This window comes from Mustela erminea, chromosome 1 (genome assembly GCF_009829155.1).
Source record: "Mustela erminea isolate mMusErm1 chromosome 1, mMusErm1.Pri, whole genome shotgun sequence".
Lineage (NCBI taxonomy): Eukaryota > Metazoa > Chordata > Mammalia > Carnivora > Mustelidae > Mustela > Mustela erminea.
The window spans coordinates 202,858,818-202,930,906 of record NC_045614.1 but is presented as its reverse complement, the minus strand read 5'-3'; the positions used below and the strand labels follow the sequence as shown (position 1 = coordinate 202,930,906).

At 36.9% G+C, this 72,089-nt stretch overlaps 1 long non-coding RNA gene across 1 annotated transcript; it reads right to left on the bottom strand.

Annotated features, from left to right (window-relative positions):
* Positions 1-46,229: 46,229 nt before the first annotated feature.
* Positions 46,230-69,865, bottom strand: LOC116567397. The gene is made up of 4 exons (XR_004276209.1): positions 69,851-69,865; positions 60,651-60,659; positions 57,455-57,456; positions 46,230-46,290 (listed from the first exon to the last, which is right to left on the bottom strand). It is a non-coding gene; the product is annotated as an uncharacterized LOC116567397 (long non-coding RNA).
* Positions 69,866-72,089: the final 2,224 nt, after the last annotated feature.

Below are 72,089 nucleotides of genomic sequence, written 5' to 3'. Positions count from 1 at the left end.
CTGGCAAATATATAAATAAAATCTTTTAAAAATCAATCAATCAATCAATTAAATCTTCTTATTTTTACTAGATAATCCCTTTTTCCATATCAGCTATATATGCAGCAACCCCAATGCTGCATTCATCCACCGAAATTGAAACCCATGACATTTCTTGCAACTGTCCACACAGCACTTCTTTTGTGAGAATGCACTTGTATTGCTCGTGTGGCTCTCCTGAGGTTGTTCTCCCAGTTCTTTGGTGCGGGGAGTCTAGTTGACCAAGGGTCCCAGCTATTGTGAATCCATCACATGTTTGCGCTTAACACTTCCCACCAGCGGCTCCCAGCCAATGACTGAGCACAACAGCTTTGCTGAGGAAGGCCCGTTTCCAGTAAACAAGAGATTCTTCTGATGGTTTTGGTTCAAGGACTCTAGAATTCTATGTGGTCTAAGAGGCTTCCATACAACTTTCCTTTTCCTCTCCTCTCTCCTTCACTAGGGGGCAGACCTGCATTTGACTGGGTAGTTCTCCCAGCCTCTCCTTGTGCCTTCCCTGTCTTCCCCCAGTAGCCATTTCCTCTAGTACGTGCCTGGCGTCTGTAATCCTTTCTTGGTGTCTGCTTCTAGGAAGACCCCAACCAATATACCCTGTATCATAATACTGTTACTCAAGATGCTGGCCATCATCACCCACATATTTTAGTTAGACCAGAAAACCAACTAGGATTAAATTGTTTCCCATTTCAAGTTGAATAGTCTGTGCCCCTGTTTGCCTGAAAGTGTTTGTCTGAAAATCCTATCTGTAAGCTCACCACTACACCTACCCACCCTACTCTTATAAACCAAAACAGAATAAAAGCCTGAAATATTTTAAGTCATCTTGTTTTAGGTGATCCTATTTTAAGTGAAATATATTTAAAATGAAATATATTTACATCAGGTATCATTATCCTTGGTAGGCTGCTCCAGCTCAGAATGCTGTGTCTCTAGAATTGTGCCCTGAGCCCAAGCTCCTTCGCCAATGTCATTCTGATGGCAAGACATTATGCAAAAATGCATTATATCTCCCGGTCACTGCATGCATACTCTTGGCCTCTCCATTGTAGAGAACTAAGCTTCTGGCTTAATCTTTATTCCAAATCATTTTTCCAGTAATGTTTAATCCCACCATTTCCTCAAGAAGCCTGGAACTCATCATTTTTCTTTCCAGAGTTTCCCTAAATCCATGGCTCTGCTTCCAAAAATATGAGGTCATCAACCCTCAGAGTAACCCTCCAGATATAACTGTCTATATGATCTTCTACTTGACCTTGTATTAAACACTGACCAAATAAAACAGTGGTCAGAGCTGCAATGTTGGAGATTAGTTTTAATTTGTCAGGCAGATCTACCTCTATCCAGTGGGTTAATCTATGCCATGAACTTGCTCAGCTCTAGTAAATAATGAAAATGTTAGGTCTTTCCCTTCCTTCTACCTACTTTGGCAATACCTCATGGACAAATTCCAAATATATAAAATAGGAAAATGGAGTGAAGAAGTCAACTTTCTCTATATAAAATTTTTCTTCCTAAAATAAGTGGTAAATTCAGTATCAGACAGAACAAAATGTTTGAGACATAAACTCTGATAGTTCATAGAAGCAGATGATAAGAATATAAAGGAACACTACCTACAGTATTTTCATTCAAATAGCCTGAGAATAGACAAATTCATGGTAACAATTTTGGAATAAGCAGTTTCAGATTTCAAGTTCAATAAATGAACCACTAAAAATCTCTTTAGTACCAGTCTGGTTGTATGTTTGAACTGTGTGAGTCCCCAGAAATATAAAGCATGATGCTGCCTCCAAGGCACTTCTAATCTCCTTGGGGAGAAAGAAGTCCAACACTAAGGAGAAATTGAAGAACAACAAAAGATAATTCAATCATGGCACACATTTAGTTTATAATAGGTAGCTTTCTGAATGCAATAGTGTTCTGAAAAGGCCCTACGGAGAAAAAAATTGAGACTGAATCTTGATGAGGTCAAGTTTGATGAGATGAACACAGGAGTGGGAGAGTCTATGCAGGGAACAGAGTATGGCTTCCAGTCACTGGCAACTACAGAAACTATGAGGACACTTGGACACTTCAAACTCAGAGCATCTGGCTGGTGGTGCCCAAGGGCATCAAGGAGCTTCAGGTTTGCTCAGCACAAAATATTCAAGTGCTGCCCAAGAGGCAGTGGAAAGTTCTCCCGGGCACTAGTCTGGGGTCTGGACCCAGCGATGTGGAGGCAGAGTTCCCAGACACTGAAAGCTGGCTAACTAAACTCTCAGAAATCATCTCTTCTGGAACGTTCCTTCCTCCAAATATCTGTACCTTCATCTTCTCATCCTGCTTCCTCACAACTGTATTATGGATGGAGATTCTTAAAGTCCTTTGGTTCCATGTTTGTTCATCAGCCAGATTGACCTCAGCCAGGGATCCTGCACTCTCTAGGCCATCTCATCTCACTGTTGTTTATCCCATACTCTGCCTTGATATGAGCAGTCAGCCATAGCCAGGTGAACCCCAGTGACTATAGACAAACAATGCCAAGAACTCTGAATTAAGATTTGGGGTTCTTTCATCAACTTATCTTTATAAACATAGAAAGAAAAGAACATTCTTAATCTTAAAAGCCAATTCAAATGCAAGTTTGAGTTAAGCATTGCCAGAACTTTATTACAGTCTTGAAATAACCAGAAACCAGTATCCTACTAAACTGGTGTTCTAGCAAGAGTTATCGTGCTAGGTCATATATGATCTGAGTAGAGAAGAGGATAACAGAAAAGAAATGTCTTTATAATTGGCTATTTACTCAATAATGGCACCCCCATTTTCCAGACAAGGAAATAGGTGTTCAGAAAGATAAAAGAATTTTCCTAAGTTCTGAAAGCCTACATATGGGAGACAATGTCATTGTGTTGATTTTGATTTTTAGCTTCCTAATAATTCACCATTACACAAAATGCATACGCATGTTCAAAGCTTCTCCGCAGAGATCCTAAGTGTTTCCAGGCAGCAGCCCTGAATGAAAGGCTTCCCAGAATGTGAACATTTTTCATAAATGTATTAAATAGAAGCTTCAAGGTATTATCCTCATATATATTTATGAGTAAGGATCATATAAACCCAAATAGATCATGGGTCATTCTCTATGAAAATGTAGGTGAAGACGTATTGCAATATGACCACCTGTTTTCCCATCTTAGATACATTCCTGCAAAGCTGAGCATAAAGTGAAAACTTTTTATATCAAAGCATATTGAATTTTATATCAAAGCATCTTTTATATATGGGTTCGGAAAACCCTGACTAAAAGGAAAAAGCCAATTTTGTTTCTAAGACAAATCCATCAAGTTACAGGCTAGTTTACCAAAAAGTCAAATTCTAAATATCTTTATCAAACTTCTGCACTTATGGTATTATGTCAGAATACAGTAACCTCAAGTTTATAGAATATTAATCACTAAATCAAAGGGCACTCCTCTTCCAAGGAAATATTTATCGGCTTTTACTCCTAAAGATTCTGCTCTTGACTCACATTCAAAGTGTATGTTTGTTTTGTAGTTTTATGCCCCTTCTGCACATCCAGCCCCATTCTCTCTCATCTGGTGTACTGCAATCAGCGTCTGGTTGATCTCCTTTATCAGAGGTGTATCTTGAGTATCTCCAGCTTCCTTCCTTCTAGTTCAATCTTCTCAGTGCTACAGAGTCAATCCCTGCTTAAAATCTCATTGGTTACTATCAGTTTTCAGAAGTACACATTTCTTAGCTTGATACTGAAGTCCCTTCCTTATATGGTCCCAGCTTGGCTGTGCTAAGCTTCTTTGCATTTCCGAGCTCAGCATCTCCTTGCTTGCTTTCTTCCTTCCTTGGGCCACATGATCACACTCTAAGGATGCCTTTCCTTGTTTATCTGCTTCTCTAAATCCAACTCTTGAATTGAAATCCAGTATTTGGTGGCCAAAATTAACAAGACAGTAAACAACATGTGTTGGAGAGGATGTGGAGAAAGGGGAACCCTCTTATACTGTTGGTGGGAATGCAAGTTGGTGCAGCCACTTTGGAGAACAGTGTGGAGATTCCTTAAGAAATAAAAAATAGAGCTTCCCTCTGACCCTGCAATTGGACTATTGGCTATTTACCCCAAAGGTACAGATGTAGTGAAAAGAAGGGCCATCTGTAGCCCAATGTTTAGCAGCAATGGTCACAGTCGCCAAATTGTGGAAAGAACCAAGATGCCCTTCAATGACGAATGAATAAAGAAGATATGGTCCATATATACAATGGAGTATTTTGCCTCCATCAGAAAGGATGAATACCCAAGTTTTGTATCAACATGGACGATGGATGGAACTGGAGGAGATTATGCTGAGTGAAGTAAGGCAAGCAAAAAGAGTCAATTATCATATAGTTTCACTTACTTGTGAAGCATTAGGACTAACACAGAAGACACTGGAAGATGGAGAGGAGAAGAGAGTTGGGAGAAATCGAAGGGGGAGAGAAACCATGAGAGACTGTGGACTCTGAGAAACAAACTGACGGTTTTGGAGGGGAGGAGAGTGGGGGGTTGAGTGAGCCTGGTGGTGCGTATTATGGAGGGCACTGACTGCATGGAGAATAAACAATGAATCCTGGAACATTGAAAAGAAATTAAAAAAGAAAAAGAAATAAATAAAATCCAGTATTCAGGAGTCCTGAATGGTGAATAATGGTATCTCAGACATCTATTCTCACTCCACTCTTTTTCAGCTTGGGCTGGTGCAGAAAGACCAGCGTCCACCCAACAACAGCCACAACAACAAAAATAATGAATGAAAAAGAGCTTCGCATCACTGAACTGTGGCAACCTCCAAGGAGTGGACTAACAGTGGAAGGGAAGGGAGAGCTTTTACTTTACATTGTATTTTTTCCTCCTCAAATTTAAAATTTTTTACAGCAATAACAAAAAAATGAATAAAATAAAATTCTAGAAAAATAAAACAAAACCCGGCATTTTGGTTTACTCCCCCAATTCAGCACATGTTATGTCCATTAATTATAATTTATCTCACATACCTTTTCACACCATGAGATCTCTAGTTTCTTGAAGTCAGAGATGGAATGTGGTTGAGTTCTTGTGTTCTCAGCTCTTAACACTGGTCTGAAATGTGGTAGAAATTAAATGAAGGACTGTTTCGTGGATAAATAAATGAATGGAGTTAATGAACTGATATTAATCCAGATTCTCTTGTGAAAGATGACATATCCTTATAAAACAGCCAATGGATTTCGAGAGGTGGAATCGATTTTTTGGTACAGCCCAATACGGCATATAATATTAGGGGGGAAAAAAGCATTCCTTTCCTGTATTTCATTTTTAATTCACCATCCCACCATCTAATTTTTGAAGACAGCATATATATCTATTGAATTAATAATGAATGCTTTTCCATTTTATAATTCAAAAATTTCAGAGCTGAAGATAAAATTCTTATGAGGATGGTCAGAGCTAATATTTACTACGTGCCTGGCACTGTGCTCAGCATTTTATATGTATTTATCTCATTTACAACCCACCACAGAATTTTATGCTAGACACTAGTCTTATTCCCATTCTACAGATGAAAAAAATAATGAGAGAGAAACAACAGACCCAGGAATTCAACAAAGGCAGTGTCATGCCAAATGCCCAATTCTGAACTATTGTTCTACCTTGTTCTCTGAGCAACAGTACATTGACTGGAAACATTTCTGACTCCTTTCTCTGGTTGCAGGATTTGCCTCTATAAATCCCCAGTTTCTGGTAGCCAATGTCAACCATAAAGATTATGCAATAGGTAGCCTTCTGCAACCAAAGTCTTATCAGCAAGTTTCTAGCTCACAGCCCAATTAAGTCAAGTTTAGTTATTCCTACATCAACTCATTCTGTTACTTTTCATCCCTTAGCCCCAGATCTGAAAAAGAAAAGAATTGTATCACACAGATAAAGTATTTCTTTACTCTACTGAGCAAATAAATTGGAATATAGCTTACTTGGTGGGTGGTGGGTGGGTGGATGGGTGTGTGTATAGAAAATAAATCATTTTCAAGAGCAATTTTAGAAGCTCATTTTAATATGTTTGTAACAACAAATGAATGCTTTACTACAGCTCTCTTAGTAAAAGACTTCATTGGAAGAAGAGAGATTGGCAAGGCCAAGGAACATGAAGACAGTCTTTTGCCAAGTGAAGCATGTTGGTTCTTTTATCCTATAATTCAATTGCTCTCCTGGCTCAGCAAAATACTTGAGAAGGCTCTGAGACCCTTCGGTTAAGTGTATTTTATGAGTGTGGTCTAAAATGTGGTGAGCCGCATTGAAAAAAATCGAGTGATGCCATTCAATGACTTGCCTCAGTGATAGACACTCACAGATATAAGGGATTCTGGAACAATAAAATGATTCATTTCTATGAAACTTTTCATAGGACTGTTCTTTCCTGATTTGCTTAGCAAAGGAAAAGATTTTAGATTAATATGCTTGCCTTAAAAAGAATAATTTTTTTTTTTAGGGTACAATTTTTTTTTTAATTAATTTTTTATTTTTTATAAACATATATTTTTATCCCCAGGGGTACAGGTCTGTGAATCACCAGGTTTACACACTTCACAGCACTCACCAAAGCACATACCCTCCCCAATGTCCATAATCCCACCCCCTTCTCCCAAACCCCCTCCCCCCAGCAACCCTCAGTTTGTTTTGTGAGATTAAGAGTCACTTATGGTTTGTCTCCCTCCCAATCCCATCTTGTTTCATTTATTCTTCTCCTACCCACTTAAGCCCCCATGTTGCATCACCACTTCCTCATATCAGGGAGATCATTAAAAAGAATAATTTATAAGTCCCTATTTCATAGGTTAAAAGCATGAGATACTGGGCAGAATACATGCAATTTCTGCTTAGAATGGCAATTTAGAGTTGATCTAATATAACTCTAAATATCATAAGCAGTGGTTGCATGAGGAGGAACAAATTTGCCCATATCAGAAGGCTTTTAATTTGCCCTTAATTTTATAAGCATGACTATGATAGGAATACATGCCAAACTATGGGAGTGAAAATGTGAAATATTATGAATCATTAAATTATAGGCGATTAAACTATAACAATGAAAAGGAAAGCTTTTAGCAAGAACTCAAATGACTTCCAAGGATCATAAATAAAAGGGAGAAAAATATAAAAGAATTTTAATCACAAAGTTAAGGTTATATAAAATTACTTTAAAAATTAGTATACCACTCCAATTTCTAAAATGTAATTTGGATTAACCCAAACAGATTTTGAACTAGCTTTCTAAATTTGGGTATCTTATGCGAGATAAAATGGTGTTGGATAGAATTTTTAAAAGTCCAATCAGCTTTGAGGAAAGAAGTTTAGTTTGCACAGAAGCATAACTAAGCTTTTAAGTTGTTGTTGTTTTTTTGTGGGTTTTTTTTTTTTTTGCCCCAAACATATTAATTTACTGTGCATGCTATGGTAGCTTATCAAGTTTAAGAAGCAGATTATAATATTAAGTATGCCAGAAATATAATATCTTCAGTAAGCTTTCTCATTCTTATATCAACAAATTCATGCAATATTAAAAAATTAGCTCATTAGCAAAACCATTTTAGCAAAGCATGCCAAAGAACATAACGCTCCACCAAGTGGATCTTTTATAGTTTCTTTTGCAAATTGTCCCCACTGTATAATGGAACAAGTCATAGTGCTCTTGAATATGATATTTTTTAATCCCAATAGTAGAGCAAAAACTTCTGAATCTGAAAAATATCCCACTATGCTTTATCACAAAATTATTCAACTCCGACTGTGTCTCTGTTGAGAAATCCCATTAATTCTTCTCAAAAATAAGATTACAACTATTGAAAAGACATGTAATATGAACAGTTATACTACTACCTTAAATCTTTCTAAAAACTGTTTCTTTGATACCTAAAATGAAACTTTACTGGTTCATTAAGTCATTCATATCAACTGCAGGTTATGAAAGTGGCTCATTATTAGGAAGGTCGCAAGAAAGTGGTTTTTATTGAATACAGCATTGATGTGAGAACAGATAAACAGGGAATTGAATCTTTCTAAGAGAAAAAAGTGGGACACCTGGATGGATCCTTTGGTTAAGTGTCTGACCCTTAGTTTCAGCTCAGGTCATGATCTCAGAGTCATGATCCTGTGTCCTGCTCAGCATTCAGTGTAGAGTCTGCTTGTCCCTCTCCCTCTGCTCACTCACAAAATAATAAATAAATAAACAAAAGCAGCCCTATCCTAGAGGTAACTTAGAATCATCCAGAAGTTTTCAGAAGCTCTTAATGTTCCTGACCAGTCTTGTACTTCATCACTGCTCATGGTGGTCCTAGTTCCTGAAATTAGTGGAGCCTATAAGAAGAAAACGTCTAATATGATTCAAAAGACCTTAGTAGGTATTCTTGAATTCAGGATGTCCAGAAGAGCCTCTGGTACCATAATCTACTCTGTTCAAGCCTGACTTTAAACAAACAAAACTTTTTGACCATGTTATAAAAGAGTCCTGGTCAAAAGTTCTTCAATTTCCTCTCAAATATTTTTCTACATACTCCCCATCCATTGGCAAAACTACTTCTATGCTCTCATAAACTAGAAAAACATACCTTTTTCCTGATACTCTACATTGTAGAACACTGTTAACCAATTAATTTTGGATACAGACATTTCCCACTCTGCTTTCATATGCAAATAATGCTTTGAAGATTTTGTATTGGCTAAATTTTGTTCATGAGCTAGGAAGATTAGATTCCTATCATTGAACAATGAGACAATGTAGATAGGAAAATTGCAGATATGATAGTCTAGAGCAATTTACTGAGAATAAAGTGAACTCTATGAATTTGATAAGATAGCCAAAGTGGTAAGCTCATACAGTCGTGGTTCATCTCAAAAGTATTCTAATTTCTAGTATTCCAATTTGTAGTGTTATTTTACTTTTATATTCAAGCAAGATAAAGCCATTGAGAATACATGCATACACACACTCACATACACACACACGGACTATACCTTATGAATAAAAAGGACAATGGGGGGGGGGGGAAGAAAAGACCTTGCTTTAATTAGTTAAGAGCACAATCCCACTTATTAAATAGCTTGAAGGCTGTTTCAAAAAAAGGTGTGGGATATGGCCACAGCACAAGGCTCCTTTGGATTGCAAACCACACTCTTCTATCAAGGTGACACCCTGAGACCCAATTCTATTCTTTTGGATAGGGTATTTGGGAGAAACCCAGTTCAACCCTGACATAGTTTCAGATGAGCTACTATCATCATTTTTCTCCGGTCATGTTTTCTTTGATGGAGAACCTACAAACCTCGAAAATGTCCCGGAACCAAGATTGGGTAATATGATTTTGGGGAGAATGGGCACCTGGCACCATTGACTTTTATTTTATTCACTGCACATGGTAAATCAGCTCTATTTCCATTTTTAAGGGTTTGAGTCTGAGGATTCCGTTTTCTCTGCCCCTGTGCATGAGTTTGAAAAGATGGAGATACACCCTTCCCCCCTTGTCCTTCTTACTTCACAAATATAAAAGCCACCTCACAGCAGGTTCAGATCTGACCTAGAAGACTCAAGCCATATGATCTCTTGTCACTACAGGTAATAATTTTGTGCCATTTTAGACACTTAGGAGGCCATTTTATCTGTATGGGTACTTGCACATGGCTGGCTCAACATTCCAATCAGGCTGAATTCACTTCCAAGGTCAGGTTGGAGCCACAGGACATGCCACTGGTTCATCACATCTAAGGACTACAAAGAAAGCAATTTAAATCCATTTGAGAAATCCTGTGTCAAATCCTACTTCATGGCCACCTCAATCCTACCCATCATGCCAGGATATTTGCCATACACACTAGCATATTAAGGCTTTTGGACATTTGGGCAAAGATTGCTAATCATCTTCCAGGTTCCATTGTTCCCCTTTCTCCCAAAAATATAGAATCCCCTATTCCCACCCAGCTTTTGTGAGTGCCTCTTACCCTCACTGCCCTGTCCATCAACTACTATTCCAAACCTCCCCTGCACCCAGCACCCCTGCACCTGGTTGTGGTCATGTGACTGAAGCAGCCTGATTGGAGGTGTTGTGTGCACCTTCTGGATTACTTTTTTAGAAAGGAGGCTGCTTCTCTTGCCCTTCACTTACCTCAATTGTGAAGTCAGGGTGAAGGTAGCAGTTAAGCAGCTAATCTAGATTCAGTGATAAAATTCAGAACCTCTACCTGCTCTGGGTCTTCTGCCCATCTCTGGACCAAACATGAGAGAGACATACATTCATATCTTGTTTAAATCACTGTAGTTTTCTGCAGGTTAGCCTGCACTTTAAATAATATATCAAGCTGAAAAGAAAACTGTTTAACTATTAATAACCTAGTGCAACCAAAATTTATGATGATCAAGCTAAAAGTTCTAGTGAAAAACTAATGCTCCAACAACATGGTGACTTAAGGAACTGGAGAAAGTAACTCAATTGTATCTTAGAATTTGTATATTTTCAAATACATGCTAAGTTGTCAACCAATTTTACTGGGTTTTCTAAAAAAGATTTTATTTATTTATTTGAAATAGAGCAAGAAAACACAAGCAGGGCCAGGGGAAAGGGTGGCATGCATAGGGAGAAGCAGGCTCCCCGATAAGCAGGGAGACCGAGGCAGGGTTGATCCCAAGATCCTGGGATCATGACCTGAGCTGAAGGCAGATGCTCAATCGACTGAACCACCTAGGCACCCCAACCTATTTGATTGTTTATCCAGACCTAAACAGAAATTTTATATTGTTTTATTTTCCCTCATCTATTTTAATTGATACACACACACACATACACACACACACACACAAATATGTAATATAGACAATGATAATATTAATGTTGATTATACAGCATAACAAGATAATGAACACTCATGAGTATTTCATCCACTCTAATTACTAGATCCATTCTAGTAACTTCCATATACTTAAGGATTCCTGATTTCCTAATACCTCCATCACCAGGCCAGAGGTACTCAGAATCCTACTGTTTAAGAAAATAAATCAAAATCAAAAGTATGGTAGAGGAGCGCCTGGGTGGCTCTACCCCTTCCCCATGCCTGTCCTGTCTCTCTCTCAATAAATAAGTATATAAATAAATAAGATCTTTAAGAAAGTATGTTAGATCACTTGTAAATCACACATAGACGGGGCACCTGGGTGGCTCAGTGGGTTAAAGCCTCTGCCTTCGGCTCAGGTCATGATCCCAGGGTCCTGGGATCGAGCCCCACATTAGGCTCTCTGCTCAGCAGGGAGCCTGCTTCCTCCTCTCTCTCTGCCTGCCTCTCTGCCTACTTGTGATCTCTGTCTGTCAAATAAATAAGTAAAATCTTAAAAAAAAATCACACATAGACATTAACCATGATTCAGTGTCTGGGGCTAGTTCTAAACCTTCAAACATTCCCAGCCTTGTTCTGTAAAACACTATATGAATTCTGCCCTCACAGAGCTGCTTCAGAGTTTATATGAGATCAAGAAGGGGAAAGCCCACTGCTCAGAGCCTCACACGTAGTGGGCAAGCTGCACCTGACTGGAAAAGAAGAGAACTGCAGGAAGCAGGAAGTAAGGTGGTAGAGGAGGGGTCAAGTCTTCCCAGCGCCGCCAAAGCAGAACAAATGTGGAGCAAATGTTGGGGCTTTGGCTGGCATCTTTGTCTGTGAGAAAGTAAGAAACTGAGCTGTGTGTGACAGGGCTGGTGAAGATAGATTATCCTGCTCTGTGATCTTGGACTCTGCTATAATCTGATGTCATTACTGATGCATATAAAATGCTTAGAATGGCGCTGGGCATAGAGTCAGCATAATTCAAATGTTTGTTAAAACTGCTGCACTTGGGTAAGGATGTAGAAACGCTACCCTGCCATCCATACAAGTTGTTCCTTTCAATAAAGTTCATTAAAATATAGAGTTACTGCTCTATTTAGTTACACCAAGTCATTAGGATTTAAGCCTCTAGATTGTGCTTCTGTTATAATAATTTACACTCTAGTGACTCTGTTTAAATAAAGGGATCAGGGTTTCTTATGTTTATCTAGTTTGGTGACACATCCCCAGTACCCATTAACATGTCTGGCATACAATGGGTACTCAACAATATTTATTAAGTAAATGTCTAAGACATCAAAATTTACCATAAAGTTTCCCTATTAAAAGCATCCAAGTTGCTCTCTGGCTTTGGAATAATAAGGATACAAGTAGGCAAGAAGAAAGCATATTCCTAAATAAATTATTATGAGTCAGAGACTGTTAAGTTTGACTAATGGGTTTAAAACCTGGCCGCTGAAACAGAATTATCTGGAAATTTATAAATACAGATACCTGGGCACAACACAGGGGAATCTCAGTCAGTTGATCTATGTTTTTGTTTGTTTTCCTTAGTTAAAGTCAAATTTTATCTGCAAATTAATAAGCTACTGTACAAATTAAATAATAGGCAATTGTTACAATATCAGTTGCATAGACTTCTTCATGAATGAATAATACTCTGATGAATGAATATGCCATAATTTACGTTACATTTTATCTTCCCTGAACACTAAGGTTTCTTGTATTCTTTCTATTGCAATAACATATTTAAAAGTTAATTAGAGGGGCCCCTGGGTGGCTCAGTGGATTAAAGCCTCTGCCTTCAGCTCAGGTCTGATCCCAGGATCCTGGGATCGAGCCCCACACTGGGCTCTCTGCTCAGCAGGAAGCCTGCTTCTCCCTCTCTCTGCCTGTCTCTCTGCCTACTTGTGATCTCTGTCTGTCAAATAAATAAATACAATCTTTAAAAAAAAAAGTTAACTGGAAAAACAAATGGGTACATTTGAAAAAGGTTTATTTGTTGGCAAAGTTTTTTAAAGTATATTTTTCCTAGAGTTTTCTCTGATTTGCATTGCCTGAGGTTTTTTCTAAGCTTGTTTATAAAAATCCATCTTCTTATTGTAAATGATCCAAGCAATCGTCAAGATCTGGACCACATTTCCTCCAGCACAATACAATGGGAAGGATGTTACCAGAGTAAAGAGGTGAGTGAGGGCTGCCTGGGTGGCTCAGTCCGTTAAGCATCTGCCTTTGGCTCAGGTCATGATCCCAGAGTCCTGGGATCAAGCCCCTCATTGAGGGAGCCTGCTTCTCCCTCTGTCTCTGCTGTTCCCCCTGCTTGTGCTCTTTCTCTCTCTCTCTCTCTCAAATAAATAAATAAATAAAATTTAAAAAAAAAAAAACAGAGAGAGAGAAATGAGCAAAATGAGTTACTTCCACCTCCATTTTGTAGGGGAAGTATCATTTAGCTCCTCTACAAACATATCATCAAACCCTGTTCTGGTTTTCTTCTCAAAATATCTCTAATTCTGTTACTCTTTTCCAAAATAGCGTGGTTACCCAAATCTAGAACCTCAACCTCAGACTTGGAGTATTGAGGAGAACAATTCTTTATAACAATCTTGATTGATCACTGGACTTTGAATTTCTACCCCAAACCAATTCATCCTGTTACTAATGTAAAATTTTCAAAAGAGCAAAATTATGAATATCATTCAAATATAAGATGAACCAGCATCAAAGTGAGAGAATAAATGACTGAGGGAATCAATGGTAAAAGTAGTTCAAAGGAGAAGAGAATAGACATGCATGTATATATGTACATATATGTATAAGTATATGCCTATATATATATAAATGCATATATATGTATGTAAAATCAGGGATGCTAAACTAAAGTTGCTAGTAGATGCAAAACTGATTAATATCTTACAAGACAATAAAATGTAGGTTCGTCTTTGCTAGAGAGCTAAAATCAATTTTATCAAAATTCATCTGCATCACCATCATATTTCTACAACCTAAGTTCTTCCCTTACTGAGTTGCAATACAGGTTAGTTGATCGTCAATATGTACAATCAAAGATGTGTATTCCTATAAACCAGATAATCCCACCATTTCACTGAAAAACAATGCCCAGTAATCATTTCTGTATTGGGTTACTTATAATTCCTGTTTATTTCTCTTTCAGCTTTTAAAGTACAGTCTATGTCATGTCTCTCCCCCTGCATCTAAATTAGTCATCCCAGAATACACCCTCCACTCAATCCAGGTCAATTTTTGCCATTACATGCCTACTCTGTAAGTTTCTATCTCCACTAACTCAAACTTGCTTCAAAGTAATTCAGCCAACCTGTGTGGTAGGTGCTCGGCGTACAACAGGAAGGGGATGTGTTTTCTACCATCATGGAGATTTACAGTCTAAAATGCTTGTCTCTTTTCTCTAAGAACATAACCACACTTCATCCTCCTATATTCAGAGAATTCCTCTCTTCCCCCAAGAAACCTTCTCCAACTGCACCCACCAATACTAAGCCACACAATAACTCACTCTGCCACAGGTGGAATGTGTCATGTAGGCTCTGAATTCTTGATTGGTTTACAAAAACATTTAGGACAGGGACTCGGCTTTTTAAGCTTTTATTTTGAAGGACTTCTACGACATTTCCTGCTTTTTGGTTTAAAACTGAACTGTTCCTTCAGATGCAAGGATTATGTATAAAGACTCAAATGATTTTTTTTCCAGTCTCTTTTGCTATCAAACTTTTTTGATGTAGCTAATTGAGTTTATCCCAATTTGTGATTCAAGAAGCTTTGATTTCAGAGTGATAGCTGCCATGTAAATATAGATTAAAATGAGCATAAATATGCAGGTGCTGATCTATAAAAAAACATCTGTACTGTGAAGCTAATCACTTATAAAACATCAACGAAGAAAACTTTCTGGAGGAAGAGGTAGGGCTGGTTACAATCTAAGTGTTTTATTACGAGACTGTTATTCTCCTAATTTCTTAATTTATTAAGAGCTTTCTACCACAGGGGCAATCTTACTCTCTTTTGTTAAAAATGATGGGTAACTGGGTGATGGACATTAAGGAGGGCACATGATTAATAAGCACTGGGTGTTATCTAAGACTGATGACCTCTACCTGATGATGATCTCTACCTCTGAAATTAATAATATATTATATATCAATTAATTGAATTTAAATTAAAAAAAGAATGAGTAGGTAAAAGTTACACATCTCTGTGAGGCTGTATATTTTAAAATGAAAGTAAGAGGAAAATATAGTTCCACAGAGTTAAAATATTAGCATAAAGCAATTTCAAGGCCTTGGTTATATTATTATGGGTCTCTACTTGTAACAGTCACCGAAAAATGCCTCATAAACCAGATCCTCAATGGTTCAAATATTTTCAATGGAAATAAAAGCTAGGATCTGAATGCAAAGTTAAATGAGCATCTACCATTGCACTTTTATTTTGACAGTTGTATCATCTTGTTAATAACTCTTGAAAATGAACACGGTGCAAGCTTCCGTAAGGAAGCTATTTTTTTAATTTAAAATCTCGTGCTCTATTGTGAACGTTTCCTATGAGGCTTATGCATCCCATTACTCTCCAGTAGAAGCACTATACTATGTTTAGGTAGAGTCAAATTGCTTGCCTCATCTGTTAAACGTAGATGATTTGTAATAAAATGACAATAAATTTACACTTAGGACTGAATGGATGAGATAATTACCTAATGACTATATGAGGGTAAGGAAGAGCTTCATTTCCATCTGTCCTTAGTCACCTAATCTCGTTGACTAAACACAGTAAAGGCTGAGTCACAAAGGCAAACAGGCAAATAGAACATATACACAAAATGAATTTTTTTTAATTATCTTGCTTCCTTTCTGAACTCTTTTCCTGTTCCCCTCCTTGTCCTCATGGTGAGAACTGAAAATAAGTTCAGTCAGCAAACAATACAATTTGAAGTAATGGAAACTACAGTTGTTTCATTTTCTGCCATTTTTATTGTGAAATTCTAGAAATTCACACTAGCAACACTTTAACTCTTCCTATGAAAATGAAAGACCAATACATGGAGTAAGTTCTTTTTTTTTTTTTTAATGGAGTAAGTTCTTGAAATTAAAGTAAAATTACAGCTGCTAAAAAACAATCCCTGAAAGCAAAGATTTTATGACTGTCTGACCCAGGTAAACAAAGCATTAGAAGATTCAGCACCAAGAAGAAAAATTAAAAGGCTACCCATTTTCTCTAAAGAGTGGAATACCAAAAATCGGAGTGAAAATAACAGCATGGGCTTGGAAAAACATGTCAAGCTAGAAAAGTAATGAATATGATTTTAACAGACTTGATGAACAATTGTATTCAGGACCCAAAAGGGAAGCTATTATTATGGAATTCATTCCACGTAAGGAGGAGCGATCATTTTGGAGTTTATGTTAAACTGTTCATTTCCTGACACCATTTCAATGGGAAAAATGTCTTTTGTAACTGTTAAAATTTAATATTCGCTATATATGTTGCAGCCCATAAAGCAAAAGCATGGGTCTCTATGCTACCACAATCAATGTCCTTTCTAATGCATACATAAAATACAAATTAGCAACTTTGGTGCCCACTGATGTTCATATATTCCATGAATGTTTAGTTCTTTGTATGGCTTCTTACCAGTTACATGCTTGACCAAATTGTTTCTCTTATCTACTGAATAGAATTGCAGAATTTGTGACCAGGAAACATCTTAAAAGCACTCAGATAATTCTGATGTGGGTGGTCTAAGATTATCCTTTAGGAAAAAGTGCTTTCAAGAATCACCACCTTGGGGCAGTTCTTCATAGGTCATGATCTCCGAGTTCTGGGATCAAGCCCCAAGCTCCCTGCTGAGCAGGGAGCCTGCTTCTCCCTCTCCATCTGCCTGATGCACCCCCTGCTTGTGCTCGCTCTCTCTCCCCCTCACTGTCAAATAAATAAATAAATCTTTAAAAAATAAATTAAGAATCACCACCTCGTGAATGCTAGTATAGATCCTTTGGTGTAAACATGATGGCATTCATGTCTCAAGTATCCATGGTACGTGAAGGAAGAGACATGACATAGCTTATCCAAAAGAGTAGAAAACATAAGCATTGATCACTGACTTTTCACAGTCCCACCTTGCTCTATCAGCAGAATTCCGACTTTTCAAAAATGACTCCAAGACCAGAAGCTTTTGTTTTCAGGGGGAAATATTCATCCTTTAATTTTCAGACAAGTGATTTCTTCCATTTGAACTTCTTTAGGCCCCAAATAGACATTGCTAATGTACCTTTAAAAAAAGAAGTCAGAATTTTAAGGAAGTAGTGCATAAAACTGCAAGACCAGTTCATTAAATGTGCATCACTGGTGTTGGTTTTCAATCTTGGCCCTTTTCTCCCCTCATTGGGCACACAACACTTTCATTAACATTCAGGGAATTGCATACATGCATTAAGGAAAAGAAAGTTCTTCCAGAGTAATGAGGCCAGAAGAGTATGACAACATCATCACTTCTCTTTCTTGCTTTGTACTTACATTTAATACCACTCTGCTATCTGCAGATAAGCCTTCTCAGTCTTACTTTCTAAACACAGATATAGAAAGCCACTCATTGTTATTTCATAACCACTGCTACTGTAATTTTACAGAAAGCTAAGCATACTGGAATGTGTGTTTTCATAATGAGAGGAATGATTTAAACGATTTCCTTTAACATCTGCTAACTTCCATGACTGGAAATTTGTTGAATTCTATGAATTTGCTAGGGGCTATTAAAGAACCAACAGAAGAGAGGTCCCTGCTGTGTCTGCACTTACAATTTAAGGAAATAAAGCAAATAATAAAATAAGCATAATAACATGCATTTGTATAGCTTTTAGGATTAACAAATTGTTTTCTATGCCTTATTTCCGTCAATGCACCAAACTACCTTAAAGGATGAGTAATGTGACATTATTATTCCAATGCTATGTACAGGCTAGCTGAAATGTATAGTACCTATAAGTTACTCTGGGTCACAGGTCAAGGGAGTAACAGCTGGAACTATGTTTATGCTTTCTGATTCCTACACTAATGTTTTTTCCATGTGCCAAGTTAATGTGATTTTTTGATAGTTGATTGTACATTATTCTATAGGTGGAAATATTGGATTGCAGTCCCATTGAGAAGAACAATAAAAGACTTTCTTGTACTATTTGCATAGTTTTCTGACTATTGATGGAGTTGAGTTGAGCCTTCTGTGGGGAAAGGGACAGAGAGAAACAAAAAGACCTATTATGAGCAGAAGGAAATTGGGAAATTGAAAAGGAAGAACAAGCAAGAACTACATTCCCTTGAAAGAATATGAGATATTATATGGAAGATAAAATCTTCCTACACCATGGAGGTGATTCTCCAAGAAATAAAGTCACACCAAATGGTTTAGAGAGGATGATGTTTTCCATTTCTAAATTGTAAGCCCAGACACTTTGGAGTTCTCTTCCTAGGTGTGACTAGAAGTTAAAGGGAAGGGGCGCCTGGGTGGCTCAGTGAGTTAAAGCCTCTGCCTTTGGCTCAGGTCATGATCCCGGCGTCTTGGGATTGAGCCCTGCATCGGGCTCTCTGTTCAGCGGGGAGCCTGCTTCCTCCTCTCTCTCTGCCTGCCTCTCTGCCTACTTGTGATCTCTTTCTGTCAAATAAATAAATAAAATCTTAAAAAAACAAATAAGTTAAAGGGAAAAGAAAAATCCATAGCTCAAAGTAAAAATTACAAAATCTTCTTTATATTTGAACCAAATCTAAAATGATCTGGGGTAGGGGTACCTGGGTGGCTCGGTTGGTTAAGCATCTGCCTTCAGCTCTGGTCATAATCTCAGCATCCGGGAATCAAACCCTGAATGGTTGGGCTCTCTCTTCGGTGGAGAGCCTGCTTCTCCCTCTTCCTCTGCCCCTCCCACCATGGTCTCTTTCTCACTCTTGCTATCCAAATAAATAAATGAAATATGCCAAAAATAAATAAACAAATCAATCAAATGACCTGGGATAGAAATTAGGAAATACAAGTGAACTACTGGGAAAAAACAAAAATTGCTAAAGATCTGAACCACAGTGAGAATATGGAGATGCTCTGAGCTAAGGAAGGAGGATGTCAATCAACAAGGATCCAAGGACTCTTCCTCCTAAAGTCTTAGCACTAGGCTACACAGTACAATTTATCCCATGAGTCAGGAAAATGTGGGAAAGGAAGTAAGAAGTTTAGACTAGTTTCCTTAAACTCTATGATTCTGAAGATGAGGGTTGGAAATCGCTAAAGATAAAAACACACAGAAAGTAGTTGATTACCATTAGTTAAACTAAGACACAGTCCAGAGTAATTCATCCAGCTTATATGTTGATGAATTTCTGCCTCTCTTGACTAGTCAGTATCAAGCAGGACACGACTGGCTGCCTTACATTAATGGATAAATTCCATTCTGCTGATGTTTGGTTAATGATTTACTGAAATATCTTTAGGTGCTTAAAACAGAAATAATGCCTACATTCTGAAGGGTGGATGGCTTATTTCTCAAAATGGGATAGGAGGCTTGTCTCACCTTTCTTAGGTTTTGCTCTTTCAATTCAAGCTCGTGACACAGGGGAAGAGATACTGAAATGAGTTTCATATTCTCTTAATTATGTTGGTCTTCAGGTCAGAAGTAGCCAATCAAGCTCATGTGCTGATTAAACTTCTAAAGCTGGTTACGCTCAAGTGGCTGACTTCTAAGATTAGTGAAGCAGAACCCTGGCTCATATTTTTTTCTTTTTATTTAATTTAATTGGATGTGTAATTTTATATTACACAAGGAAACAAGTTTTGAAACAGGTTATTTTTCGGTTTAATTTGGGGAAACCTTTCTGCTTCACCTTTCAGGTTATCAAGACAATCTTTAAACAATGTTTCCAATTACTTCAGATTCTTCCTAAACACAAAATGGACTAATTATTATAGTTCTGAAGATTGTAGTTTTATTTTGTGTCAAATCAACTTCTAGGCTCTGAATACTTCTCTTCAGCCTATGCAACAGAGAAAGTTCGAAAACATTTAAAATGGTTAATATAAATGAAGCAAAACAAATTTGAGTGTTTTCTTTAAGAGTTTCACATTCTTTTAATATAATATATGTGACGGTTTTAAAGAAAAAGTTCTCCTTCATGTAAATTAGATATCTGTGTAAATAATATTAATCCTTTTTTAGTTCCAGGGTCAGAAAGAAGATGATTTTTAAAAACATGGTATCTGGGGCACCTGGGTGGCTCAGTCAGTTGAGCATCGGCCTTAGGCTCAGGTCATGATGCCAAGGTCCTGGGATGGAGCCCCACCTCCTCATCTGGCTTCCTGCTCAGTGGGAGGTCTTCTTCTCCCTCTCTCTGCCCCTCCCCCTACTCATGCTCTTTCTCTCAAATAATTTTTTTTTTAAAAAAACACAGTATTTATGGCCAAGATTTCTTCCTATTTATGGCATGATCTAGGGATATCAAAATGATACTTTTACTGATTTTTTAATTCTATTTGCTATGGGAAGAGAAAACACTATTCTGACCTTTATAGTGATATGGTTTATGTTCACAGTTATTAAATCTCATTTCCTACTGAATCATGTATTTCTCTGCTCCATTTGCAATGCAAAGTGAAGTTTTCCCACTGCCTCATTAATTTAAATTATCAGTCAAATATGTTTATGAGAACTAAGTAAAGAAATATAATTTTCATCCTGACATGAGCTTCACTGGGCTTTTCTCCCCTAAGGGAGGATAAACTCAGCTTTATCTTCAATGTTGTAAAATATGAAGGTCTTGCAGTTTAGGGTTGAATGGTCCTCTACACTGCCATGCTCTCATTTGGTGGTTTTCAAAGTGCTTGAAACTGCTTTTGTTTATGCCACTTTTAATATGTAAGGGTAATAGAGTTGTCAGTGCCTTCTTTAAGCAGAAGCAGAAAAACTATATTCCTTACACAGATGGAAGCCAAAAATAGAATATCTGCATAGCTGTATACTCACCCAGGTAATTCTCCAACAAAATGCTGTTCAGTGCCTGTGTGCCCCAAATAGTTCTTACCTTGACCATCCTGTGACTAGGGAGAATGATATTCCGTCATCTTCCGATCACCCAGCTGTGACAGTGTGAATGTGCTTATGACATTTGCTGGCAAACAGGAGTACTGAAACAGCAAAACAATGAAATCAGCAATAAGCGTATAGTAGGCAAGCTTCCTGGGCTGTGGGGTCTAATAAGTTCAAGTCCAAAGCAAATGTGCAGTCGTCATGAGGTCAGTAATTACTGAAAGTGTTTTCTAGATGGAGTCTGCTGGAAAGAAGGAAGGAAGGAAGGAGGAAAGAAGAGAAGGAGGGGGGGAGGGAAAAGGAAGAAAGGGGAGAGGAAGGTATAATAATACAAGGAGGGTATAATAACTAAGACGTATATCACTTTCTTCTGCCCGCTAAGTGTTTTATATATTTTACCAGAATTACCCATGTATCAACTCTATGAGATGGCCCTATTATCTTTATTTTTCAGGTGGGAAAATGAGGAACAGAAAGTTTAAATAATTTTTCTAGCTAGTAAGTGGAGCTAGTAATAGAACCATTGTACTTAGTTAAAAAAAAAAATGTGTAATGCTAACCTTGTTCATCACAGGCACAGGGGAATATGATTTACTAAATATTTACTAAATGGGGTATTAGAAGTTTGATAAACTTAACCCCTTATGCTCTCCTCATTACTGTTTAAAAGAGTATAAAGTCCTTGGTGACCTAAAAAGTTATTGCATGTCAGAAAGAAAAATAGGGCTGAGGAGAAATGGATCAAAAAATTGACTGATAAAGGTGACAGACAAATTGATTACACAAACTGTCAATGTTGCTGTAGTTTAACATTTATTCCTTCATTTGTGCAGAATGTCAATCTCTAAAGAAATTGACACCAAAAGAAATAATTTTACACATACTCCCTTAACATTTTCAATATTATTTCACTTCATTGCATCAACAGTAAAGAAGTTAACTGACTTCAACTAGCAAAATCCTGAGCGTGAAGAACTCTTTGTTAAGCCACCTATATTTTTTGAGATTTCAAATAAAGATGAGTACATGAAAGCAAATACAGTAAATCTACACAAAATAGTTAAATATCCTATGATTAATACATACTTACAAATGTTGGAGGATTGGGGCACCTGGGTGGCTCAGTGGGTTAAGCCTTTGCCTTTGACTCAGGTCATGATCTCAGGGCTCTCTGCTCAGCAGGGAAACTGCTTCCCTCTCTCTCTGTCTCTCTGCCTACCTCTCTGCCTACTGGTGATCTCTCTGTCAAATAAACAAATGAAATCTTCAAAAAAAAAAAAAAAACATGTTGGAGGAATGTTAGGAGTTGTCTTTTTTTTTTTTTAAGTATTTTTATTTATTTATTTTTGAGAGAGAAAGAGAGGACAAGTCGGGGGGTGGGGAGAAGCAGAGAGAGAAGCAGGCTCCCTGATGAACAGGGAGCCCAATGTGGGACTTGATCCCAGGTGTCCTGAGATCACGTCCTGAACCAAAGGCAGACACTTAACCAACTGAGCAACCCAAGAGTGCACAAGTTTTTTTGTTATTGTTCAGGCTGCTATAACAAAGTACTTAGACTGGGTGACCTATAAACAGCAGAGATTCATTACTTGCGTTTCTGGAAGCTGAAAATCAAAGATCAGGGTGACCTCATGCCTGGGTTCTCGTGAGAGCCCTCTTTTTAAAAAAATTTTTATTTTTTATTAACATATAATGTATTATTAGCCCCAGGGGTACAGGTCTATGAATCGCCAGGTTTACACACTTCACAGCACATACCTTCCCCAATGTCCATAACCCAGCCACCCTTTCCCTACCCAATTCCCCCTGGCAACCATCAGTTTGTTTTGTGACATTAAGAGTCTCTGATGGTTTGTCTCCCTCCCGATCGTATCTTGTTACATTTTTTCCTTCCCTACCCCCAAACCCCCACTTTGCCTCTCAACTTCCTCATATCAGGGAGATCATATGATAATTGTCTTTCTCTGATTGACTAATTTCACTCAGCATAATACTCTCTAGTTCCATCCAAAACTAACACCAAGAAGAACATGATGTGCCCTAACACATAGGATAGAGCATGAATTCTGCTACCCAACTGCTTAGGTTCAAATTCCAGCTGCACTGCTCACTAGCCGTCTTATCTTAAGCACATCACTAAACTTCCTTGTGCCTCACTGTCATCATCTATGAAATAACAATGACTCAAAAAAAAAAAAAATAACAATGACTCACATGTTGGTTTTAAAGGTTAAATGAGTTCACTTGTGCAAAATTTCTGTTTTATAGTTAGTGGTATATAAATATCAGCTGATATTTATATTTATCTTATTAGTGAGAATCCAGCTGGGAGAAAAGAATACTGCTCTATATAGTTTAAACAATGGAGATTTAATATAAGAACATGTTCACAATGATGCTTAAAGGGGTGGAGGAGCAAAAAGAATGGGAATTGTTAGAGATTTTAAAAAAAAAAAAAAAAAAGACAGCCGGAAATCAGGAAATTGTTCAGGGTTTCTCCATTGCTGGGGCTGCTGGAATCTTGATTCCTACTTTGAAATGCTTTTCTCCTCTTTTCTTCTAAATTTCCAGCAGCGCCTCCCACTGGCAAGCTTAAATATCTTAACAGGAGCACGGCTAACCAGATAGAGAAATGTAGATCGCCGGCACCCAGCCCCACAGCCTAGAAGATGATTTGGTTCAAGTCCAGCCTGAACCCAATCCTATGAGGAGCTCTGGGGCATGAATGGCACAGACTTGTCCCTTTCTGAAGCAAAAAAGCTGGCATTTTTTGAATCTATTATATTTCCATCTTTCTTGGTTGTTACCCCCTAGGGAACAGTCTAAACTCTCAAATATTTCCCAGATAGATTGGGTGGGCCTCTATCAACTTAAGACAATTCTCAGACAGGTGCAATTGTGGGCTGAGACTCACAAATAGGTTGTGGGCGTACCAGATCCTTCAAGTAAAACCCATCTATTAGTGAGTGCCCTGTGCTAAAGTGGCTTTGGAAGATTTAACCAAGAATTTACAAGGGAAACAAACATGTATTAGGTAAGGGTGCCTGCTTACATCTATAAGCCCCTCAGTCTTGAAGTTTCAAATCTCTAAAAAAGGTGTGTGGGGAATGGGGAGCCCCACCAAATTTTAAGAAAACTTTAAATATGGACATACCTACATTAAAATAAACATCTGTATATTAAAAATGGGTTGCTTGTAAAAAAAGACAAAACTTTCATTAAAATAGTCTTTACAGATAATTAGCTGCTTTAAGGTTTTTCCTATCATTTCTGTTAGATTTTACCATTGATCTGTCACCAACCTCTTCATACCCAAAGAAGCTTAACATCAGACTCAACTTCAGCATTTAGTCTCATGACTTTGATGACCATGACTTTCATGACCATTCAAGACTAGTGTTCTGATGTTCAAAAGGAGGCACTCTTGAAGCTATTCTGATAACTCTACCTTCTTAAGAAAACTTCATCACATAACAGGATACAATACGTTTTACGTGATAGTGACTACCATAGGCATGATTCTGCATTAGAACTTTCTACAAGCTTTTGTTGGTGATGTTTTTCACTCTAATGTACTGTATTATGAAAGTTGGAATGCATGTTACACAGCATGCAGTCACTCTCTGTAGTGACATATAAGAACATTGAGGATTGTTGAAATGTAATGACTTTTCCAAAATATCAGGGCTAGTCAAGGGTGGAACAGGAACCAAACATAAGTTGACCAATGATGTAGTGTGGTAGTCTCTCTCTGCACCATACATATATACATTTGTGCTATTTAATACAGACTGAATTCTAACAAATCTATTGTCTATCTGGTCACTTATCGATCATCTGTCTATTTATACATCAGCTTGATTCAGAAATGATATAAGTTGGCTTACAAAAAAACAGACACAAAACAATAAGATTTTAAATATTTAATATATGAAGTGAAAGGAACATAAATTTGGGAAACATAAGCTGAAACCCTGAGTGAGGATAATGGACGAATGTCTACAGTGGGAATTTTTCACTGGCTAAAGATGAGACGTTAATTAGGGTCTGAGATTTCTACTCTGCAAACAAAGACACAGGGATCCCATGATCCTATCAGATAACTGGATCATTGGTTACAAAGGATCACAGACCACAAAATACTAATAAGCCAATCATTTAAGAGAGCAGCCAATACTTTCTGACAATATCGACAAAGCGTTGTCTTGAAGAAAATGGCATGTCTCCAAATAAATAAATTGCAAATAAAATCAGCTTGATGCCATTGCTCTTTTCCTACCATGTGTTCTGTTAGCACGTAAAAAAAAAAAAAGTACAACACTTTTTTTATTACAGCTTTGCGAAAATCATAAATAAATCTTTTATAACATTATTAGTTAAAAATCAGATGTAATTAAACTCCTGGATTACTATAATTATACCAGTATATTTAAGGATAGTTTTATGTAAATTCACAGCAGGTAGTAAGATTGCTTGTCCACAATATCATTTTCCTACTGATGCTTGAAAGCCTCTCATTAAAAGGTGAGAAATCCATGGTACATGGAATGTCCTGAGCGTGTAAAGGACATCAAAAGTCCTCAAGGTGAGTGATCAAATCTGTGGTCATAGAACAGTCATCTAAAGATTATACACGTTAGAAATTAGCTCAATGTATTCATTTAACCTCTACCTGGTTTCTTTAAACATTCTTTGAATACACTTTATTACACCTCCAAGAATAAGAAATTTGTACAATTACATCCATACCATTACCAGGTCAAGCTTACTCATGTCATGTAGGATGGAAAGAAGTTCACCTAGTTATTTATTATGAAAATATCCTCCTTTATCTTTGATCCCTCAGAAGCTCAACATTATCTTCCACCAAGAGATGGATCCAAATCAGCCATATTGTTATTTTTGTTTTGTATTAGCTGTGGCTTTCCATAGGATCCAGATTCATGTTTTTTTAATATTGTTTATTATGTCTCATATTTTATTTCAATGGCCCTTTTGGTCAGGTAAGCAAATTTACTGTCAAATAAATTCTTTCGAGAACTCATGAGATGGACTATTCCATTCAAGACATGTTAGAATTATAAATCATAAGCCAGAAAATCAAATTGCATTTTTGTATCAACTTTGAGGAGAATTTTTCATTTTACACAACAGGTGAAAATAAAAAATTTCCATGTGGCCTCAGTCATCAATTGTCTTCCCAAGACTTCAATTGCCTTAATATTTCTAGTTCATTCTCATAATAGAACTTGTTTCTGCGTAAATCAGTAGACATGGGAGTTTCATTGGGTTTGTTTGTCCTCAGAAGTTTCTTTGCTGCATATCACATACTTAAAGTGAGAAAATGGATCATCTGTTAAATATGCTTTGCCATTTTCGCGCCATTTCTCAGAAAATCATCAGTAAGCATAGTCTTCTCTTTCTTGAGAGACCAGGTCATTCTTTCTCCAACTATCAAATGAGCCCTTTCTTCCCTGTGGCATTGGGTACTACTGCTTAAGCTGCTCTGGAATCATCTTCCTTGAAAAAAAAAAAAAGGTTTTACCTATTGCCTTACTTACACTGATACAGAACTTATAGTAATTCCTTTAAAGCATCATATTTTTCTTATTGTGTTCTTTATAATGCTTGTGATACTGCTTTGCTTTTTAAAAATGCCTTTTTTATATTCTTCTTGAATTATTTTTTTTTCTTTCTATCTATAACAACTTGTCATCTTTACTAGTGGGTTAGAAGGAAGGGAGATGATACTTATACCTCTCACCTTGCACTCAAATGGTCCAGTCTGTTCTCAGAGCACCAGTAATTAGGAAATATTTTGGGTCCAGATGTCAAAAACACAGCATATAACTGCATGCTACTAAAATAGTTCTTTATGTTTCCATACCAACAACCAGGACTCAGGTAAACTATAGTCCTCTTTGCCTACCCTGTGTATGTACACACCCCCCCCACACACACACACACACTTCTCATCTATTTATAAAACCCAGAAAATTATTGCAAGTTTATCTGGCAAGCCATCTGTTTTTAACACTTATTTTACTGTGATTGCATAAATAGGAAGCATTTCCAGAAATCAAGCCATGAAGTTAGCCTGTTATCCCAATCTCTTTTCCAGTGGCTCTCTGGTAATTATGAAAACTGTAAACAATGTCAACCTAGATCCTTTCTGCATCTTCTTCATTGTGGAATCCTTGCTTTTATAATAATATAATACAAGTCTACTAACTTGTAAATATGGGCTTTGCAGACACATACCCAAACTGTAAATTTAGTTCTTATATCAGCAAGTGTCTTGGTAAGAAAGAATCCACACTCAAACTGAGTCATTGAAGAGAGTTTAATAAAAGGCTGATTTAGAAGGTGCTGTCAAGGTTTAGGGAAACTTAATAAGGGATGGTATTGAATTTGAGGCCACTGAGAGGGGTGTTATCCCTAGATTAGTCGAAGTGGAAGGGGAAGAAGTAATGATTTGAATTTGAAAACGCAACACTATAGAAAAGGATTCCGGAAAGAATCTTTGGCCTCCAATAGAGGGAGAAAACAAACACTCAGGGAAGGGTCTTGAGGAATATTCAGCCTAATCTCACTCTCCCATCTGTGCTTCCCATTGGTTGAACCCAACCTGAAGCCAGAGGACAGGAGACCTATGGTCTAGATCAACACCCTGGGGCATGAGTAGGGTGGAAAGTGGAACTAGAGAGAGCAAATGGAAAATAGTCAACAGATAGGAGAGTGAACATGATATGATGAGAAGCCACTACCAGACACAGCAAGACACACCTTCCAATCCAAAGCAGAAAATTTGAGCTCTAGAGTGACATTCCAGAAGTGGGATGCTACAAATAGCCTCTTTAGGATTCAACTTGCACAATGTCTCATCATATTCTTAAACCATTGCTGAAATAATTTGTCTTGGTAACTCCTATATGGCCATATAGAGTTTCATGAATAGTAAACTCTCAGTAAACTATTATAAAGTCATTAAATAACTCTCCTCTTTTGTCCCCTAACACTGCTGGTAACTTTTTTTTTATCTTGGATGAGTTTCCAGAAGCAAAGTTTCAAAGTTCCAAGTACAGTCACTATCTCCACATGCAATGATATGCCAGATTTGGACAAATAATATAGGATACTGTATTTTTAACCATTGTGATCAAGGCATAGTTTATCGCTGCACTGTCCAAGAGAAGTGAGGTCAGCAGCAAAGCACCTCTGTCAAATGAATTCATTTAGAAAAGCCTCACGGACTAGTTCACAGTCTTACTGTGAGGCTGCCTCACAGAGTTAAAATGATAGGGATGGAAATGTTCAGGAGAAATTCAGAAACTCCCCCTCTCCTCAATTTCATTACGGGAAAAAAAAAAAAATGTAGTGCCAGCCGAAGGCGAAATGGATTCAAGAACATCTTTTTCTACCCACAAAGATGAATTGCCTGTAATGACGGCCATTTGAAAATTGTGGCATCAAATTTTAAGCATCAATGTGGTATTTTAAAAAGCAGGTAAGTCCTGTTCTGATCAAAATGCTTGAGGTTCACTCTACTGCAGAATATATTGCATCCAAGAAAAGAGTTGTTTTACTTTTGTTTCCTCTAAAATTGGGTGAACTATGGGGGAAAAATCTGTATTAGGTAGTACAATGAAGGCTACACATAAGTATGCAGCTGTGTTAGGTTTTAGGCACAGAAGCAAACTCTTTATGTTCTAGGAGCTAATTAAGATAAAGATTTGCTTGGCATGCAATTTCGCTTCCTTAACATCTCTTATATTGAAGTCACTCTGACTTACAGAGCATCCTGCATTTTAGTCACTGACCCATAAAATACAAATGAAAGCTGGTAAAAGGATAACAACATGCATTCTGAATAACTCGCTAGGAAATGCCTCAAACTTGAAAGACATTTTAATAATAATTCACCAGCCAATTCCATTAGTCTTAAAGACTAGAGAAGCACAAAGAGAAAATTTGAATTACATAGCTCCACTTGCTATAATTTAAAGATATTTCCAGCTAAATTTAAACCTTTGGATGTGGTATCTTGCTGTTTTGTGGCTAGCAAAATGCAAGATCCTAATAGTAAAACCCAATTAACGATAAACTATATTGCTGTACTTCCCGCTCTGCTCCTAGTGAGTGTCATTCCAAGCTTAGCGTTGTATTTTAAAAGCTTTCTTCATTTAAAGAAACATACCAAGCAAAGGTGATTTAAACTGGTCTTGTGATATAATTATGACACCAGGTTTTAAAACTAAGGTGTTTTCCCTGTGTATCCACTTCAGCCTTTTGGGCAACATCTCCTGTAGTGTACACTTTTGTTCTACCTGGGTTATGACATAATAATGTTGGTATACTCTGTGAGTGAATCTATTTGTGTCTGACCACTTTTTTGTGTATCCTTTTTTTTTTTTTTTTTTTGGTTTCTCGTTTTCATTGCTTTTTGCGTGTGTATTAATCTCCTGGGGCTGGCATAACAAAGTACCCCAAACTGGACAGCTTAAACAATAGAAATTTATTGTCTCACAATAAATTCTGGAGGCTGGCAGTCCTCGATCGATTGAGGTGTCTGCAGAATGATCCTTCTGAAGGCTGTGAGGAAAAATCCGCATCCTTCCTCTCTCTGGACTTCTGGTGGTCTGCTGCCAGCCTGCCGTCCCTTGGTTTGTAGAGCCATCATCATCATCTTTGCCTTCATCCACACGTGGTGTCGTCCATGTGCGTCTGTGTCCAAACTTGTCATTTTTTAGAAAGACATCAGTAGAGGGGGCTCTCTAACTCTAGTATGACCTAATCTTAACTAATTACATCTACAAAGACCCTATTTCCAAAGAATGTCACATTCTTAGATCCTGGAGGTTAGTACTCTGGGGGTGGGGTGTGGGGGGGCGACAGCACACAATTCATCATATGACATCATGTCAGGTCATTAATTTCAGTCTTTCTCTGTGTGTGCTTAAGTTCCTAGAGTTTCAATTACTTCCCTTTCAAGTTTTCTAATGAACTTCTAGACTTCACTGTCTATTCTGCTTTAAAGCTCATTTAATGAGTTATTTCTTGTTCTTTGTTCTGCATGTTCTTTGTTCTATATATTCTTTGTGTTATCTTCTATTTCTATTCTCATTATGTTCATTTTCCTTTGAATGCTTGAACACATTGAGCACAATTACATGAGCTCATTTAGTGTCCTGTCTACTGATTCCATCACGTGTCCCATCTACATCTTTTTTTATTGCCCAATATTTCCTCCTGTTAGTCGGTTACATTTTCCTCCTTCTTTACATATCTTTGCATGTCCAATAATTTAAAATATGGTGGGTTTATGTTAATCACAACTAAATTTTGTAATCTTCTTTCCAAAAGTGTTAAAATTTGTTCTATCAAGTATTTAAGTTAATTGCATAGCAGCTTGGTTCGTTCAGAGCTTGGTTTTCAACTTTGTTACAATGAGTCCAGAGTAGCCATTATTCTAGGGCTTAGCCATACTACAAAGGAATGGCAGTACTGTCAGTCTCATTGGGCCCCCCAGGTATTGAATGGTGACACCCACTCTTTCTAATTGAAACACAGTGTCTTCCAGCTCTTGGTGAGTTCTGAGAACTATTCTGAGTATGTCTGCCTGATTGTTCTTTTCCCAGTCTCATGACATTTCACCCTATACACAGGATTAATAATCATCAACTCAAGCAATGGCATCCCTACATAGATTTCTAGAGCTTTCTCCACACAGTCCTCTCTTCCCTGGTACTCTTCCTTGCAACTTGCAGATACATCATTTTTCTAAAACTGGACTCCATCCCTTCAAATCCAGGAGACCACCAAGCTCTCCTTATGATTCCACTCCCTGCTTCATGATCCAGAAAGAGCTTCCACACAGATTACCAGAGTGTTCCTCCACTCCCTTCCTCTGGTTCCCTTGTCTCATGGATCACGGTTCTGTGTTGTGTTTTTCTAATACCTAAAAACCACCACAAATGTCATCCAGTAGTCCAGTTGTTTATGGCAGAATCCAGTTACTCTTCCATGAGCATAGAAGAAGACTTAGTATGCAATTTGATAAATAATTTCTTTAATAGAATTTATTCTTTAATAAATTAGTGGGGCTTTTTGTACTATTTAATCAAAATCATGAAGATAGCCCCTTAAGTTTTCCTCTAATATCTATTGCTTAACTTGTAGCAATTAGATCTGCAATTCATCTGAAAAAATGTTTTTTTCTGTATGGTGAGTTAGGGTCAAAAAACTTCTTTTTTTCCACATTCAATATCCAAATAGCTTAGCCTATTTATTAAAAAGCATTCACCTTTTATTAATGAACTGTTATGTTTGCTTTTTCAAATAGTGTAACAATATATACATGGGCCTATTTTGGTACTTGATTCAGTTCCACTGATCTATTTGTCTATTTTTTTTTTAAGATTTTTTTTTTTTTGACAGAGATAGATATCACAAGTAGGCAGAGAAGCAGGCAAAGAGAGAGGGGGAAGCAGGCTCCCTGCCAAGCAGAGAGCCCGATGCGGGGCTCGATCCCAGGACCTTGAGATCATGACCCAAGCAGAAGGCAGAGGCTTAACCCACTGAGCCACCCAGGTGCCCCTGGTTGTCTATTTTTGCATCACCACCGCACTCTTGACTGCTATAGCTCTGTAATAATCTAGATGGATAGATTAAGTCTTTTAGCTTTGTTTTTGTAAGATTGCCTTGGCCATCCTTGGCTCTTTGAATTTCCTAATGCCCCTTGGTGAGGAGCACCTGGATGGTTCATTTGGTTAAATGTGTCTGACTCTGGGTTTTGGCTCAAGTCATAATCTCAGAGTCATGAGATCAGCTCAGTGCTGGGTGTGGAGACTGCTTGGGATTCTCTTTCCCTCTCTCTCTGCATCTCCTCTCTCTCTTTAAAATAAATAAAAATTAATAAATTTAACTTGGTCATTTCTTAAGTAAATTAATACATACATGCATAGATACACAATTTTTTTTTTATTTTATAATTTTTTATTTTTTATAAACATATATTTTTATCCCCAGGGGTACAGGTCTGTGAATCACCAGGTTTACACACTTCACAGCACTCACCAAAGCATATACCCTCCCCAATGTCCATAATCCCACCCCCTTCTCCCAAACCCCCCTCCCCCCAGCAACCCTCAGTTTGTTTTGTGAGATACACAAGTTTTGATGTCATTTTTTATTCAATCATAGTGGACCCAAGGTTAGTATGAGAATAATTTAAAATTTTACCATAGTGAGGGGCGCCTGGATGGCTCAGTGGGTTAAGCCGCTGCCTTCGGCTCAGGTCATGATCTCAGGATCCTGGGATCGAGTCCCGCATCGGGATCTCTGCTCAGCAGGGAGCCTGCTTCCCTCTCTCTCTCTCTGCCTGCCTCTCTGTCTACTGTGAACTCTCTCTGTCAAATAAATAAATAAAATCTTTAAAAAAAAAATTTTTTTTACCATAGTGAGTCTTCTGAAACCTTATGAAACACCTTTCCATTTATATAAGTCTCATTCAATTTCTGTCAATTGGTTCTTAGAATTTAGTAAAGAGATTCTGCTCATCACTATTTAGATTTATTTCCATATATCTGATTGGTTTTGTTATTATTATAAGTAATATCTTTCTTGCAACTGTTATTATTAATTTGTTGCTGGTACATAAACATACAATCTTTTTTTTGTTTGTTTTAATCATCAATATAGTGATATTGCTCAATTCACTATTAATTTAATAGTTTTTAAATTATTTTAGAACATCTATGCACATGATCATCTTATTTTACAAGTAATGACATCTTTATTTCCCCCTTAACTGTCCTTACACTTTTTTTCCCTTGTTTTATTTTATTGACTAGGGACCTAATTAAAATATTGACTAAAAGAGGTGTCATCATCTTGTTCTTAATCTTGAGGGGATATTTTCATATTAGTGTATAATTTTTCCTAGAGGTTATTTACTGATATCCTTTATTGCATAAAGAAAATTCCTACTTCTAATTTGTAAAAAAAAAAAAATTTGTTTTTTTGTTTGTTTTATAATCATAAAGAAGTATTGAATTTAACCAAATTTTTTTTCTCTATCTACTAATATAATAATATGACCTTTACTTTTTATTCAATAGTGTAGCAAATTATGTTGATTTTTTAAAATCTATATTTATCTCCCTGGAATAAACCTCACTCAGCCTGGTAGATAGAACTATCTATATCTCTTAAAGTGTCTTCTCAGGCAAATTGATTATGAATACATGTTGGAGTTTTTCCTGAAATTTGCCACAAAGGAAGGAACTATGAACAGTTGAGATAATTCCTCCTGGAGAGACATCTTATGGAGGAAAATGGAGGTATAATAGTCTGAGATAGTGTAAAATAATCTTAGATAGGGTTCAACAGTTTAACATCTAGTTAAACATTGTAGACTCTCTGAGACTGGTTTAATGGCAGTAGGTCTCCCTAAGGTTGTACAGTGTTAGAATTTTAGGAGGGCTTCTTAAGTTTATCAATGTCTATCACAGAATTGCTTGAGAATTTTATCAGAAGGATAAAATTACTTTCCGAAGGAACATCTAATCACATTAGACAATAAAAGTCCTGTAGGTTTTGGACAGCTCTTTTTAATGTAAGCAAAGGATCTGTTCAACTAAGAGCGTTATGACAAACTATGACACTGCTTAAGATTTCATCCAGTTGTAGAACAAGAGAATCAGTTCACAATGGAAGTTTAAAGGATAGTGGTGGGAAGAATAAAGATGCTGTTTGTTGGTGTCCTATTGAGTCAAGCTGATCTCCAAACCGTGGCATTCACCACTGATTCATTATTCATATTTTTAGTTACTTCACATAAGGGATAATCATGTACGAATCACATATATAGCTATTAAGATTTTCATCATAACATGGTTTACACAAAAAATAAGTAAGAAAGGTTGTTATGGGAAAAAAAAAATACTCCAATGCTTATCACCAAAGAAATGATTACATAATTAGGATCCATTGGTAGAACAAAATAATTCTCAGAAACCATTCAAATGACTATTATAAAATATTTTAAGTAACACTGATATTAACCATACTTTGTTACTGCCTATGTTCTTCTCTAGGATTTTGATGGATTACTGTCTCACATTGAGGTCTTTCATCCATTTTGAGTCTATCTTTGTTTACAGTATAAGAGAATGGTTGAGTGTCATTCTTCTGTGTATAGATGTCTAATTTTCCCAGCACCATTTTTTGAAGAGACTGTCTTTTTTCCATTAAATATGTATTCCTGCTTTGTTGAAGATTAGTTGACCATAGAGTTGATGGTCACACCTGGGATCTCTATTCTGTTCCATTGATCTATGTGTCATTTTGTGCCAGTACCATTCTGTCTTGATGATCACAGTTTTGTAACATAGCTTAAAATCAAGCACCGTGATGCCCCCAGCTTTGTTTTTCTTTTTCAACATTTCTTGGGATTCAGGGTTTTCTTTTGTAATTCCATAGACGTTTTAAGATTGTTTGTTCCAGCACTTTGAAAAATGCCATTGGTATTTATTTTTTTTTTTATTTAAATTTTTAAAAAATGTCTTTTCAGTGTTCCAGAATTCATTGTTTATGCACCACACCCAGTGCTCCATGCAATACGTGCCTTCCATAATACCGACCACCAGGCTCACCCAACTCCCCACCCCCCTCCCCTCCAAAACCCTCAGTTTGTTTCTCAGAGTCCACAGTGTCTCATAGTTTCCCTCACCCTCTGATTTCCCTCAAATTGCTTCTCCTCTCCATCCCCCAATGTCTTCCATATTAGTCCTTATTCTCCACAAGTAAGTGAAACCATATGATAATTGACTCTCTCTACTTGACTTACTTTACTCAGCATAATCTCTTTCAGTCCCATCCATGTTGATACAAAAGTTGGGTATTCATCCTTTCTGATGGAGGCATAATACTCCATTGTATATAAGGACCATATCTTCTTTATCCATTCGTCTGTTGAAGGGCATCTTGGTTCTTTTCACAGTTTGGCAACTGTGGCCATTGATGCTAGAATACTGGGGTACAGGTGGCCCTTCTTTTCACTAGATCTGTATCTTTGGGGTAAATAGCCAGTAGTGCAATTGCAGGGTCATAGGGAAGCTCTATTTTTCATTTCTAAAGGAATCTCCACACTGTTTCCCAAAGTGGCTTTGCACCAACTTGCATTCCCACCAACAGTGTAAGAAGGTTCCCCTTTTTCCATATCCTCTTCAACACTTGTTGTTTACTGTCTTGTTAATTTTGGCCATTTTAACTGGTATAAGGTGGTATCTCAATGTGGTTTTGATTTGAATCTCCCTGATGGCTAGTGATGATGAACATTTTTTCACATGTCTGTTAGCCATTTGTATGTCTTCTTTGAACAAGTGTCTGTACATGTCTTCTGCCCAATTTTTGATGTGATTATCTGTTTTGTGTGTGTTGAGTTTGAGGAGTTCTTTATAGATCTTGGGTATCAGCCCTTTGTCTGTAGTGTCATTTGTGAATATCTTCTCCCATTCCATGAGTTGCCTCTTTGTTTTGTTGACTGCTGCCTTTGCTGTGCAAAAGCTTTTGATCTTGATTCTTCTGCCATTGGTATTTAGATCAGGATGATATTGAAAGTATAGATTGCTCTGGGCAGTAACCTCTTTAACATCAGCCACAACAACTTCTTTCAAGGCAGATCTCCAAAGGCAAGGGAAACAAAAGCAAAAATGAATTTTGGTACTTCAAGATAAAGAGCTTCTGTACAACAACTGAAACAGTAACAAAACAAAGAGGCAACCCACAGAATGCAAGAAGATATTTGCAAATGACACTGCAGATAAAGGGCTGATATCCAAGATCTATAAAGAACTTCTCAAACTCAACACCCAAAAAACAAATAATCAAGTCAAAAAATGGCCAGAAGACATGAACAGACACTCCTATAGAGAAGACATACAAATAGCTAACAGACACATGAAAAAATGTTCATCATCATTAGCCTTCAGGAAAATTCAAATCAAAACCACATTGAGATACTACCTTACACTTAGTTATAATGGCCAAAATTGAAAGGCAAGAAACAACAAATGTTGGAGAGAGAGAACAGGGACCTTTCTTACACTGCTTTTGGGAATGCAAGTTGACACAGCCACTTTGGAAAACAGTGTGGAGGCTCCTCAGAAAATTAAAAATAGAGCTACCCTATGACCTAGCAGCTACACCACTAGACATTTAACCCAAAGACACAGATGTAGTGAAAAGAAGGGCTATATGCACTCCAATGTTTATAGCAGCGATGTCCAGAATAACCAAACTGTGGAAAGAGCTGAGATGCCCTTCAACAGACGAATGGATAAAGAGGATGTGGTCCATATATACAATAGAATATTACTCAGCCATCAGAAAGAATGAATACAATAAATAAATAAATAATTTGTAAGTAGTCTTAAAAAAAAAAAAAGAATGAATACCCAAATTTTGCATCAACATGGATGGAACTGTAGGAGATTATGCTTAATGAACTAAGTCAAGCAGAGAAAGTCAATTATCATATGGTTTCACTTATTTGTGGAACATAAGGAATAGTATGGAGGGCATTAGGAGAAGGAAGGGAAAAGTGAAGGGTGAGAGTAATCAGAGGGGGAAATGAGCCATGAGAAACTATGGACTATGAGAAACAAACTGAGGGGTTTTTTGGGGGGATGGGTTAGCCCAGTGATGGGTATTAAGGAGGGCACATATTGCATGGAGCACTGGGTATTATACACAAACAATCAATCATGGAACAGTACATCAAAAACTAATGAGGTACTGTATGGTGACTAATATAACATAATTAAAAATTTTTTAAAACATTCATTGTTAAATGAATAATAAAAAAAGCAGGTCCTGGTACAGTATATTCTCATTAAAAATAATATATGTACAAATAATAAACAGGTATCTCATATATAGTGATGGAGAAGGGCTATGTTAAATTATTTCTGATGTGATAGAAATTTTTTCTTTTTGATTTTTAATATCTTCCTTATTTAGGGTTTTCTTTTATAATAAGAAAAAATAAATCTTGTAATAATGTATTTCATTGTATTTAGACACAAATACAACCTCCCCACATATAATCTTTAAAAATCCTCAATAAAGTCTCTAAAACCCTTTAAAAAGAACTTTCCCTTCCCTGTGAAACAATTCTTTATACTGATTGTATAATAAAAGGCCAAGAGAGATACCTCATTTAACTTTTGTCTTATTTCCGAAACTGCCTTCTTGAGAATACAGAATTAGTGTGTTTTTATTCTGAGTATGTCTGCCACAAGTATAACACACTATTTCACCATAGCCTCTGGCATCCTTTGTACAGTTCAGCTGTCAAGTAATCCACCAAAAGCAATTTTTCCAGTTGTCCTGGAGATCTTGGAATTATAATCACTGGCTATTTTCCCCACCATACTTTGTTACCCTATTAAGCATTAGAATTTGCCAGTACAAAAGGGACAGGCATAAGATGCAGTGAACCTAAGTGTCATCTAATCAATGATGGTGACAGTTGTGAAAGCAGGTTACTAATGAGTAGGCAAGCGCTTGAATGAGTCAGTCTGATTGCCACTATATGTTTGAAGAAGGTGGCGCCAAATCACAGTAGCCAGCTGCCCATCTGCAGGCCACAGTTTTTACAGAAGCCAGCAATGAGTACAGGGTCCTGGATATCACCAACTTCTTTCATTTGGGCAGGATTCTGATTGGAAAAATTATTGCTGAAGTGTTTCAAATCCAGTGTGTACCCTGTGGGTTCTTAATACCATCTAATGTCTCGTGCATATAATGTCTCAGAGATAATGGACAAACCAGAAAAAAGAGTAGATATCATTTCCATATGCAAGGTTAGTTCGGTTTCCAATTCCCAGCTTATGTCTTTTGGTCATAAGTGACATATTAAATTTTGTGGTAATACATCTCTTGATTGTTAGTCATTACTGTTTGCAATAAAATTAATTAACATAAAAATTTTCTTTCCAGATATTCCATAATACTTCAATACCACATACAAATACTTGCCACCAAATGGCAAAATATTTATTGAGAGTATTGATTAAACCACAAATATCCAGTTCTCTATAAGAATGCATCATTCTAGATAAGTTAATTATCCAAATGATTGGGATATCACCCTTTTTGAAATGAATTTTTCTTTGATACCTTTTAAAAGTGATAATGTATTTCTTAAACTCAATGCCCAAAAAATAAATAATCCTGTTAAGAAATGGGCTGAAGACATGAAGAGACATTTTCCCAAAGAAGACATACAGCGAGCTAACAGACACATGAAAAGATATTCAACATCATTCATCATCAGGGAAATATGAATCAAAACCACAGTGAGATTCCAACTCACACTTATCAGAATGGCTAAAATTAACAACACAGCAAACAGCAGGTATTGGCGAGGATGTGGAGAAAGGGAAACACTCTTACACTGTCAGTGGGGATGCAAACTGGTGCAGCCACTCTGGAAAATAGTGTGGAGATTCCTCAAAACTTTAAAAATGGAACCACCTTATCACCCAGCAATTGTATTAATAGATATTTATCCAAAGGATACAAAAACACTAATTTGAAGGGGCACATGCACCCCGATGTTTATAGCAGCATTATCAACAATAGCCAAATTATGGAAAGAGCCCAAATGTCCACTGACAAATGAATGGATAAACAAGAGGTGATTTGTATAGAAATGGAATATTACTCAACCATAAAAAAGAATGAAATCTTGTCATTTGTGACGATGTAGCTAGAGCTAGAGTATGTTGTGCTAAGTGAAATAAGTCAGTCAGAGAAAGACAAATACTATATTATTTCACTCATATATGGGATTTAAGAAACAAAGCAGGTGGGCATAGAGAAAAGAGAAAAAAGAGAGGGGAGAGATGTAAACCAGACTCTTAACTATAGAGAGCAAACTGAGGGTTGATGGAGGGAGGTGGGCAATGAGCTAACTGGGTGATGGGTATAAAAAAGGGGCACTTGTTGTGATGAGAACTATGTGTTAATAGAAGAAATGAATCACTGAATTCTACACCTGAAACCAACTCTACTGTATATGTTAACTAACTAGAATTTAAATAAAGACTCAAAATAAAAAATAAAAATAAAAAACAGAAATGATCATGTATTTCTCTGGCTTTTTAAGCCATTATACAAAATATAATGTAAACATTATTACTCAATAACCCCGACCTTTGTGGTAACCTGTAGATGCAGAAATTGAGGTCACTGGATAGAATACATTATTCTTCTAGATGCCTGCTTTATTGGAAAAAAATATGATTTCCTTGTTCCTAATTATTACTTGTACCTTTCTTTTAAATAATTTCCATAGCACAGATAGTAATCTGCATATACACACACAAAAAATAGAAAATTATCTTCACAGCTAGTGCCAATAATAATCTTTGTAGCACTACGATATTTGTAATATGATTTATAAAATATTTATCATTGACACAATGTACTGTAGCCTCTTAATTTGATCTCCTTTGCTTTCTCATTGTACTGAATTTTTGGATAGGGTATATGAAGGGCACTTAATTTTTAATATTTCTGAATTATTATTTAGTGAGTGGCTGATATTTTTTTCATCTAAAACATAGTATATTGTCACATATTTTTTTCAAGTTTAACTTATGTTTAGCTTTTAACAGATATCTAGATGGTAGCAAAGTCCTTGAATGTAACAAGACAAAAAAATTAATGTTCTCTTTAGACAATACAAGACTAACTTGTTTCCGGTCAATATTTCCACTGAGAACAATTAGAAAAACTAAAGGAGACTTAGATATAAACAAATATACTTGAAGACCTTAGAAAGCTACTAACCCACTAAAGATTTGTGGGATTCAGAGTATGTCAGGAGGGGTGAGCCTAATATTCAGTGTGCCTTTGCCCCGTGAGCCTAATGAAGAAGAATCCTGGTAAACCTCCAAGGGTGTCAGCTAAAACACCAAAGGACTATAGCCCAAGAATATGGATACCAGAAACAGACTAGCACTTATAAGGATGGAAGCCCAGATTCTAACCATTCAACCCCTAATTAAATTGATGACAGTGGTCAGCCAATAGCTCAAGAGCCTACCAATAGCAAAATTAAATCTACTCTAGAGGAAGACAATCATTCAGAGACACAAATTATGTTTACATTGTTTATATACTATATCTGGAATCAATCAAAAGTAACTAGGTTTACAAGGAGACAAAATATTTCAGAAAAGAAAAAGCAGAATCAGAATCATAAGAGAAATATTCTTTAAAAATGAAGGCAAGCTGCTGGGAGTGGGGGTGCTGTGTTCTAGACCCCCCATATTATCCCAGTGTCCCCTGCCCCCCCTTCCCTCCCCCCATGCCCCCAATTCTGTGATGCATCCAGATTGTGAAAATGTACAATAAATGTGTAATGAGTAACCAAAAAAAAAAAAAAAAATGAAGGCAAGGGACTTTGCCTGCTTTTTATGACTGAGTAATATTGCATATGCAAAAAATCCAATATAATATGCAGCTAATATGTCAGAATTAATAAAGGAATAGTGAGATCACTGTATATAATGTCAGTATACAAAAAAGTATCTATACTCTTATCTATCAGCAACAAGCAATTAGAAAAAGGAACTCTTAAAATATATTACTAATGATAGCATCAAAACTACAATTATGTAGGAATAATTCCTTTTAAAGTGCGTAAGAACTCTACAAAAGCTATGAAGCATTATAACAAAATCAAAGGGGATCTAAGCAAACAGAGGGACATACCACATTCATGGAATGAAAGACTAAATATTTTTAAAATGCAGTTATAACCGAATGGCTTATCATTAAAAAAGACAAAATCATAACAGATAAATTTTTGGAAAGTGACAAGGTAATTTTAAAATGTGTATGGAACTGAAAAGGACTAAAACTATCCAAGTAAATCTTGAAAGAACAACAACAACTAAAAAAACAGCAAATCTGGAAACATTTATACTCCCAGTTAAAATTTTTTTTTAAATCTCTAGTAATGACACATGAGATATTGCCACAATGAGATATAAATTAACTAGTAAATCAGAATAAAATATCTAGAAACAGGCCCACACATACATGGACACTTGGATATGACAAAAACAGCATTAAAGAGCTCTGGGGAAAAATACTCTCTTTTCAGTGAATTGTGTTAGATCAATAGTGCATCTTCATGGAAAGAAATAATCCTTCCTACCACACTGCATGTAAAAACCAGTACCAGGTGGATTATAGATTCAAGTAAAAAAGGTGAAAAAATAAAGTTTCAGATTAAAACATAGAAGAATTTTTTTCTTGACCTTGGGCTAGCAAAGATTTCTTTTCAAGTTAGCATGAACCATTACAGTTTAATTAAAATGGACTACAGTAAAAGAGGGACATATGTTAACCAAAAGACATCTTTAATAGAGTGAACATACAAATGGCAGAAAGGCAAAAAGTCATTTCTAATGTCTATAACTAACAAAGGGCTTGCGTCTGGGGTAATTTCTTTAAAACTTTAAAAATCAATGAGAGAAAGACGGAGAATACGATAGAAAATAAATGAGCAAAAGATTCGAAAAGAGTCTTTTCAAATAATCTAGAGACATACAAAAAGTTTCTTGGCCTTGTAAATAATGAGGAAATGAATATTAAGTACATGCTTGCTCACCACAATTAAAAAGACTAGCAATACAGAGTTGGCTAGAATGTGAAGTGATGGCAGTCATCATATCCTGCTAAGGAAAATGAAAATTTATATAACCACTTTGGAAAGCTGGTAGTAGCTACTAAAGTTAAACAAATGGGCCTTATGACCAGCAGTTATACAGCTCAGTATATAACCAACCAACCACTTACAGATAGACCTGTGCAAGAATGTTCATCATAGCACTGACAAAGCTCCCATTTTCATTCCCACAGATTTTTGCAGCACTATTTGCTGCAAACAATTTGCCAAATTCAAAACAAGGCAAATGTTCATCAATCCAAATGTCTATGATTTTTGGTATATTCATGAAAAGGAATGCCATCCAGTAATGAAAAAATAAATGAATGACTGCAACATTCGTCAACAAAGGAGAAACTCACAAACATAATGTAGAATAAAAGAAGCCAAGCACAAAATGATACAGAATATGAGTTCACTTTTACACGATTATAAAACAAGCAACATTAAATTGCGGTGTGAGAAGTAAGGATAGTAGGCATCCTCTGTCTGGGGGAAGAATTTCTGGAAGGAGGCGTGAGGTGGCATCTAGGATACTTTTCCCATAGAGGTAGTCCCTTTATGAAAGTTTTCGATTTGTGCACTTTTCCAAACACATGTCTTAAGTCAATGAAAGTTCATTTAAAACATTTTTAAACACCCCAAATCAAGGTATTAAAAATCAGAATAACAATTACCTTTGGGCAAGGAGTTGTGCAGTGTTCAGGGACAGGTCTGAAGGAGGCATCCAGGATGTTGGTAATGTTAACACTGTTTCAGAACTTGAATCATGTTTACATTAGTGTTTTTTTATGATTTGTGAAATTTCCCCCTGTCTATTTCAGTAAAAAAGAGTATTAATAATAGTTTTAGATAAAAATTTTTGGAATTTTTCATTGTGTGTGTGTTGTATTTCACATTTTTAAAGTGTTTAAAAACAATAATATCTTTCACCCAACTTTTTCACGTGCAGGCCTATCAGCTAGATAATCAATATTAAAAAACATTTCTGTTAGGTTAGCTCTAAATACATATAACAATACAATGAGGTTCTCTGTTATAAAATCTATGTGCTTTTATGCAAAAAACATTGCAGGTGTGATTTGATCTAGCAATCTCTGGCATCTGAAATAAAAGTTGAAATTGGCACAAGAAACTGAACTATTTAAATTTCAATGGCTTGAAAATAAGTTTTGCACTCTGCATCTCTGGAAGAAGGGACAGAATTTTAATTTTAAAAACAATATGTATGTAATGGGACAGAGTAATTCACAGCTTGCATCTAAATTATGGTTACTACTGCAATTTAATTCTATCTTTGTCCTCCTGGTATACTGGGGGTGGGGGGCATCCAAGGGCTCAAGGAACCGCCCCTCCCTTCTGGGAATAACAACCTGACTAACAAGACCATTAGCAAAATACCACAGATAATTCAAATCCACTTTCTTCTGGCCTAGTGTCTCCCACCTCTCAGACAACTAGTTATGTCCTAAGAGAAATGCAATAGAAGCAAAAACTAAACCAGCATTCAGGCATGAGCACAAAGTATAACAGAGCCCTCTTTTGGGATTAGCCCGACTCCATAATTTGATGGGAAAAAGTTCCTCTAGCTTTGGAACAGAGGCATGGATGCACTGCTCCATTGTTAGATGAAGTCAGAAGGAAGCAGCCCCTGGGAACAGTGCTGATGGCCCATTACTAGTGCTGAAGGGGACAGCGCCAGCCAACGCTGGACACTGCTATAGTTTCATATCTCTGGTGACCTTGGAGGATGACCACAGCTTCAGCCGCTACTGGAGACAATAGCAGCCACTGAAAGTGACTGAACAATCGGCTCCTGAGTCATGGATGAAGCTCTTGTGTTGTTTGACAGACTGTAAGAGGCACATGCAATTTTATAGGGACTGAGAAGACTTGAGTATATCAAGCCCACATGGTTATATTTGAATAAGAAAAATTGTTGAAAGAAAATATCTGAGGAAGGTAACTCTAGAGTCTCTCAGAAGTAGGTGGAGGAGGTTGGAGGGTCAGAGAAAATTTGGGGATTCCTTAATTGTGGAGAATTGGAAAGAAGTCCACATTATTCACATAAATTTAACCTCATTGAATTCTAAAGCTGAGATTAAAAAGTATAGATTATATTACTACTGAAAATGCTTGACTTGACTTGATAGATTTCTTCCTGTTATCTAAATTTAACCTATTTTCTAATTATCTTAATGAAGGTTATGACTCATCGTTCCCTTACACATTACACATAATAAAGTGGAATTCTTAAGCTGAGGCTTTTTAGGTCTTTCCTTATTAAAATTATGGTCAACTTCTTAAAGCCTAACGACACAAAACAGTATCAATGCCACAGGCAAAGCATGACATAGCAAAGGAAGGGACTGTGTAATCCCTTCTCAAGTGTATTGCTCAGATTCAACCAGAGTCAGAAACCACATTGGCAAAAATCTAACATCGTGGTATTTTGGAACAAGGCTATTATTCCAAGATTTAAAACACATAAAATCTAATTAATGTCTTGGCTCTTCTGCCTTCATTCTTTTGTGAACTTGGAAATACTGATGCCTAAATTTTAAACTTCTAAGGAAATATTAAGGGAAAAAACAACAACAACTCTAAGTAAGGGGCACATGTGGGTAAGATTGCCATCCAATGCTTTCCTCCCAGAACCTGGAAGAAAAAATGTGAAAATGTAAAAGAATGTAAAAACAAGAGAAAATCTACAACAGCATCCAAGATGGCAGAAGTGTCCCAATGACACGCTGTAAAATTAGTGTTATTTCTGACCTAAATAAGCAAGTTGGGGCTAGAATAAAAGATTTGCCTAAGAGTCTTCTCATAACTCTCTTTCCCAAGAAAACAAGGGAGGGAGAAAATGCCGAGAGGAAATTCTGGCAGAACAGTAGCCATGTCCCAAACATGGAGAAAGGGCCGGAGAAGAAGGTGGCTGACAATTTAGTGGAAGACAATACTGCCAGGAGCTCCACCATGTTGTGTGTGGGTCAAAGCAGTTGAAGAGGATGCCATGAGAGTGATGGAGTCAGTGGCACTGGGGCTGCCGCCCCTACAGCAGGACCTCACCTGACAGAGCAAGGGTCCCCTCTGGTTGCCCCAGAAAGGGAGAAGACAGAGTATAGGAGGAAGGTTCCCTGGTGTCCAGCCAGATGCCCTCACTGCCTAGGCTTCCAGCTTCCTCTCTACTTCCTTCAGGTTAGACTCACAGAACTGGTCAGATAAACTTACGTTAATGCATGTCCACAAAGGACTTACACGAAATAGAGCACTATTTTCAAAGCAGTATATTCAAAGTACTCCTAAACAGGGAACAACCGAAAATGCTCAAGAAAAAAGAATGGATAAACAAATGGTGTTCAAATTGTGTTGGAACCACCGTTGCTCACTAACGCCAACACCACCTCTAGCTCCCAAGCTCCAGCTAAAGGAGAAGGGGGCAAGTCAGGAGATCTCTGCACCAGGTCTCCTACAGAGCAGACTACCTGTGAATCCAAGGAATGGGTTCTAGAAGCCAAGGGCAAGATTTTGCCCTCTGTTGGAGGGGGAAGAAAACTCATCCTTAAAGGCCGGGCCTCCCCATGCTCTGTGAAATGAGAGGTGATCAGAAGTCCGAGGAACTTCTGATTTGCAAACTTCCTTTCCAGCATCTGGGGGAGAAATGGCCCACGACGTCAAAACAGATCTGCGCTTCCAGAGTGCAGCTATTGGTGCTTTGCAGGAGACAAGTGAGGACTTTCTGGGGGGTGTTTTTGTTGTTTTTTTTTTTTATTATTATTATTTTTTAATTTTTTATTTTTTATAAACATATATTTTTATCCCCAGGGGTACAGGTCTGTGAATCACCAGGTTTACACACTTCACAGCACTCACCAAAGCACATACCCTCCCCAATGTCCATAATCCCACCCTCTGGGGGGTGTTTTTGTAGACACCAGCTTGTGTGCTACTATACTTGCCAACCTGTTACAGTTAGGCCAAAAGATGTCCAGCTTGCATGCTGGCTACATGGAGAACATGCTTAAGAATCCACTGTGATTGGGGCACCTGGGTGGCTCAGTGGGTTAAGCCTCTGCCTTAGGCTCAGGTCATGATCCCAGAATCCTGGGATCGAGCCCTGCATTGGGCTTTCTGCTCAGCAAGGACCCTGCTTCCTCCTCTCTCTCTCTCTCTGCCTACTTGTGATTTCTATCTGTCAAATAAATAAATAAAATCTTAAAAAAAAATAGAATCCACTGTGATGGAAAGTATTTCATTCTTTAAAAATTTTTTCTTTCTCTTTATTGGTAGTTCTGAATATTAGATATTTTTTTCCCTAGGGTCAAAAGGTACCTCAGTATATGATTGTCAGTGGTAAATAGGGGACAGAAGTCAGGTATTGACAATTTTTCCATTTCCATTTGTGTATGAGTTTTTAATATAAATGCAAAGACATAAAAATTAATGCAAGTCAAAATGTTGTGGTGAACAGGGCTCAGCAGTTCAACTTTATAACAATTATAAATTAACCTGTTAAATTTTTCTGGACAATGCCAGCACTTGGATTTTTTTAAAACAAGTAAATTTTTTTAAGGATTTATTTATTTAACTGAAAAAGAGGGGGGGAGGAGCAGAGGGAAAGGGACAAGCAGACTCCATGTTAGACACATAGCCTGATGCAGGACAGGATCCCACCTCCCTGAGATCATGACCTGAGCCAAAATCAAGATTTGGTAGATTAAGTGACTGAGCCACCCAAGCACCCCAAAACAAGTAAATTTCTTATTGACAACAAAAACAAAAACAAAACAAAACAAAAAATTCAAATGATACTCTATGCATCCAATAAAGTCATGCTTGTTAATAAAAAAAAAAAGCATAAATACCAAAATGCAGCAACATAAATAAAAGTAAAAACTTACTCTTACAAAAAGGTATACACCAGAGAATGAACCTTTATGCAAATATCCTTTTTTATGAGGCATAAGAATAGGCAAGATGAACCTATGGTGATGGAAATCAGAACACTGATGTGTGTGAAGAATCACCTGAAAAGGGTATAAGAGAATTTTGCGGAGATGATGTTAATATCTGAAGTTGTGTTGTTAAATTGATATATTCATTTGTGACAATTGACTGAATTTAATCCCTAATATCTGTGCATCTCACAATATATAAATGTTGTCCCAATTAGAAAAATATGTATTATCTGCATACCATGACTCAATTATATACCTTTCATTACTTTACAAATCCGTGGCACCCTTTTATATTGTAAAATGAGTAATGTATAATATACATTTTTGTGTGTGCTTACTTTAAAATTGGCTTAATTAATTAAATTGACTTAATTATTAATTAATTAATTAATTAATTCCATATCTTTATTTTTATGGGACTGATTTCTGCTATTTATTTTATTCTATAAGTATTTTGAACCAAAGGGTTGATTCTGGATCTACTGTATGATGAGGGACTTTCTTTTTCCCTTTGTTTTCCCAAAAGCAATTCTTTTATCCTTTGATCTCAGCTAAAACACACTACAGGAACATTACCAAACATGAACAAAACTAGCTTTTCTGTTGGCTGCACCCATCCAAAATGAAGCTGCTTCCGTTGGGCTACATTAAAATCACAAGATAAGAATTGTTAATTTAACTGCTTCAGTGACTTTCTTTGAACTGAATGCTTATTAAACTTGGAAGGAAAAAAAAAGCTTCTATTTTATCTTGTTTTTTTTTTTTTTTTTTTGGTATTCTAAGAGAACCATTTATATGGTGACTTTATGTAAAAAAGAAAAAAGAGTAAGGTAATTATTTCAACCCTATCAAGCTCAAAATAAATGAGGGAGGTGAATTTTCCTTATTCCTTGCTCTTGATTTAGGATATTAAAAGCTTTGCCCACGCCTGATACTGCTCTGTTAACAAGACTTGCAAGAGACCCATCTTATGAAAGTAGATATCAAAAGAAAAAATTATGAAAAGAAAGACCATGAGTCATGCTTATTAAGTTTTTGCATTTAAAGAAAAATATGTCAATGAAAATCACATTAAAAAAAATCTAACAAAACAGTAAAATAAATTCCATTCTGACCTTCTTTCAGCCTTGATAGGTCCGTTTCTGAAGTATCTATATGGTGTTCCTCTCTGTTCCTCTCCCAACATTCAGTAAGCTGTTATTTCCTATAACCACACTTTTTTTTTAATAAATTCATTTTATTTATTTATTTTTTTAATTTATTTTTTATTTTCAGCATAACAGTATTCATTATTTTTGCACCATACCCAGTGCTCCATGCTTTTCATTTCATTCCCTTCTGTCCTTTCCCAAGGTGGTCCCCTACTTCAAGTACAGTTTTTATTTTCCTTGGATTACTTTGAAAAACCTTCTATCTGTATTCCACACCTCTAATGCTCCTAAGGCTGCAGTATTAATCTTGTTAAACACTATGTCTTAGTCAAGCGGGCCAGAGATGACAAAATAACACAGACTGGGGTGGGGGGGCCTCAAAACAACAGAAGTCCACTTACAGTTCTGAAGGCCGGAAGTCCAAGATCAAGGCTCTAGCAGATTCCTTCTCCGGTGAGGGCCCACGTCCTGGTTCAGAGATGACCATCTTTTTGCTGTGATCTTATATAGCAAAAGGGGTGAGGGATCTCTGTAGGATCTCTTTTATAAGGGCATTAACCCCATTCATTAGGGCTCTGCTCCCTCTGGAAGGCCCCATCACAGCAGGGATTAGATTTCAACCCATGAATTTTGGAGGGACACAAACATTCAGTCTATAGCACACCAACACAACAGCATTGAGCACACTACTTTCTGACTCAGAAAACTTCAGCTGTTCTCCTACTGCTCAACAGTCTTCACCTGGTCTTGTAGATAGAGGAGCTGCACAACAACTGGCCTAAACCCACCCAACCAATTTTTCTCTGTCTTAATCCTCCTTACACCCACACTTTTAAAACTTGTAATTAGAAAGTAATCTATTCTGGCCATTAAAAAAAAAATCAAACTGTAGAGCTATATAAAACAAAAGATGGTAGGGTGCCTGGCTGGCTCAGTTGGAAGAGCCTGTGACTCTTGATCTTATGGCTGTAAGTTTACACCCCTGTGGAGATTACAAAAAAAAAAGTCTTAAAAAATAATAAACCTTTAAAAAAGTGGATAAGTGACTGTTTTTACCAACTCTCTCACCCCATTTCTAACCTAGTAATTGCTATTGGGGCACCTGGGTGACTTAGTCCCTTAAGCATCTGTCTTCGGTTCAGGTCATGATGGCAGGGTCCTAGGATTGAGCCCCGAGTTGGGCTCCTTGCTCAGCGAAGAGTCTACTTCTTCCTCTGCCCCTCTCCCCTGCTCATGCTCTCTCTCACTCTCTATTCCTCTCTCCCAAATAAATAAATAAAATCTTCAAAAATAATAAAAATTAAAATAATAATAAATTAAAAACATAAACTAGTAACTGCTTTTAATATTTCAGTGTGTTCTTCCTCCCATTAACAAAATATATCTGCATACTGCAAAGACACAGAAAAGTGAAAGCAGAATTACACTTGAGGACTTACCCTTTTTCCATGTAATTTTTAGATATGAATATTTTTTCAAAGTCATGGATGATTTTTTAATTTTTTTTTAAAGATTATTTTTAAGATTTATTTATTTATTTATTTATTTGAGAGAGAGAGAGAATGAAAGAGAAAGAGCATTAGAGGAGAGAGGTCAGCGAGAGAAGCAGACTCCCTGCTGAGCAGGAAGCCCGATGCAGGACTTGATCCGGGAATCCAGGATCATGACCTGAGCTGCAAGTAGTCGCTTAACCAACTGAGCCACCCAGACACCCTCAAAGTTGTGGATGATTTATTCTTCTTATGGTTGTCTTTATTCTATTAATAAGATACACCATAATTTATTTAATTGATCCCTATTAATGGATACTTGGGCTTCTTCCATTTTTAACACTTTTATAAAATATTTAATTGAATATCATTGTATCTACACCTTAGATGCGCCTGTGCAGAAGTTGTAATTTTCTCAAAGTGAAATAATTGAATCAAAAGCCATGTTCATATTTATTTTGGAAAAATATTACCTAATATTTTTCTAAAAAGCCTGCAGTATTGTATGGCCATTTCCCACCTTCCTTCTTGACAAGAGTAGGTAATAAAAACCACTTTAATCTCTCCACTTTAACAGGTAAAGAATGGTATGTCCTTTTAAACTTTCCATTTTAAAAAATCATTAGTGAATTTGAACATCTTTGCTAGTGTCAATAGGTTTCATATGTCTTTGTTTTGAACTGTTTATTCTGTGCTGGAATTTATGGAGTTGCTGGTCTTTTTCATATTGATTTCTTTGAGCTCCTTGTGAGCTAATCAATTTCACTGTTTCTCTACCATGTTAGATACAAATAATTTCCCTATTTCATTGGTCACATTTACACTCTTAAATGATTTTTTTGCCTATTTTTGCCATAAAAAATGATTTTTTGTACAATCAAACATATCAATTTACAGTTCATAAAAGTGGCTCTCAAATTAATGTGCATAAAAAAAACATAAAATGACTATCATAAATGTAGACTCCAGGAAAAGAAACCAACATGTTGATTAAATGAAAGAGTTGAGAAGCTTTCCTTCTTTGTTTATGCTCTTGAATAGTTTTACTAGATTTAGAAGGATCTTTTCTTTAATGCTAAGAAACAATAGTCTTTTGAAACTAGCTGGTCTTATTCTTTTCTTAAAGTGTGTATTAGCTCCTTGATAAGTATCTGATCTTCTTTCATTTCCTTAGTTATTTTTTTCTCCATTCTGTTCTCAATATTGGTAACTTGAATTTTTCTTTAAAAGCATGTATTTCATATGAGTTTTAAATTTATTTTCAAAGACTTGTGTAAATTAATTTTTTTATCTTTTATAAGTGTGTCTATGTGTATGTAATTTTATTTTTCTCATGTTTAATCTGAACATAGTGGGAACATGGTACCACTATATCATTTCTCCACACATATAAGAGAAAGTCCCAAAGTTAGAGATGAAATTAGACCTATATTACAGAAATGAAAATGGCCTCACAAAAGGAGAGATTTCTCAAAATGAAAGCAATCTAAGGTACTTAAATTATTCATTAAAGAAGTACAGATTGTAACAAACTTTGTTATTTTAAGCCAGATACAAAAGTTAAAAATTTAAGATTTACTCCTAAAATTGAGAAATACATATAAGTTTCACATGATAAATTAAGAAAAGCAAGGGATAAAGAAATTTTACTAATTCAATGGAAGGGTAGAAAAAATAACAAAAGAATAGAAAATCAAGGCATATAGAAAGAACAGTCAGATGGTAGAAAGAAATCCAAAAACATGAAACATTATAATATAATGTAATATAAATTACAGTTATGTATTATACAATTATAATATAATGTAAATAGACTATAAATGGGCTAAATAGCTTTTAAAAGGTAAATATTTATAAACATGATTCAAAAACTCAACTATATACTATTTATGAAGTCCACATTTAAAATTTAACAACACAGCACAATAGCCAAACTGTGGAAAGCACCGAGATGCCCTTGAACAGACAAATGACTAAAGAAGATGTGATCCATATATACAATGGAATATTACTCAGCCATCAGAAAGGAAGAATACCCAACTTTTATCATCAACATGGATGGGACTGGAGATTATGCTAAGTGAAATAAGCCAAACAGAGAAAGTTAATTATCATATAGTTTCTCTTATTTGTAGAACGTAATGAATAGCATGGAGCATATTAGGAGAAGGAAAGGAAAAATGAGGGGGGGATCCAAGTGGGAGATGAACCATGAGAGACTATGGACTCCAAGAAACAAACTGAGGGTTAGAGGGGATGAGTTAGTCCAGTGATGGGTATTAAGGAGGGCACCTATTGCATGGGGCACTGGGTATTCTACACAATGAATCATGGAACACTACATCAAAAGCTAATGATGTACTACTGTATGGTGACTAACATAACATAATAAATAAATATATACATAAATAATTAAATAAAATTTAATTACACAGAAAGGTTAAAAAGAATCATAGTTCACCTATACCATCAGACAAGCTAAAATATGTAACAACTATAAATCAATAGAGTAAAAAAGTTACTTCACAACAATAAAAAGAACATATCCAAGAACAAATAGCAACTATAAACTTACATACACATACTGAAGTGGCCTTTAAAATGCAGCTAACAAATTTTTACAGAATCAGCAAGAAAATGACAATTCACATAATGACAGTTTTGCACAATATCCCAGCAATCAATAAGTCAAGCAGACAAGATACTATTAAAGACAAAGAATATTTAAACAACATAACTAACAAACTTTATCGATTGGTCATATATAGATAGTTCCATATTATAATTACAGAATACATGTGACATTCTGAAACTGACTACATTTTAGAGCTCAAAACTTATTTTTAAAAAAGGAAGAATATTGCCATCACATAGAATATGAGATTAAATTAAAATTAATAACATAAAAGGATAATCTGAGAAAATGCAAACATTTGAAATTACAAAACACATACATATGTAACTTTATGTATGTTATCTTTAAATAAATTTAACTATGTAACTTTAAATATTTTTAAAGATTTATTTATTTGAAAGAGAGATAGGGCTGGGCAAAGGGAAGAGAGAGAGGGGTAGGGAGAGAATTTCAAACAGACTTCTTGCTGAGTGGGAAGGCCAACACAGGGCTCTATTCCAGGATCCTGAGATCATGACCTGAGCAGAAATCAAAAGTCAGATGCTTAACCAACTGAGCCACCCAGTTGCCCCAATACATGTATAATATTAGAGGTGAATAATCATTGTGGCCATTATAACACACTTAACACTGAAAATGATGACAATAGTCACATAAAAGTTTTTAGAATTTTAGTAACTCAGTTCTTAGAAATTCATAGCAATAAATTATTTCATACAAAAAGGAAACACAGATCATCATCAACAAAGGTATAACTGAAGAAATTACAAACAGAACAAAGAAACTCTACCTAAGAATAATAGCATAAATTTTTTAAATAAAGGAGAAAAATATAAAAATGAACTCAGTATACAAATCCAAAACTTATTTATTTGAAAAGACTCCTACATAGATAAACATCTAACAAAACTTATTAAGAGAATAAGACCAAAGTCACAAACAGTAACAGGAGTAGAAATACACTCTGACAAAATCATACACTAATGAATTTGCAATTTCAAATGAATTGAAAATTTTCTTGGAGAAATAAAACTTTTCAAATCTGACTGAGCACTTATAACATACTACTGCTTGTAAGTTATATTTTACCAATGTCAGCTTGAGTAGTAAGACAAGATAAAGAAATACGAATTAGATGGGAAGAAATCAATCTCACAAATGATATCACTAGGCACATAGATAAAAACATTATTAGAAGTGATAAGAATCAGTGAGTTTGCTGAACATAAGAATCTAACATAAAAATTACTCATCTCCCTATTAATTACTAATCAATAAAATATGTAAAGCTGTTTCACAAAAATCTGTAATAAAACTATATGGAAAATAATATAAAACTTTATTAAAAACTACCAAAGTCTGTAGTAAAATTATATGAGAATAATATAAAACTTCATTAAAAAACATTTTTAAAACCTTGTAAATTCAAAGGGAACATATAGTCATGGATAAGAAGGTGTAAGAACATAAAGATGCCAAATCATTAAATTATGGGTAAATTGAACGTAATTACAATAAGAATTCGAACATGATTTTAGATGAATTTAACAAGCTTATTTAAAAATATACTCAGAAGAACAAAGAGTCAAATATATCCAAGATAATTTTGAAGAAATACTTTAATTTTGTTTGGTGGAGAGCATGTTTCCCTACGAATACCAATGCTCATTATAAAACTAAACTAATAAAGACAATACAGTTTTGATGTAGGAATAAACAAACAGACCAATTGCACAAAATAGAGATCCTAGGGGGAAAAAAAAACAGGCTGGCATAAATATTATAATTTGGTGCAAAGCAGAGATAGCATTAAAATTACAAATGAGGAAGAAGTAATGGGACCATTCAATAAATGGTGGTAGGACAACTGATCACTCAGATGGAACACAATAAATCCCTGTAACACTTTCACAAATGTATGCCTGTGTATACACACACATGCACACACATACACACACATACACTTCCAGATGGTTAAGACTTAAAGTGAAAAAGCAATAATTTATGAAAAATCTAAAAGAAAATATGAAAGACTATATGTATCTGAAGCCAAGCTATGGTAAATTTTTCTATTAAAAAAAGGAAAGACAAATAATGACAAAAAAAAAAGACAATAAATGAATAAATTAGACTACATTAAAATCTGTAAGAAGACACCATGTAAAAAGCAAAACTGCAGGTTGCACCTGGGTGGCTCAGTCAGTTAAATGTCCTACTCTTGTTTTAGGCGCAGGTCATTATCTCAGGATGGTGGAATCAAGCCTTGTTTCAGGCTCCATGCTGATCCTGGAGCCTGCTTGGAATTCTTTCCCCCTGCCCCTCCCCCCACCTCTTTCCCTCTCTCAAACAAAAAAAAAAAAAAAAAAAGGAAGAAAGAAAGAAAGAAAGGAAGAAAAAGAAAAAGAAAAACTGCAAGCCCCTGGCATGAAAATCATCTCTTTAGTGTTCATGATTGAACATTTGAAGACAAAAAAAAAAAAAATTGAAGACCGATAAATCAATTAGAAAATTACGAAGAACCCAAACACATAGACCAGTGGAACAGAGCAGAGAGCCCAGATATGGACCCTCAACTCTATGGTCAAATAATCTTTGACAAAACAGGAAAAAATATACAGTCTCTTCAATAAATGGTGCTGGGAAAACTGGGCAGCTATATGTAGAAGAATGAAACTTGACCATTCTCTTACACCATATAAAAGATAAACTCAAAATGGATAAAAGACCTCAATGTGAGACAGGATCCATCAGAATCTTAGAGGAGAAAATAGGCAGTAACCTCTTTAATATCAGCCACAGCAACTTCTTTCAAAGATATGTCTCCAAAGGCAAAGGAAACAAAAGCAAAAATGAACTTTTGGGACTTCATAAAAATCAAAAGCTGCTGCACAGCAAAGGAAACAGTCAACAAAACAAAGAGGCAACCCACGGAATGGGAGAAGATATTTGCAAATGACAGCACAGACAAAAGGTTGATATCCAGGATCTATAAAGAACTCCTCAAACTCAACACACACAAAACAGACAATCATATAAAAAAATGGGCAGAAGTGGGACACCTGGGTGGCTCAGTGGGTTAAAGCCTCTGCCTTCAGCTCAGGTCATGATCTCACGGTCCTGGGATCGAGTCCCGCACCGGGCTTTCTGCTCAACAGAGAGACTGCTTCTCCCTCTCTCTCTGCCTGCCTCTCTGCCTACTTGTGATCTCTGTCTGTCAAATGAATAAATAAAATATTTTTTAAAAATGGGCAGAAGATATGAACAGACACTTCTCCAATCAAGACATAAAAATGGCTATCAGACACATGAAAAAATGTTCATCATCACTAGCCATCAGGGAGATTCAAATTAAAACCACATTGAGATATCACCTTACACCAGTTAGAATGGCCAAAATTAAGACAGGGAACAACATGTGTTGGAGGCGATGTGGAGAAAGGGGAACCCTCTTACTCTGTTGGTGGGAATGCAAGTTAGTGCAGCCATTTTGGAGAACAGTGTGGAGATTCCTCAAGAAATTAAAAATAGAGCTTCCCTATGACCCTGCAATTGCACTACTGGGTATTTACCCCAAAGATACAGATGTAGTGAAAAGAAGGGCCATATGTACCCCAATGTTTATAGCAGCAATGGCCATGGTCGCCAAACTGTGGAGAGAACCAAGATGCCCTTCAACAGACGAATGGATAAGGAAGATGTGGTCCATATAAACTATGGAGTATGATGCCTCCATCAGAGAGGATGAATACCCAACTTTTGTAGCAACATGGACAGGACTGGAAGAGATTATGCTGAGTGAAATAAGTCAAGCAGAGAGAGTCAAGTATCATATGGTTTCACTTATTTGTGGAGCATAACAAATAACGTGGAGGACATGGGGAGATGGAGAGGAGAAGGGAGTTGAGGGAAATTGGAAGGGGAGGTGAACCATGAGAGACTATGGACTCTGAAAAACAATCTGAGGGGTTTGAAGGGGCAGGGGTTGGGAGGTTGGGGAAACCAGGTGGTGGGTATTGGAGAGGGCACGGATTGCATGGAGCACTGGGTGTTGTGAAAAAACAATGAATACTGTTATGCTGAAAATAAATTTAAAAATTAAAAAAAAAAAAAGAAGAAGAACCCAACAGAAACATAGCTCATGGATATGAAAAAAAATTCTAATTTGTGTGTGTGAAAATGTGCCCTATTTTATAAAGTTGAGAAAGACAAAACTGAGAAACTCTGAGGTAACATTTAACCTAGTCAGGTAACCAAAATTAAAAAACAAAACAAAACAAAACAAAAAACCTAACCATTACAACTAGACAAGACTGTGGAGTAACTGAAACCCTCCTACACCATTGATGGTAATACAAATAGGCTCAGGCAACTTGAGAAGCCATTTGGCAATATCTGGTCATATGTGAACGTACATATGCCCTACCCTTTGACCTAGCAATTCTACTTTAAGGTGTGGGACCTAGAGGAGCTATGACATTTATGTGCAAGAATTATGATGAGATTGTTCATTGTCTCATTGTTTCTAGCAGAGAAAACAAAACAAAACAAAATTTAATAACCTGAACAGTTCACTGGCACATAAAGGGATAAAGAAGTTGAGAGACTGTGGACTCTGAGGAACTAACTAAGGGTTTTGGGGGTGGGTGGGAGGTTGGGTGAGCCTGGTGGTGGGTATTGTGGAGGGCACGTATTGCATGGAGCACATGGACCATATTCATAAACAATGAATTCTGGAACACTAAAAAGAAATTTTAAAAATAAGTAAAAATTTTTTTTAAAAAAGAAGTAATGGAAAACAACAGTTAAAAACATGAACTAGGGGTGCCTGGGTGGCTCAGTGGGTTCAGCCTCTGCCTTTGGCTCAGATCATGGTCTCAGGGTCCTGGGATCGAGACCCAAGTCAGGCTGTCTGCTCAGCAGGGAGCCTGTTTTCTCTCTCTGACTTCTTGTGATCTCTCTCTCTGTCAAATAAATAAACAAATTACTTTAAAAAAAAATGAACTAGAAGGAAAAAACCTGGTTGGCTCAGTCCATTAAGCCTCTGCCTTAGACTCAGGTCAAGATCCCAGGGTCTTCGGTTGGAGCCCTCCATGGGGTTCCTTGCTCAGCAGGGAGCCTGCTTCTCCTTTTTCCTCTGTCACTCACCCTGCTTGTGCTCTTTCTCTTCCTCTCTCTCTCTGACAAATAAATAAAATCTTTTTAAAAATTAATTAAGTAAATAAATAAATAACATGAACTAGAGCTATATACATTTCCATACGGATATTTGTCATACTATAATTGGACTCTCCTAAAGTTTTGTAATTATCATTGCAAGATTAGTATTTTATGAGATAAAACCTTCTGATTTTATCTTACCACTTCAGGACAGCATAACCACATGAGCAACCACTGAATAAATTTATTGGACTGGTGAATTCCCTCTAAGACTGAGGCAGAAAGGAAATTTTCACATATATACATTGCACTTCTCAATTTTATTTTGAAGTCTTTAAAAAATCAAAGTCCTCAAACATAGAGCATTACCAAAATTTGGTATGCAGTTGAATGTTTACTGATAAAATTTTAACAGGAGATGATCTGAATTACTTCCATGTCATTAGCATTCCGTTTGCTTCTATAATGATTTCTGCATCATTTTCTATGCAGTAGTACAATTGCTTAGAATATAAATACAAAATTGATAAGAAAAATGCACTATAGAAAAAGTCCGTTATTTCCAATAGACAGGACTACGATTATTTTTCAGAATGGAAATACACATTTTGCAAGTGTAGCATATAAAATAATGATTATCCTTTTCTATTATGCATTATGCTATAGAGAGGCCATGAAAAATTAAAATATTTATTCTATTAAAGATAGAAAGAGCAGGATAATTGGCACAGTATCCTCTTCTTTCTAGAGGTTTACAGGTTCTAAAATTGCCAGACATTTTTTGCCTAGGGCTTTAACGAGCATAAAAGGTCATTAATCCAAGGTTATCATAGCAAACTTCCAAGGGAGAATAATCAGTCATGTAGAAGTTATTTAAATGACCACAGAAGCACATGCCAATTCAGTTTGGTGTTTTGCATGATGCCTGTTGACCACTTTTCTACACATTATAGCAATACTCAGAAAGCTTACCTTTGGAGGAGGGGAAATTTTAATTTTCAAACTCTGTTAGGTAAAAATATAAGGGAACCAGCACAGTGAGCCCAAGCCACGTACACACACACACACACACACACACACACACACACACACACCCCTCCTGGAAAATGCATGCCTACCTCAGCTTAAAGTTTGAGCACAAGATCCTATTTCCCCACTTGAGATCATATTCATGAGAATTTATCTCTGTATACATTTCAGAGTTGCCTCTTATCAGGTGTGTGATACTATACTTTTTCCCCCTCAGCTCCAAAATGGTAGCAATGAGTATCCCTCCCAGCTTTGTGGTGGGGATAAAAGCTTAATTAACACTTTTAATGTTACATCTAGGAGAATGGCAAGCAGTAATATACACATTTCAAAATAGTGGACTTTTTTGTTAGGTGTTGCACAAAACCCTAACAGACAATGATAAGTATTAACCAAACTTTTTTTTTTTCCTTCTTTAAACCCTGTTCAGTTTAACATTTGTTTAACTCCTGCTCTGTGTTAGGCATTGTGATAATTAAATAAGGAATAGTCTGGGGCAAGAAATCCAAATATCTAGTAAGCTTCCTTACTACTTTCCACAAGTAAAATATAATTGCAATATTACCTAATAAATAAGACCTATGAATGAATAAATAAAAGATAAGATATAAGAATTCCCCAGGGCAGGGAAACAATCCAACAAAGTGATAAATGGAAGGTCTCATAAAGAAAGCAACACCTTAGTTAAGTATCGAAGGATAAATAATAAGCCAGAATTTTTTAAACGGAGAAAGATGTTTCAGGCGGAGGGAACAAGCTGAGCATATATGCTTAAGAAATATAAATCCTCAAGTTGGGTAACAAGTTCAAGGAATTAAATGTCAGGCACAAATTAAGGCAATGAAGCTCCTGAGATGGGCGAGGGCCAGGTCATGGGGACTTCATATGATAGGGACAGAGAAAGAGCATCTCTAGATGGATTTTTTAAAAGGTCAGATTTATTTGGGATAGCGTTTTCTGGTTGGTGGATGGATTTCAAAAAGGTCAAGCCTGAAAAATGGGAGACCAATTAAGGAATTATTATAAAAGTTCAGGTGAGAGAGACAATGAGAGTCTCAACAAGATGGTGATTTAGGGCAAGACCGTAGGAATATTTAGGAAGTTAAGTTGGGAGGACTTGGAGGAGTTAAGGGAAAATGCTAAGGTTAACATGATTCTTGGATTTCATACTCAAGTGGCTGGTTGGATAGAGAGCTGCATATCTGGAGTGCAGAGAAAAGAGGGAGAGAGGGAGAGATTTGGGGCAAAGAAGATGATGAACTAAGTTTGAGGAGCTTTGGGAGAATCAGGATGGCAGATCCTGAGGATATCAGCATGTGTGAGTAAAAAGAAAAAAAAAAAAAAAAGCAAAAACAGAAAAATGGAGGCAGAGAATTCAGGGTGATGGGGGAATGGATTTGAGCCAAACTCTAGGGAGTCTGTGCTGGAAGAAATAGAGTATAGAAATGCATTAAGAGGGCACCTGGATGGCTCAGTTGGTTAGGCAACCACCTTCCGCTCAGGTCATGAACCCGGAGTCCCGGAATCAAATCCCGCACAGGGCTTCCAGCTCCATGGGGAGTCTGCTTCTCCCTCTGACCTTCTTCCCTTTCATGCTCTCCCTCTTCCTCTCTCTCTCTCTCTCTCTCTCTCTAATAAATAAATAAATAAAATCTTTTTTAAAATGCCATAAGAAAATGCTGAAAGAGAGGGTAAGTCTTCTTATAAATCCCTAGCAAGAAGAACCTGAAGACATCAGCAATCTTATATTGAATGAAGCTCTACTTGAAAACAACTTACATCCTTACCCACTTTTTCAGAAAGATTTCTGGTCATTTTAATGTATGTGAGGATAAGCGGTACATATACTTGAACGCATATGTCCCAGAGCATGGGCACTTATATAAAAGTCAGAGAAATTTTCTGTACCCCCAACATGGGTTTTTGCTTGTTTTGATTTTTTTTTCCTCCTTATACATTTGCTACTGAAGCAAAACTTAAATGAGATGTTCTCCGAATACCTATCCAATCTTGTAGGAAATGGATGCAGTCTCACCAGTAAATCCTTTCTCTGAGTAAGGAAAGAACCTCCATGTTCAAGATTTATATTCCACCAAATACCAGAAGCAAACATTTTAAAGAGACCTTTCAAATAGGACTTGAGAAGAATTCGCCAAGTATTTGGCAGGGATCGGATTTGTGTTTGCTCAATCAAGATCGAGTGCCTCCCAGTTTCCAAACACTATGCAACATGCTGGGAAAGAAAGATAAGAGGGGCACAGGTCCAGCATCGCATCGGACATCCTACAGTCCACAGACGACAGAGGCAAAAGAGCAAATCACTACCGTCATGGGCCAGCCTTCTAAGACAGATACAAGATGCTTTCTGAGCTTAGAGGAGAAAATGTTCAAAGTGCTATTTTTATATTAATTAAATTGCCACCTTTATAAGGGACCATATATGTAAAAATGAACACTGCATAAATTAAAGTAGAAAACTATATTAAACTCCTAACCATGGAAACCATGGTTTTCTCTTCCTCAGCTTGGTCATAAGTGTCTTGACATTGAAGAAACAGGTTTTCATTTTGGTTTGGTTTGGGGAGATTCCACGTTGGGTTTTGTTCTAGTCTTCCTAAATAATGCAACCTGGGTTGCAATAACATTTAGAAAAAGAAATTGGTGTTTGTTTATGGAAGCAAATAACAGGACATCTGTTATTATTATAAAATTTAAAGAAAAAAGTTATTAAGAAAGCTCAATTCCGTGTATGCTATATTTCTTGTAAATCAACAGATAAAATTAGCATGCTATTATTTATGCAGTATTTCCACATAAAAAAGTTGTAAAAAAAAACACAGAAAAATAATTTTCTAACTCTTAGCTTTTTCTCCTTTTACCCCATGTGCTGAGCAAGTACAAAAAGCTATTTTTACGTGTATTTTCAATTACAATGTGTAAATGCATCCTTTCCTTGAAAATACCAGTTCTTATCTCCATATTTCCTATTTTGTTATAGAAAAAGATGACTGTCCCATAGATTTACATGCCTTGCTCTCCTGCCCTAGAGATGCATATTCAACAAAGAATAAAAAGGTTTAGAGAGTGAGAAGCAGCCTTAATTCATGGGCAGTCAAAATCACATGAATGTTGCTCACATCAATTTCATTAGGATTCATAAAGGTGGTCTCCATAGCAACATCATTTTCACAAAGCACAGAAATGCTGCATTTTATTTTATTTTTTAATAGAAAATCCGAGGGTCAGATTATCATGTTTCCCCCCATATCCCATTCATCCTCTACCCTCACACAGGTCTGATAGCATTCAAAAGGAGCTTTATGGACATCAAAGATGGCTCCATATTTAAGTGGAATAATACTCTTAGCTAAGTTTATTATAAAAATATATAGTGTTGGTGGATTGGGATAAATCTGAGGGGAACTACTCCTGAAATTAGAAACATATTACTTGACCCTCACCCTGAAAACTTGGGAGCTCATTATTTAAACATGATTGGTAAATCCAACAAAGGAGTTCCTCTAAGAGTCAAATAAAATCCAACTCGTGTGACGAAAGAGCTTAGGGAAACATTTGGCCTCTTTTTGCTTTTTCACTTTCTTTGAGGATTAAGTTTAGAAGGAGGATGATTATAGTTTTAATAATTCCTCATTAATAAAAATGCATTTATATTATCCCTTGAGGTATGGTTGCTTTTTTGAGAGAGAGAGAGAGAGTTAGAGAGAGACAGAGGGCAAGTGGGAGGAGGGAAGACAGAGGGAGAAGGAGAAAGAGAATCTGATGCAGGCTTCTTGTACCAGCAAGGAGCCTCACACAGGACTCCATCTGGAGGCTCCATCTCACCACCCTGAGATCATGACCTGAGCAGAAATCAAGAGTCTGATGTCCAACCGACTGAGCCACCCAGGGGCCTGAGGTATTGTTGCCTTTAAAATGTGTTCTTTTTTCTTCATGAAAGATAATGGCGGAAGAAGAAATGTAGGGAACAACTGGTAATAATTCTTTACAAACTATGTTATTCAACAGATTATTCCTAGAAAAAGTAAAATTCCATATTAATTTAAAATGATCTTGTCCTGGTATTCAAGCATTGAATCTCTAATCTTTTTTTTCTGTTTTAATGCTAAACTGCCTTTTAAGATTATAATTGTATTACAATTATATAAGTGCATTTTTTTGGACAAATTCTAAAATAGACTTTTACCCAAGAGAGTAGAATAATTCCATCATGAATAAGTGCCTATTTACTCAATAAACTAGAATGAGTTGGAGCTCTCATGGTCCATTGACTAAATATGTAATTAGGTGAGAAGTTTTCTGATGTTTTTAAATCAATCTGTCTATACATCAGGCAAGCCAGAGTGATGCTGATGAAAATATTTCATGTGATTAAAAAAGCACTTGTTTTGTATATAAAAGATTTATAGCATCAATTAAAATTACAAAAGTGCAGAAGAAAGTATGATATTCAAGTATATAGATAGTATAGACCTTAACAGACTCACTGATACATTTTTCTTTTGTTATTTGCTTGAAAATAATGGAACTAATGCTATTAGAAAGGAAGTATGTAATAGCAATAAAAAGTCACTTTTGTCCATTTTATTGAAATGTACAATGCCAGTTATAGAGTTTCAAGACATAAAATACAGCTTTTTAGGTTAGGATTGGCATTTTCTGAGAAGCGTAAAATGTCCTTTCCTCAACGAATATTGGAATAATGGAAAAATGGAATAATAGGAAAAGTTAGTATGAAGAAATCACAAACTCTTTTATTTGAGGGGCAGGAAGAGAGTGAGAGAGCAGGGGGAGGGGTAGAGGAAGAGAGAATCCTATGCACGCTCCATGCCCAGGGCAGACCCCAAGGTGGGGCTCACTCTCATGATCCTAAGGTCATAACCTGAGCCAAAATCAGGAGTTGGACATTTAACCAGCTGTGCCACTCAGGTACCCCAAAATTGCCAACTCTAAAGAAGCACAGAAAAATTGACAAATAACTAAAAATTCTAAATAGATACAAAGCCAGTAAAGTCAAGCAAGCTTCTAAAGACAAACCAGTTTAAAGATTGTAAAAATATGTTAAACATCAACATCTCACTTTGATGTTATCTTCATTTGAATATGGAGTATTTACACATGGCAAAACTTCTTATTATATGAAAGGATCAAAAGAAATAAAATGTTATTTATGTTTTTAAGAGGTTTTATTTTATTTTTTCATTTTCTTTTATTTTTTCAGTGTTCCAACATTCATTGTTTACACACCACACCCAGTGCTCCATGCAGTACGTGCCCTCCTTAATACTCACCACCAGGCTCACCATGTATACATTGAATAAATGTAGTCTGCTTATTGCTTATATCATTGCAGTATAATTTTATCAATATATGGTTCGAGAATAGTCTGTTAGCATAATAATTCAAATTTTTCTTTTACAGTAATATTTGCTATTTAAAACCCTCTAGACAATTTCTTATCGTTTAAATCATTGAGTCAAATAGGAACTTCTTTTGTATCAGAGGCTTATTATTGCATTTATCTCTGCCAATATTTCTCACCTTATCTGTCTGTTCTGGTGTCTATCATTTTTCTAACCCCAAAACACCTTCATCGCCAGCCTAACCTGTTGTGGGTGTTCTGCCCACACACTCTTCTCTGTATCCACCTTAGCCTTCCTCTAAACCCCAGACTACCTGAAACAGTTTTTCCATTCTGCCTGCCAACTTGCATCCCTCTGTTCCTTTAAAAAAGTGATGCAAGTCTTAACATCTTTTCAAAAACTTTTCCCAACCAACCCACTTTTTCTTACATCTACCAGTAGATATCCATCTATGGTGTGTCTGTAATTACTATTCTGCTCTATTTCTTTAGGCTTCATGTATACTTCCTCTTTCCCTTCATGTTGTCATTTCCAAAGTGTAGGGAGAGTATATACTAGGTATTATATAATGAACATTATTATATAATAAACATTTAAGATGAAATAGATATGTAAAATAAATATGACTTTTTTAATTTTTTTATTTATTTTCAGCATAACAGTATTCATTGTTTTTGCACCACATCCAGTGCTCTATGCAATCCATGCCCTCTCTAATATCCACCACCTGGTTCCCCCAACCTCCCAACCCCCGCCCCTTCAAACCCCTCAGATTGTTTTTCAGAGTCCATAGTCTCTCATGGTTCACCTCCCCTTCCAATTTCCCTCAACTCCCTTCTCCTCTCCATCTCCCCTTATCCTCCATGTTACTTGTTATGCTCCACAAATAAGTGAAACCATATAATTGACTCTCTCTGCTTGACTTATTTCACTCAGCATAATCTCTTCCATTCCCATCCATGTTGCTACAAAAGTTGGGTATTCATCCTTTCTGATGGAGGCATAATGCTCCATAGTGTATATGGACCACATCTTCCTTATCCATTGGTCCACTGAAGGGCATCCTGGTTCTTTCCACAGTTTGGCGACCGTGGTCATTGCTACTATAAACATTGGGGCACAGATGGGCCTTCTTTTCACTACATCTGTATCTTTGGGGTAAATACATAACTTGGATGGGATATGACTTCTGACAAATGTATTTGAGTGATTGTGGAACTTCTAATTTATAAAGCATTTTCAAATATATCCACTAAACAATGTGATTATGCAGAAATTATTACTGGTTAAATGTCATATTTATGTTTAATGATGACCTGTTTCCTCACCACATCTCCAGTGAAGACCCGGGGTAGGTCCAAGGGGGCCATGATCACTGAGCATTCTCTGGCCTAATAGCCCCTCTTAATGCTTTGCTGCAAATTTGCCCCTTGAATTTATCAGCCAAAACTGTAACTTCCATAGAACCTGTGGGTCAGTGTTATCATTTCCCCAAGCCTAATCATCTGCAGGATACTTGGGACACTACAATTTTTGCCTAGTTTAGGAACAATTTTCTTTTGATACTCTTCAATGTATGGCTTAAACTGCATGACAATCACAAATGTTGGGATGGTGTGCATAAAACAAGATACAAATACTTATTATATAACAAGTAAATAAATATAGCTGCATATCCTATTTCCCATTGACAGGATAAATCATCCCAGAAAATACCACCCTTTCTTTTTTTCTTTCTTACTTTCTTTCTTTCTTTTAAATATATATATATTTTTTTCCAGTGGCTGAAAAGCCTGATGTGGCCAGTCTCAATATGAAGAAACTATTGTGTCTCATGATGAGGGCATTTATTCCTTAGGCTTTACAATCTCCAAACTAATATATTCCCAAGTCGGGGGACAGAAACAACTTTTTGTATGCTTATATAAATATGAGAATTGCCACCTTTACTTCTACACACTATTCTCAAAATTGATATATTCTGGCAATGGGAGAATGAACAATATATATTAGCTTCTGGTTCATACTGAATCTTACAAAAATAGTATCTCAGCTCGGTTATAACTAGGTCACAATAATCCTTTCCTTTGTTCTGGAAGACTGGAAGCTTCTAACTGTCGAGGGACCTGAGAAGACTAGTGAATATAATGAGTCTTGACGACCCCCTTCCCTCCTCCTCTCTCTCCTCCCCATCTACCTCCAACTCTTCCTTCTCTTCCTTCTGTCTTCTTCTGCTTTCTTCCTCCTCCCTCCTTCCTCCTTCCTCCTTTCTTCTTCTCCTTCTTTTCCTTCTTCTGAGTTTTTTGGTCAGAAACAATGTTATATTTGGTGCTATGATGAAGTTTTCAGATCAGTATTTAAGGGCTGAAGGTACTTATATCATGGCGGACAAGATAGGAAATCCAAATCTAAGATGTGAGTGTCAGTCAGGAAAGATAAATTATTTCCTTCCATAATGGAAGGAGTCCAAAGTAATCAACACGGAGCCCAGAAAATTACTGGTATCCCCACACGTATGGTTCTATATTAAAGGGGATATCTATCAGAAAGCTTTCAGATGCAACGGAGATAATGAATACTTAATATGGTAGGCTGAATAATGGCACCCAGTGATATTCAGGTCCTAATCCCTAGAACCTGTGAATGTTACCTGGCATGGGAAAAGGGACCTTGCAGATATGATCGAGTTTAGGATCTTGACATAGAAGATTATTCTGGATTTTGCAAGTGGACTTTAACTATAATTATCAAGTGTTCTTATAAGTGGGAGACAGAGGGAGATGCAGCCTCAAAGATAGAAGGCAATGTGAGGAAACAGAGAAATTTGAGATGCTACACTGCTGGCTTTAAAGATGGAGGGAGGGGGTAAAAGCCAAGGAATGAAAAAAAAAATGTATAGAAAAAGAAAATGATTCTCCCCAACAGCATCTGGAAGAAGTATGACCTTACCTATACCTTGATTTTGGTCTAGTAACATTGATTTTATAATTCTGACCTCTAGAATTGTAAGAGAATAAATATTTTGTTTTGTTTAAACCACCAAACTTGTGGTCATTTGTTACAGCAGCCCTATGACACTAATACATCCAGTAAAAAGTCTCTTAAGATTTTATCCTCTCATGTCACTGCCATTCAGGGTTAATTCAGCAGCTCAAAAATGTCCAGGTATCTGGGTCAAATTTTTCTGTGACTCTCTTGGCCCTCTTCTCCATGTGGTAAAATTGCTACCACAGTTCTGATCCTCATGCTTTGCTGTGATGATATCCAAAGGCAGAAAGAAAGGATTGGGGGGCATCTGGGTAACTCAGTGGGTTAAAGCCTCTGCCTTTGGCTCAGGTCATGATCTCAGGTTCCTGGGATTGAGCCCCACATCAGGCTCTCTGTTCAGTGGGGAGCCTGCTTCCCTCTCTCTCTGTCTACCTGCCTCTCTGTCTGCTCTTGATCTCTGTCTGTCAAATAAATAAATATAATCTTTAAAAAAATGGAAAGAAAGAAAGTGTAGGTATTTATTTCTTATGTATATCTCTCTTCTCTCAGGATATAACTATTGAGTAAGCAATCACTAACATCTGCCACGTCGGCTCTGGTTTTATTTCTGCTGATGGCAAACTGGGCCACCAATCATCAGATAAGACTTGGTAAGGAACTGTCCATATTATTAAACCCCTGCATTTCTGTTGTCTTGGCTCCCTTAACACAACTGAGCAAGGATTGGGGTTGTTGGAGAACAAGACTGGCTGATGTCTACAGAGCAGATGACATTGTCCACCTGGTTATTAAGATCTGTCTCTTTAGAACTGCAAAGAGAAATTGCCACAGAGTAGAGGGTATAAACAAGAACAGAAATTTCTCACAGTTCTGAAGGATAAGAAGTCCAAGATCAAGATTCCAACAGATTGCATATCTAGTGAGGTAACTCTTCTTGATTTGCAGATGGCTATCTTCTTGTTGTATCCTTTCATGGTAGACAGCATATCTTCTTGCAAGGACACTAATTCTGTTATAAGAGTTCCATCCTCATGACATAATTACCTTCCAAAGTCCTCACCTCCAAATACCATCACATTAGGGCTTCAACATATGAATGGTGTGGGAGGAGAGAAAGAAACATTCAGTCCATGAAGCAGTGGGCATTCATATACAACATAAATAACCTCATCCTTGAGTCTCATCCATATATCTCTTCCCCAACCTTCTTTCTCCCCAGTTTTCATAATCCAAACCAAACAACAAATCTAAGGAAATAATGTTAGCCTGTACTTTAGGCTCTTCTTCCAGGCAAAACGGACCATCCCTGTAGAAATCTCTGCCTCCTTTTCTTTCTCTGGAAAGAATTTCATTCTGCATTGTCCATCAGAGTCATACCTGCTGGGGTTGTAATGTTGCGCATCTACTTACAGCCAGTTTTAAAAATTTAGGGAGGAACCTTCTGTGAGCTGGGATTTTTTCTCTTATTTTTCCTCAGCCAACAGCTCAAATGGAACTCCCCGTGAGACTCTAGCTGTGGACTGTGGAACAGGTGGCAGCAAGTTGTATGCTAGGAGTCACAAGAATCTATTCCCATGGTTTAGTTGTGTGCCCTGGCTCAGGCAGTACCTGATCCCATATATGCCATTTCCAGCCCGTAATACAGCGGCATGGGCAAGCCGTCCTTTGTGGGCTGGTAGATCAGAAAACATCCAGTTTACCAAGAACACTACGGTCCTCAAGGTTTGCATCAGGGAGCCAACCTCTATCTTCCAGTTTCCAATAACATGCCAAGAGCTGTTTCTTGAAAGAAAACATGTTATTTGACCAAGCAGTCATGATTTTGTTCAAATATCTTCAAGAAGTGGCTTTCAAAAATTGGGGCCTCAGGACTCTGTAAGAAATGCATTTTAATTTGTAATTCAGGGCAACATGCTCAGAAGATCTTGAGGAAAATAAACAAGTTTTAATAAATGTTGCCCTTACTACAGGCAATGTACTCTGGTACTTTGCCTTCCAGTTCTATCATCTTTCATATTTTTAAAAATGCTGCTCAAGACCTGTTAAATGAATTTTGCAACTCACTAATGGGTCACAACACACAGTTTGAAACACGCTGCCCTAGAGTCCTCACAGGAATTCTACTGGGATTTGCTAGAAGAACCACATTACAATCTAATCAGCTACAGAAAGTTCAAGCAAAATTAATTCTGCTGGTTCAAGAGATCACAATGGCAGAGCTGCTTGCCCTGCAGGACCTATGGAAGAACCTTCTCTGGGCCACACTTAAGCCCAGCAGCCCACAGGGTCAGTAAGTGGCTTAGAGGAGCACCCTGCCCCTAGTGTGATAAACATTGCCATCAAAATTAAAGGAGCTAATGAAGCATTTTTTTTTCCTTCTCCTAACACAAGATACAGTAACTTATATTTCACTTTGAAGAGATTTAACTACATTCTTTAGTAGTGGGAATGACATGCTTCAAAGACTATCTGAAATACCTTCTTACTTACAGAGTAGGTGGGAGATGAATCACACTCTGGGAAGTTGGAGGAAAGAACTGACACAGGAGAAGCCCCTGATAGACAAAAAGAAAAGCAGGAAAGACTTACTAGGTGCCGGGTGGAGCTTGTGCAGGAGGTCAGACAGTCATGTTCAGGCTTATGAAAGGGGTGAATTGCTAAAAGCAACCAGATAAGTTGAGGAACCTCAGAACAGTAGGTTTTTCTTTCCCCTCAACACACCCTGGGGTATTTTTCTGATGTCTTAGATGAGGGACATATATGATAATGTGTCAACCAGGCTGGAAATGGCTGATGGGCATAATGTGTTGGAAGAAGACAAAGATTATCAAACTGATTTCTCTTAGATTTGAAATCAATGTGGTGGAAATTTCTAGTTTCCCATGTGCCAAGAGAAAAAAACACAGCTCATACATGGGCCAACTCTCAAAAAAAAAAAAAAAAAATCACGCAGGACTGCAAAAGAACCCCACAGGTGGGTGATGTTGGGATTCCTTGTAAAGGATTGGGAAGTAAAGGTAGCAAAGGGAACTCCAGTGGATTCTCAGCTGCAGGAAGATGTGGATGAGATGCCCAGTTAGGGATGACCTGAAGATTGTCAGTTATGCCTCCCAAAGAACCAGCTGCCAGAAGTCTGAGCTCCAGAGCCCAGGAAAGTGGAGTGCACAGAGAAGTTTCACAATCCTCAGACATCAGCAGGGGTGACTACACAGAGCACAAAATAACCAGAAAACCAGCTGTACCACGGTAAACACCATAGCAGGTGCCCAGCTAGACAAAAGACCCATGACAATCATGAGGACACACAACAATTCACACATAAATCTGGGACCCCTTCCCTTGTCTTCATGGAAACACGTTAACTGCCTTTTCATTTGGGACACAGGATAGAGAAGAGAAATATGAGCCTGGAAGACAGTTTGATTTTTTCTTGCCCTCAGTGGCAATGGGAGGCTTGGGGAATTATTGATCGATTTTGGCAAATATGAAACTATTACACTTTATAATGGAATGACTTTATAGGCATAGATAATTGATCCTACTACAGCTTTGAACTAAATTTAAGTTTATGAAATAATGTGAAGGTGTAATCTTTGAAAGTTATTCATGCACCAAAATGATCTGTGTATGTTGAGCTATAGTGAATAAGGAAGAATTCATTTTCTTTGAAAAAAAATGAATATTGTGAATAGATAGGAGTTGTCTACCTATTCATTCAGCAGACAATGAAATGGTGGTTGGGTGGTGTCATGGTAAAGCATGCAATCCAAAACTGCACTTTCCAAATAATAAATGAGAACCAGAGACATCAAACTACTTAGTCAATGTCCCACACAAAGTTAATAGCAGAGCCAGGACCAAAATACAATTTAGTACACTGTTTATTCCAAAAATTAACACTTTTAAACTCTCTTTTATGTATATCTAACCTAGATTTGCAATCAGGTTATAAAAATGGAAGAAACATCCATATATTAAATTTCTACTCACTCCACATCAGCTGAAAAGGTGATGCGGGAGATAAGTAAAATACTTCAATAACCTACTTTTGCAGGTTTCATGTATTATGCATGAGCAAAAAGGGTATATAATTGCCATTATAACCTCCAAGAGGAGATTAGAGAGTAAAGAGAATTTTTCATTAAGAACCCGGTGGTATACAAGTAAAACATACATCAGGGAGATGGTTAATTATCACAACAATAACAAATATTTAGCTGCAGGTCTAAAGACAAAAAGTTACACTCAAGTAATAGGTAATGGCATCTGCTCCAAAAATAATAATAGATTGTGTTCAGAACACATATTGAACCACATTCAGGTAAACCGAAGTCCTAGACTAAAACCTCAACTTTAAATACAGACGTATGCATAAGCTCTCATTTGCACAAACTTCTTTTCAGACTCAGAAATAGAGTTTTAGATTCCCAGCCTACATCTTTGTTCTTCAAAGGGGCAACATTACTACTTGCCTCCCACTCATCCATTTCCCCTGTTCTTATCTCACTTTCTACATCTTCTTAATAGCCTGTCTTCACCCTCTTGAGTCCGGCTAGTAGATGTTCTGGTTTGGCTCATGAATCCGCCTTCCTGACTGATAAGCTTCTACCCCAGTGCTGACTTCTCCCCTCCCCCCATGTGGTTACTCTCCACAGAAAAAGGCCACCTGATCAAAGTCTTGTCCGCTTCTCAGAGGCTGCCAGCATTCGGAGACTGGTAGATATGAGGGTACAGAGGCCTAGACCTCTGACTCTATCGGACGACTCCAGCTCCAGCTGCCCGCAACCTGGCGGAGGCATGGCTGTGGTTGCCGTCGTTGAACTGAGTCTCTCTCCCTCTCCAGTTCCACTTCCTTCACGCTCCCCTAATGTTGATCCCAGGATCGCTCCCCAAGGGCAGCTTCTTGAAATCCCAAATCCGAACTCCCAAGTCCAGCTTCCTGGGGAACCACAGCATACTCCTGCTTTCCCTGAAATCCCAAACTCTCCATGAAGCTACTCAGGTTAAACAGAGCTGTTTTGCTACTATTTGTTTTTTTCAAAGCTACTGAAACTCATGTAAACAACCACCTCCAAATAATCAACATGAAATCATATTGATTGTATATATTTAAGCATCTTTTTATTGTGATGAAAAACACGTAACATGAAATGTACCATTTTAACAAAGTTTTAGGGAAAAGTACAGAATTGTTAACAACATAACAGTGCTGTTTAGTAGATTTCTAGAACTTTTTCGTCTTGTATGACCTATTGCAAGAAGCAACTTTCCACTTCCGAGGTTCCCCGGCCCCTGGTAACTAGCAGTTTACTTTTCTATTCTATGAGTTTAACTAATTTAGGGACACCTGTGACCCAGTTGATGAAGCAGCTGCCTTTGTCTCAGGTCAACGTCTCAGGGTCCTAGGATGGAGCTCCACATGAAGACCCCTATTCAGCAGGGAGGCTGCTTCTCCCTCTCCCTCTGTACCACCCCCCAACCCCACTCATAATCTTGTGCTCTTTCTTTCTCTGAAATAAATAAAATCTTAAAAAAAAAAAAACCACCT